The sequence below is a fragment of the Pinus tabuliformis genome, chromosome 6 (genome assembly GCF_031772625.1).
Source record: "Pinus tabuliformis cultivar Carrire ecotype Pingquan chromosome 6, CPIR1, whole genome shotgun sequence".
Lineage (NCBI taxonomy): Eukaryota > Viridiplantae > Streptophyta > Pinopsida > Pinales > Pinaceae > Pinus > Pinus tabuliformis.
In genome coordinates, this window is record NC_142292.1 from 918,989,775 (window position 1) to 919,061,863 (window position 72,089).

The window sequence follows — 72,089 nt, forward strand, 5'->3', positions numbered from 1 at the left end:
AATCAAGAAGCAGGTGCAGGAGTTGCTCGAAAAAGGGTTCATCGGGCCTAGCACATCACCATGTGGATCACCAATAGTTTTGGTGAGAAAGAAAGATGGCTCGTGGAGAATGTGCATTGATTACCGAGCATTGAATAAGATAACAATCAAAAATCATTATCCCATTCCTTGCATAGATGATCTTTTAGATAAATTGAAGGAAGCTGTTTATTTCACCAAGCTGGATTTGCATAGTGGATACCATCAGGTTAGGGTTGCAGAGCAAGATGCATGGAAAACTGCTTTCAAAACAAAGCAGGGATTGTATGAATGGCTGGTTATGCCTTTTGGCTTGACTAATGCTCCTGCTACTTTCATGAGATTAATGAATGATGTACTCAGACCTTTTCTTGATGATTTTTTTATTGTGTACCTAGATGACATTCTGATTTTTAGTAAAATGTGGGAAGAACATTTAAAGCATGTTAAGCAAACATTAGATGTTTTGAAAAGAGAAAAACTTTATGTTAAACTCTCAAAATGTGAATTTGGCAAAACATCTCTAAACTACTTGGGTCATATAGTAGGGGGAGGTGAATTGAAAATAGATCCCTCTAAAGTGGCAATCATTGTGAACTGGCCTAAACCCAGGTCTACTACAGAAGTGAGAAGCTTCTTAGAAGCAGCACATTATTGGAGGAAGTTCATTTCTAACTTTTCTTCAATTGCAGCTCCCTTACATGCTTTAACAGGATTGAATAAGGTGTTTTAGTGGGGAGGCAAACATCAGAAAGCCTTCGACACCTTGAAAGAAAAGATTAGTACAACACCTGTACTAGCACTTCTAGATTTGAAAAGACCATTTGAGATCCAAACTGATGCCAGTGACTATGCCATGGGAGCAGTGTTGACACAGCACGGTAAACCCATATGTTATCATTCTGAGACTTTTAATCCTACAATAGTTAACTATCCTACATATGATAAAGAATTGTATGCATTAGTTTAGAGTGTGAAAAAGTGGAAACATTACTTAATGGGCAAAGAGACAGTAATACATACTGATCATCAACCACTTCAATATCTACACTCCCAAACTAAGTTGCAGCAATCAAGACATTACAGATGGATGGGTTTTCTACAACAGTTTCATTTAGTCATCAGATATAAAAAGGGCATACATAACAAAGTTGCAGACATGTTATCTAGACCCATTATAAATGCATCTACCATACTTAAGCATAATTTTGTACTACATGAAAGCTACATTGAACAATATGCTCAGGATATGGATTTTAAAGATGTATATGCAACTTTGAGTCAAGGCAAAAGAGTAGAAGAATTGGACTATCATGTGAAGGACCAACTCTTATACCATTGTGGGAAACTCTGCATTCCACAAACTGAGAGAGTAAAGATAATTAGGGAAGCACACACTTCTCTGATATCAGGTCACTTTGGGGTAAGTAAAACGGTTGCACGGTTGTAAAGATTCTGCTATTGGCTGAAAATGAATGAGATAGTTTCTAGATATGTAAGAGGGTGTGCCATGTGTGCTAAAAGAAAGCCCAACAATAGAAAGCTAGGCTTGTACACTCCATTGCCAGTTCCTTCTCACCCTTGGGAAAGTGTTTCCATGGATTTTGTTGGAGGACTGTCTAAATCTAGGAAAGGTCATGATTATCTATATGTTGTTGTGGATAGGTTCAGAAAAATGTGTATTTTGATACCTTGTAATAAACAGATTACAGGTGAACAGACTGCAAAATTGTTCTTTGAACATGTATGGGTTCATTTTGGATTACCCACTTCCATTTTATCTGATCGAGACACCCGATTTGTGGGGAAGTTTTGGTCATGTCTATGGGAACTAATGGACACCAAACTGAAGAAAAGCATAGCTTTTCATCCACAAACAGATGGCCAGACAGAAGTAGTTAACAAGACAGTGATCCAGTTACTAAGAGGATATTGCAGCAAACATCCTAAGCTTTGGGATGAACAGTTGTGTTATGTGCGACATGCTTACAATAGAGCAAAACACTCTTCTACATAGAGATCTCCTTTTGAGACCTGTTTTGGTTTCATACCAAGGTCTCCTTTGGATTTTGTCTTTGGTAAAGATACCATGGTTGATGGACACAGTGATGTGGACAAGGCAACTAGGTTAATTGAACAGATCTAGGAGATCCATCAGGCAGTACAAGAAGATTTGGAAAAGAGCCAAGCCAAGTACAAGGCTAGGCATGATAAGCAACAGATGGAGCATAGTTTTCAAGTTGGAGACCAAGTCTGGCTGAACATCAGCAAGGACAAGATGCAAGGTGAAGGTAAAAAGCTAAAGCCTATCAGGTATGGACCCTTTAGGATACTTGAGAAGATTGGTGAAAATGCTTTTCACCTTGACCTACCAGCTTACATGAACATCTACTAAGTTGTAAATGCAGATTACTTGAGATTGTTTGAACCTTCAATGATTGAGGACCCTGAAGAGCAGAGTCAATTGCCTTCTATTGATGACCTGCTACCTGAATATCTTAATGAATTACAGGAAGACACAGTGTTGGACAGGAAGGTGAGGACAACACACAGGGGAAATGTGGAGTACCTCAGGATTGGGCTCAAAGGTTCAAAGCCGAAAGGTGTAAAGTGGATTGAGATTGGACAAGTGAGAAAGAAATACCCTCACTTAGTCAATGCTTGAATACCAACTTTTGGTGGTCCAAAAGCTTTTTCGATGGGAAAGCCGTGATCTGAATTGGATCCATAAAGAACTGTCAAAGAACCATGACTATATCAAATCGGGACAAACATCAAAGAATTCCAAAATAGTGATCAAAAACACCCCTGGACCAGTGGCAATGGTAGCCAGTGTGGAACGACGAGGACCTCGGTCAAAGCGTGCTGACTGAGGCCCATGGAGACTGCGTGGGAGGCCGAATTGGCCCCTGGGAGCCCCAGATCGGGAAAAAAAGGTGGATTTTGATGAGCAATTAACACTAAGCACACATCGCGGGGTGAAAAGGGTCGAAATGGGGAAGCCCTAAGCACTCGGTCATGTGGGGAGCTGAAGAACTGCGGGAAAAAAGGTGAAAAGCGCTAAAGGACAAAGGCGGAACCCGCGCTTTGGAAACTGACAGTATTGACCGAGGTGCCCTCAAACGGTAAGCAGTTTTGGATGGAAGCGGAGCGATGCCACTCAACGATCGACGCATGGCAAACGAAGGAGAGAGAAAACCACCTTTGATCGTGCGCTAATGGTTGAGCAAGTCAACCGTATGAAACGTGTGTATGGCGTCGAATCTGGAGGCCCCAGATCTAACAGCTGAGATCGCGCCCGATGGGGGAAGTGGAATCGATGAAGGATTAAGTCGTGTTTGTAAAGAATTTAAGGTCTGTTTGACCGCCATGGTGGATGAAGACTCATTCCACGAATGTAACCAAAGAAATGAACCGACGAAGCAGACTGGCACGAGTTATAAGAGGACATGTGGCCACTCCCTGAGCATTGATGATGACACCGAACAGGGAACTCCAAGCACAGCTGCAGAAGGTGATTCAATGGAGGCGGAAGAGGAACTGGACAGGCATGGGAATGAATGGCTTCAAAGCCATGAACAGAGATAGAATACATAGTCAGATAATCCCGAGAGGAGGACAAAACACAGAGAGATAGAAAACAGAGAAGGAAAGGAGAGAGTGAAGCAAAAGTAGAAGAAAAGAGAGGGTCGAGCTAACCAAAGGTAGCGTCAAGCACCAAAGAGCTTAAGAGATTCAAGCCATCCCAGAGAGGATCTTTCCAGACTGAGCACCACATTGGGCTCTCTCCACTATAGACCAGAAGGTCACAGAGCTGGTAGGCAGAAGAGTCTGTGCACTCCCGTGGCTTGGGGAATCTAAGAACCACCCTGCCAAGCAAAACCTATTTCAGGAGAACTCACATTGAGTCCCTGCATTGTAATTCTCTGCTAAGACAAATAAAACAAGGCCACCACTGAGAGTTGGACCGGAGATGTAGCCCTAGAGGATAGGGTGAACTCCTTATTAAATTCTTGTGTTTTTTGTTTGCTTACTGTATTTCTCTGTTGTCTTTCCATTTAATTGTTTGCGTATTGGCAATCTAATCGATCCATTGCTTAAATAACATAGACACACACACTAGCACATGAGTCTGTAATACCTTTATTCAATAAATCTTTAACTGATGTCACTCATAGGGTGATTATCAGATCAACATAAGAATTGCAAGGTAAAAAATATATATATATATGTGTGCTAGATTTGTTTCTAATAAAAACACTAGCATTGTAAGGTAAAGAAAATCTGGTGTAACGAAAAACAGAACCAAAATCATTGCAGGTAAACCAGAAACATTGCAAAGTAAAACAAATCTAGTGTACACTCGAATTGTTTCTAGCACAAACAAAAGCATTGCAAAGTAAAACAAATTCAACATCTGCAAAATTTGTTTCTAGCACAAAAAACAAATCTAACGCATTATATTTCTTTCTAGCATAAACACCAACATCTCAAAGTAAACAAAGTAAACATTATATTTGTTTCTAGTGCAAAACAAAAGAAATGCAATGTAAAACAAATCTAATGCGCATTATATTTGTTTCTAGCAAAAACACCAACATCTCAAATTAAAACAAATATAGTATGTGTTATGTTTCATTCTAGCATAAACATAGACATGACAAAGTAAAACAATATATTATGCATCAGGTTTCCTTCTTGCACAAACACAATGACATTCCATGTGTTAGAATTGTTTCACCTTGCAGTTTAATTTTGTTTCTATTTGAAGGAAATCTAGCATACACAGGATTTGTTTTGCATTTCAATGTTGTTATTGGCAACATGCTTTTTTTGTGATAGAAGTTAATCTGGCATGCGCAAGGTTTCTAGCACCTCCAATGTTGTTATTTTCTTGTTTTTCCACTAGAAGTCAATCTTGCACATGTTAGATTTTTTTCACCTTGTAGTTTTGTTATTGGCAATGTGCTTGTATTTTTGTTAGGAGGAAATATATAATGTGATAGACTTCTTTTGGTATAAACTGTTTTTTTCACAATATGTTTGTGTTTGTGATAGAAATAAATCTAAAACACATATTAAAGGGACAATGTCATGTACAAAATATGGTCTCTGTACAATTTTTTCGAGTTTATGAATAATTGTGTTATTGAAGTATTTTATACCTTTCTTCTAATGCATAAGTATGCAACTATAAAGTGACAGGCACAATTTTTTAGCAACATATATTATTTTTTTCTCCTCTTTATTATATAGTTATGAGCTTCCAAAATCAATTTCACTAATTTCTAGATGCATAAGGTCCATATAAGGTCACACTTTTATTCATCAACATAATTATTTGACAAAACTCAAACTACACTTTTCAAGGACTTAGAGTTTAACATCCCTAGGTGTCCATCCTAAATGGTATGTCCTCAGATATGTAAAGGTATTGAGTCCTAACATTGGAACTAAATTTTTGAAATTTAATTTCAAAACTCTCAAAATAAAAGAAAATAATTATATGGTATTTATAGTACTAAAACTTTTATTTGAAAGAAAACATCTAGAATGACTTCCAAATATCAAGTTTAAACATCAAACATCATCACTAAGTGAGATACAAATATTTTTTTTTTCTTAACATGGGACTTCTTAAAATCTTATGTAGCATAAATTTTGGGCTTTCTTTGATTTTCCAAAAGGACCATGTTGTGGTTTCCCAACTTCTACACATTTCTTATGAGCATTATTTGTAGACATACATCAATAATACAATGCCATTTCCAAGGTTAAATGGGAACTTGGTGATTTGATGTGAGTTAATATTTATCATTCTATAATGCTATATATATATATATATATATATATATATATATATATATATATATATATATATATATATATATATTATATATATATATATATATATATATATATATATATATATTGGAATTTATATGTAAAGTACATTTTGGTACCAAATATTATGGGGAATGATGTTTCAGTACATACAAAATGGCTACCATAATATTCTAAATTATTTCATCCATATTACTTTTTTCAAAGATTTTTTTTTACTAAAATAAAATCACACTATACATGGTTTATTCTTATTTAAAGATTAAATTCGAGTTGTTGAAGAATTGGTATGAGTTACAATGGAAAAAAATATTGAAAAAAGGGGATTGTGTTGACCTCTTAATTAGTAATCGAGTTATTGGGCTCAGAAAGGGTCAAACCTATAGAGACTAGAACTTATTATGCTTGAGAAAGGGTTAATGAAGACTATGTTACAATTTTGATAATTGATGTCATTGAACCAAATTTGATTGCAAAGGATGTTGATGAATGGGACATTAACCAATGGAAGATCATGGATTTGAGGCTCAGCATAGGTAAATCAAAAGCTTGAAGTAAGTGTTAAGTGTTATTTAGAGTATACTAAATTTTTTATATGAGCAAATAATCAGCTTATTTGCTTTGTTTTCCAGATGCAAATGGTTCTTCTACATACATTAGATGAAATATATAACAATCGTACAAAAGTGAATGAAAGTAAGTAATATTTTGAGGATATGTGGCCAAAGACACGACCAATTATATATGATGACCATAATCCAAGGTATGTACTCTCAAGTATTATCGATGGAGAATTTGATAATGTGATAGATGAACTAGTGTATGTTGGACCCAAGTGGAACAAGCCAAAGCCAACATTAAATCCTATGATTGATGTTAAGAAAGGAAGGATATTACTTGTTAGATCAGGAAATGAGGATGAAGAAGAGATTATTTGGATGGAAAAATCCACCTCGTCTTTTAAGGATAATGAAAGTGACACTCTTGTAAAGGTTGATTGGTGGAAACCTATTTCAGGGAAATACAATGGAGATTTTTTAGAACAAATATTGTACCAAATATTGATGACATAAAACTTGGCTCTATTCCAATCAATATCATAGTTTGGGAGTGGATGCCAAAGAAAGAACATTGCATGAAGACCAAGATGAATAAATGTGGTGTAGAAGTTGTTTTTGATCTATTTGAGAGAATTTATTGAGATTAGGTGGAGATGATTCATGAATGTAATTTTGTCTTTTGAAGGATATATTAGTATACTTTAGAACAATTTTGAATGTTTGTTGTATATCAATCTTATATTCATATATTTTTTGAGGAGTTTTACATTATTTAATACATATATGCAAATTTTGGTTCAACTTCAATGTAATGATATGAAAATACTTTATATGAATTACATGACACTTTCATTCAATTTTTAAGTTCAAAGATTTTTAAACCAAAATAACTTCTCACTATATGAAATGTGCATAATCAAATTCAATAGTGCACCTAAAAATATATATATCTTTTATTGGTATATTAAAATGATATTGGAATAGATAATTTCAATATAAACCATTTAAATACTTAATGAATAAATGCTAGATAATTGAAATAATGTTTGAAGTGAGTTTTCTTTAATATTCCTCATTATATTTGATATAAATAAAATAGTACTACTCCATTTTCATTCTAATTGATAAAAAAAATAATTGTGATCATCGAATGACACAAGTAGACTTAAAAATTATTTTTCTCTTTTAGATTTTGAAGGCATGTCAACATTGTACTACTATAATAATTTATACTAAACACAAGCAAAGTAGTTACATAGTGTCAACATTAAAATAGTTAATAATAGTAACAAACACAAGATTTACATGTCGTTAAATAGCTTTATAGGTAAGAAATTTCTTATGCAATCTATTATTCATGAGTTAAATCTTGATGAACTTGGTTTTAATATAAAAATATAAATATTAATTATAATAGAAATAATGTAAGCAATCTAAGTTTTAGAGGAATATCAATTATATTTTCTTTTCAATATAATATATTCAAACAATTCAAGAATAAATATTGAACACTTGCTATAACTAGTTTAGTCAATTTACCCTATTTCCTCTTGTATTTGAAAAAATAAGTCTATATTACTCTATTTCTATTCTTATTCATAATTGATTTTGATTGTTAAAATGATTAATAATAGATACTGGACATTACTAATGTCATTGTCATTAAATAACTTTATAAGTAAGATATTTCTCACACATTAATCTATTATTCATGAAGTAAGCCTCAATCAACTTAGTTTTTAACAAAAAATAAATAAATAATAAAAATAAATTGTATTGCTTTTCCAATTCATAATTTATTTTCTCTTTTTAACTGTAAAGTTGTGTGAATTTATTAAAATAATATATAAGAGGTAAGAAATTTCTTACACAGTCTAGTACTCATGAGTTAAATCTTGACGAACTTTATTTTAATACTGAAATATAAATATTAATTATAATTGAAATAATGTAGGAAATCTAATTTTTAGACGAATATCAATTTTATGTTCTTTTCAACATAATATATTCAAACAATTCAAGAATAAATATGGAACACTTGCAATAACTAGTTTTGTCAGTTTATCCTCTTTCCTCTTCTATTTGAAAAAAATCAAACTATAATACTCTATTGTTATTCTTATTCATAATAAATTTGATTTTTAAATTGATTAATAATAGATACTAGACATTACCATTGTCATTGCCATCAAATAATTTTATAAGATATTTCTCGCACATTAATTTACTATTCATGAAGTAAGCCTCAATCAACTTATCTTTTAACAAAAACATACAAATAATAAAACTAAAATATGTTACTATTTCAATTCATATTTTTTTTTTAATCTTGTCAACTATAAAGTGGTGTAAATTTCCTATAATAATATAAAATTATGATGATTAACATCCACTAAGAGTGAAATATGGTCTCTTGGACCTTTCTAGGGCATAAATTGATTACTCATAATTCTTTAGAATTTTATTTCTATGCTTGAAAAACATTAAGAGAAGCATTTCAAGATCAACATAGTTTTGAGTTAAAAGGTTAAGAAGGTTGGTAGTGTCACAAATATTTTGAAATTTAGATCCAATCTGAGTATGAGCTAGACAATCTAAGAGAACTTAGTGCTTTTCATATTCACCCTCTTAGTGTTACAAAGGTGATAGAAATTTCCCCACATAGTGTTTTTGAATTTACTAATTATGTCTAGTTTCACTATGGAGATCATGAGAGTTTGTTCTTATGTAGAAAATTTTTATTTTATTTTTTACACTACTCAAAAGAAAGTTTACATACTTCTAGTTTTTGATATTTGGTATGATCACCTCATTAATATAATATTTTAGTTTCCTTTTACCCTCTAACTCTTTATCACCCCACTATTCAATAATAATGAAATTTTGATGTATTAATATTGTTATTTTGAAAAATTATCTCTTATTTCTCCCAATGGTCTAGCCAAGGTCGTTCATCCTTATGCCACCCCCACTTTTAGTTGAAGGTGGTTTTGGGTAGTGACAAGAAATTTTAAGAAGCATGTTATCTTCCATGTTAGTTAATCTCTTTTTATAATATGATATTGATGCCATGTTTTCAATGGGAGAAACATGTGCTTCTATGAAGAAGATATGCTATTAGAGTGTATTTCCTTAAATCAAAACATAAACAAAATAAGTTATTGTAACAATAAATTGAAATTGTTGTAAATTATTACAACCCCAAAAATTGGTATTATGCCATTTAAGAGTTTTATAGATTTGAAACTCTAAAATGGCGCCATCACCTAGACTTATTATAATAAATCAATATAGATATAAAAGTTGTCATAATATCAAAATATAATTAAAATGTACGTTAATAAAAGTATCAACCACTGATTATTATTAATGACATTATATAACTTTATATGTGAATTTTTTTTTTAGAATTTATTACTCTTTATGTAATCCTTGATCAACTTAACTTTAAATTAATATAAAACAATAAACAATATTAATATACATAAATTATGTTGTTATAATTTATATTTTATAAATTTAAACATAATATGAGTCTTATATAAAGTTTTCTCTTGTCCATTAAAATGTTACCAACCTCTTAATATAATAAAATCTGGTACTCAACTCAAATTAAATTAGTAATAGCAGTACCTAAAACTAAAATTGTTATTGGTATAATTATATCATTAAATAAATTTTATGGAAAATTTAAAATTGTGCCAACCTTCTACTAGAATAGTAACTCAACACATAGTGTGGTATTTATTATATCAAATTACAATTAAATTGGTTAATGATGCTAATATAGAGAATATTCTTGTCATTAAATAATATTAATCAACCTTTTAATATGAACCATAAATAATATTAGAAGAAATAATCTAATTGAGTCCAAGATTAAGGCATCAAAGAATTGCTTATGCAAGTTTATATATATATATATATATATATATATATATATATATATATATATATATATATATATATATAGATATATATATAATTTATCATGATAATTTTATCACAAAAAATGGTGATGTTGTGGACCAAATGAGAGATAATAATAGTGGAGTCCCTAAGAATGCACAAATCTTGAATATTCTCTCAGGGATAGGCCTTGCAGAAGACCATAAGCCTTTGCTTGATTATTAGTTTTTTTTCCAATTCCCCAAGAAAATTAGATTTCTAATTGATCAACAGGGTGAAAAATCACCCACCTCCCCCAATTTATTTAATTATTAAATAATTGAATTAGATTTAATTAATTAGTTGGTTAGTTATTAATAGTTTATTAGTTATAAATTACTTAATAAGTAAATCATTAGTAATAGTTAATAATAAATAATTAGTAACATACAAATATTACTAATTAATTTAAAACTAATAATAGTAATTAAAAATAACTTATTATTGTTCATTAAGGTATGAAATGTTTTCTTCTACAAGTTTACATAAATTTGTGTTATATAGTTTGTTATGATAATTCTATCACAAAAATAGTGAATATAAACATTCAAAGTAATGAATTAAGATATTTTATAATTCCTCATTTTGGAAAAAGTCAATCTAGTTAAAATAAAAAACAAAATAAAAAAATATATATCCACTGTATAATTCCAATTTTAATGAAATGTTTTCAACCAGCTTGCGAAGGAGCTTCATAAATCATTTGACAGGTATGATTACCGAGATGTTCTTAAAAGAATTAATCAACTAATAGTGAAGCCTAATGAATCAGTTTAGGATTTTTCTGATCGATTCCTTCACCTTTGTTATGAATTTCTGGGAGAAGACACAAATTGGGATTTCTTTAAATGAAAGTTTAAGAATTTGGTTCACATCTCTTTGCACGATGAATCTGAACCCCTTTATTCTTTTACCTCCCTGATTCTTGTAAATCATGAGACACCTCGAATTTCAAAGGAGGAACCTATGACTTCTTTTGTTCCTTTTCCTCCTCCTTTTCCAGTCTCGATATAGGTGCCACCTTGTGATGATGATAAAGTTGGGAAATCCTCAAATCAAATTCCTAATCCATCTCTTCATCATCCTTTTGCTTCTCATGATTCAGATCTAATGAAGAAAACCCTGAAGTGGCTCATGGACCCTAAGTTGAAGGTTAATGCTTTCATTCATCAAGATTACAATGGCACTCTTAACATCAATCTTGAATCTAGTTCCATTGAAAGTGTTACTTCTTCTTGAATCTGCTCAACCAACTAGCTCTTCATGCTCTCCTAGTTTTCAAGTTGTTGGTTCAAATTGCGATCAGAAACAAGGAAGTCACATTATACTGATGGAGGAGGAGGAAAGTGAGGAGAATTTTTCTCTCTCTTCTCCTTTTTAAAGTCCCCCACATCAAGATGATGCACTTCCATTCTTGGATGATTTTCAAACTAATAATCTAGCTAGTGAATCAAATGCAATCAATTCTTCCAATCAATATGTAGCCTTGGGAAACAATCTTTCTGATGGTGATAATTTTGTTGAGGTAAGTGATGGTGAATGCCCAAGTGCACCAGTTGATCTTTAGGTTTCTCATGAAGATTTTAATTTAGTTCTAGAATCTCTTTCGGTCAAAGAATATACGTTTATCGAAACCTTCTCTTCATCTCACTATCCCTTGTGCTCTAATGTCTGCAATGCATCTACATGCGACGAAGATACTCCATGATCTTCAAGTTCTTCATCTGATGAGATAACTTTTTAATTAGCACAATGTGGTGAGATTATCCATGATGAAAATGAAAGTAGTCAAATCATTGAGTATTCTTTCCATCCCTCATCATCTCTTCTCTTGCATGGAGACAACTCTTCAAATCATCTTGCTCATGAAATTTCTCTAATTCATACATATTCATCATTTCAATCCGGAGAATCTTTCAACTTGAGTAATTTGGTTGTTGAAGTTGAGAAATCCAGTAAAATTAGTGACAGAGATGGCTACCATCCAGTGAGAAGTGGTCTTATTGAAACCAGTGGTAGCAGTTATCCTCACACCATGCACAATCTATTTCAATCTTCAAAATGTGATTTTACAATATTTAAAAGTTCCAGGACTTTTCAGGAAGTTGAGGCACTTCAACTTCTGTTGATGGTTATGTCAGGATCTCACGACTCTGGTGAGCCCCTCGAACTAAGCCAAATCTGGTTTCTCTCACACAATCCTTCTCTTTGCATGGTTTCACTCGATGCAAATTTCTTTTTGAAATATGTTTGGTATTCTGGATGTAATCTTTCAAATTTTCAATATTTTACTTCTGATCAGATTCAAGAATATTCTTCAGTTGATTCATCTTCATGCAAATATCTTGGATCAAACTTGGGTTTGGAATATGTTTCTCTCATAAAGTTATGGAATTGCGAATTTTATCATTTCAAAGACTATCTTTGGCTGAAGGAATTATGCCTATCAAATTTATTTCTTAAAATTAAGTGTCTGGTTTCTCTTGCAAATCGTATATTGCAAGCCTTTCCCTTCATCGCACCTAAAATTATCTTGAGTGATCATGAATGCACAAGTTATTGCTCAAATCGAATCCTTCCTCGTTCACTATGTCCTAATTGGTCTCATGTGTTTGATGTGTTGGCATTCCTTTTAAATTATTTTGATGATGATGATACTTGTACAATTTGTCACTAGTTACAGGAAAATGGTTTATCACATATGACATGTGAGGAAGTTGGTTCTATTATTCAGAGAATTGTAGAGTTGATCATTTTTATTTGTTTGTGTTAACTACAAATTGGGAATCTCATGTTTTAATCAATCTGTCTAATCATGATTTTGGCTCTAATGCCTGTCATTCATCATACCATTTTCTCATCACAACCAATGACAATTATTTTACATCCTTTGATCTTCATGGTTTCATATCTCATCCTTCAAGTACTTGTCAAATGGTTGAGGAACTTTAGCCTTCGTTGATGGTCATGTCGGGCCCTCATTATCTTGACAAGTTGGCTGAATATGATCAGATCAATTGTGTCTCACAAGATTCTCATCCTGATATCATGATTTTAACTTAAAATTCATCTTTTTAGAGATTTCAAAATTTTCAAGAATATTTTTTCAAGTTTCACAATCCAATATATAATTTCCTAGAATCATCTTACTTAGCAATCCATTTTACTAATAACAATTTTCAGTGTTTTCTCATGCATGCTAAAAGGGATGACACAGATGAAGGAGCATTCAGAAGAAGTTTCCAAGGTTTTTTTAGCTATGATCTTCATCAGAAAGGTAAGAATGTGAATTGGTTAAAATTAGTAACTATGACATATCTTTCTACTAATAGGAAATACCTTTAGTTTTTTGTGCAAGTTATGCATTCTCTTATCTTTTCTGTTGAACATTGTTCTATATTTGTTTTAATCGATCGCATATTTTTTATTGCAGGTTGGGAACAATTATGGTGGCTACATTATAAATTCCATTATATGTGACCCCGACCTTCTAGCTAGTTAGGTTAGGAGTAGGTCTAGTTGCATTTTAGTTTACCTTCACATTCATCCTGATTTCATTTCTTGTAGTTTGTCTTATGTTTTCTGGTTTTGGTTTTGCATCATGTTTTGGTTTAGCCACTTTATGTTTTGTCTTCTGGTTTGTTTCCTTGTTGTGTGTTTTATTTCCTCTCATTTTGTGAGACCTTGCATGAAGATGTTCTATTGGCTCAAAAAGGAAATGTGGAAAAATATAAAAGGACTTTGTGACACTGTAACATTTGGCTAACTTTATGTCCTTCTTCCTTGCCTTGGTTACATCTTTTTGTCAATTATTTTCTAATGGAAAATATGATCCTTGTGTTAATAAATGATTGTGTCGAAGCATGATCTCCATGTCTATTCTGGAAATTTCATGCCTACACTCGGGTTTTATTTATGTTTCGGCATTTTCGGGTTGATCCAATCAAGTAGAAAATGACAAGGGGAAAATATAAATGGGAAAACCAATATCATAGGTCTTATATATGCTTCTCTGAATGGATAACCTCTTCTACTCTCAATAACTCGAGATCCCTCTTCCGCCCATAAAATGAATAAGTGCTTATGCACAATCCTATTTAAATATATAAATAAGGGTGAAATAAGAAAAAGGCTTCCTATGCAGAGAGGTGAAGCAAGCAGCTCAGTCTGGTATTGTCTAGGCTTTCTCACTACGGAGCAATGTTTGTGTTCCTATAGTGACTCTGTCGGGTTATTGTCCAGGCTTGCTGGTAGTGGAGCAACACCAGAGATGAAAAACTATACTCTGAAAATCTAAAGCTCGCAAACTTCATTATCCTATCCTGATTTGAAACATTGTGTGATCGTTGATCTTATGTTGTGTTTAACTAAGTAAAGGAATGAAAGGGACTATGTTTATGCACGGGGTAAATAGGGAATCCATGGTAATTTGAATGATGAATCAATACTTCCTGAAGAACTAGACCCTGCATGAAAGAATTGACCAAGGCAAAGAAGCTAGAGTTCTACTAGTGTGTCGCCAAGTGTTGTCACTGGGAAAACAACATCCAAAATTTTTCCTACACTCAAATTTTGGACCCTACTGCAGATCTTGTGATCAGTCATTCCATATTCACTTATTTTTTATTTGATTCTTTTGAGCTCCCTTATTAGATTGGAAGTGTTGAGGGTACTTTCCCACACATGCTCAATTCACAACAAGTTCATGAGCACATTCTTTTATGCAAGATTGAACAAGCATAGCACAGTCCATCAAGAATATTCATGTGTGATGTACAATCCATGTTGACAGTCAGTGTGCACCGACATCGACATTGTCTCACTTGTAGTTGCGTTTGTAGTTCTATTTCGGTGAGTTTTCCAAATTTTCGCTTTCGGACACCTTTTTTTCGTGAATATAATTTTCATGTTTTCGGCTATTGATTTTTCTTGATTTCACTCTAATCAGTGTAATTTTCATGTTATCTTTTCTCTAGCATGTGTTTCTTTCACTTTTGTTCGCATATCAAAGGTGTCATTCGCACTTTAGCATTTGTCATCTTATGGCATGTTACATGTCACACAATGTACATAAGCATGTTTTCATGGTTTCAAGAGGTTATCCTTGTGTAAATGAGTCAATATTACCATGTAAACATTTATCTCACTCATTTCCATAGTTTTAAGCACTGTCGCACAAGTGTCATCACGGTCGTCGCAAAGTGTATCTTTAGTGTCGCACTTGTCATAAGTTCTCGTAAAGGTTTTCGAACTGATGGAAGTACATTGTTAATGTGTTTAGGATGAAATATGTTGTGTCATCAATCACTATAAGTGTGTGATCATAGTCAAGTCCTATCATTATTCACATCAGTTTCACTAATCCCACACTTAGCCAAATATAGGAAACTTCCTAGCAACTTAGCCACATCCGGCCTTTCTGAACTACGCATTACACAATCCCAACCCTCAAGATGAAACCTTACCTCTTGAAACTACACAATGTGTAGTTTATGCCTTCCAAGATGGCACACTACGCGGTTTCAGTGCTCAAGTTCGAGCCTTGGCCTCCAAAATTACATAATTCAGCCATCCATCCTAGCCCAACTGCGTGATGTGCAGTCTCTAAGCTCAAGCCCAAACCCTGAGCTCTTGAAATACGCAATTTACAAGTCTTCTCTACCTCCTAGAACTACGTAGTTGACAAAAATAGTGCAAAACCCTGCACTTGACTCACTGAGCCTCAAATTTGTGCAATCTACTTGCACAACCCAAATTTAATTGTGTACTCTCAAGGCTCAAGCTTCATCTGTAATCTCTTGAACTACGTAATTACACAATCACATGGGCTCCTTTGTATTCCAGAAATATGCAATGGGAAAAATCATTGTTCAATCCCTTAGTGTGGCTCCCTGAGCTCCCCAACTATGTAATCTTGTTTAATCTTTTTGCTCAGTCCAAGACCGAATTTCACATTGCACAGTCTCAAGGCTCAAGCTCTACCCTTGACTTCCTGAGTTATGCAATTGTGCAGTCACTAAGCCTCTCCCCCAGACTACCACCCAGTTTCGGCTCAGTTAGTGGATCATCATGCAGCGTCTTAGACTAGGGGTTTATCGAACTAATGTCATCTTGTCATGAGTGGATAGCAGATGCAAGAATCCTATAACGATATGGCAAGATGATGAAGAAGGAAATGGAGAAGGAGGACATGTTAGAAGGCACATATGGACCTAAAGAGATAAGATGATCATCAGGCGAGAAGACGAAGGAACACTAGATTACAATAGAAGATCAAAGATCAGGACCGCATAAAGACTCCATCTAATTCACGACCCTTTGGAGGGTGGATATGAAGAACAAAGGATATATCTCATGAATATGAATCATTTCACATCTCTTGTTGAAGATAAAGGATTAGCAAGAATGGCTCAACATTGCCATGTCATCAGGATGTCCTTCTTAGCAGTGTTATGCCATGTCATTTCATGAGTCATCATATGCCACATCAGTCTTGTGGATTATGTAATTTCTTATTAAAAAATGTATTATAAAGTGGAAGTCCAAAGGACATGTACAAAATATGAAGAGTCATGTAAAGTTGAAAAGTCATAGGAAGTTAAACAGTCATGACACTACAACAAAACCAGCGATTTGCGCCAGATTTAGCGCCAGATTTTAGTGCATTTTTTTTGTAATTGTGATGAGAAACCTGGCGCTAAATCTGGCTCTATTGTACAATTTTTAAAGCGTCCTTTTTTGCACCTGATTTTGCATCCCTTTTCACGCTAGATTTTGCATCATTTTTTACACCAAACTATGCATCATTTTTTGCGTCAAATTTTGAACCAAGATTTGCATCTTATTTTATGACAGGTTTTGCTTCTAGTTTTGTGTCATTTTTTGCATCTATTTTTCATTCTCTTTTGCTTCCTATTTTGTGTCATTCTTTGCTTCCATTTTTGCACCATTATTTGCATCAAGTTTACACTGTATTTTGAATCCAATTTAACGTCTTTTTATGCATCCATTTTGTGTCAGTTTTTGCATCTAGTCGTACGCCAGGTTTTGTATCTAGTCTTACACTAGTTTTTGCTTCTATTTTTGCACCAGCTTTGGTGCCTATCTTTGCACCATGTGTTGAATTTGATTTAGCACCAAATTTTGCATCCATTTTTGTGCCCATTTTTGCATCTTTTTTGGGACCATTTTTTACATCCACATTTACGTTTGATTTGTCTCCATTTTTCCCATCTCATTTTGCACCATATTTTGCGTCATTTGTTTCATCCAATTTTGCATCATTTTTAACACCATCTCTTGCATCTAATGTTACATCATTTTGAGCATCGAAATTTGCATTTATATTTGCATCTTATGTTGAGTCATGTGTTGTGTCCACCTTTGCATCTTATTTTGTGTCTAATGGTACATTCAATTTAGAGCCATTTTTTACGTCTACTTTTGTATTTGTTTTTGCACCAAGTTTTGCATCCAATTTTAAGCTATTTTATGCCCCTTTTTGCACCATTTTTTTGTGTCTACTTGTGTGCAATGTTGCACCATTATTTACACCGACTTTTTCATCCAATTTTGCATTTTTTTGGTGTCTAGTTTTACATCGTTTTCACCATCCAAATTTGCATCTTTTTTTGCCTCATTTTGTGTCCACATTTGCATATAATTTTGTGTCTGAGTTCGAGCCTAAATTTGCATGTGATTACGAATCATTTTTTACATCCAATATGGCATCCTTGGTTTCACCTTTTTTCAGCCCCATTTTGCATCTTGTTTTATGTCTTTTCTTACATCTTTTTTTTTTCCTTTTTTGCACCCAAGTTTGCATCCCAAATTTACACCATTATTTGCATCATCATTTGGCATATTAATTTGTAACGTTTTTTGTTTCTTTTTAACGCTCAACTTTGCATCTTATTTTACATCTAGTTGTTGTCTTTTTTTGCATCTAATTTGGTGCCCATTTATGTGTCCTTGTTTTTGCCCAATTTGATATCCTTTTGTATGCCATGTTTTGTTCCCTTCTTTGTGTCAACTATTGCACAATTTTTCACTTCTAATTTAAAACACTTTGTATGTCAATTGTTTGCATTTTGTATTAATTCCTAGTTTAACATCCAATTTTACTTTCAATTTTGCATCCATGGTTACATCCGCATTTGACTTCTTATATAGAGTATATTTTTCTTTACATATATGACCCCCTTTATAGATTCATAGTGAAATATATGATAGTTTCTAAATATCATTAAAGAAGATATCACAATTCAAAATCATTTGTAAAGAAATTTAAGAGAAATTGACAACATCCATCCAAAAAAATAACAATGTGTCATTAACAATTTTCAAAACATGTATAAAATAGCAACATAATACTAATAAAATCAGTATTATTTTTAATCAAAATATTTCATGAATATCGTTACGATAAATTAACAACATACATAAATCAAACTCATCGTATGATTACAAAATCAAAATGTCTCATTGATATAGGGTAAATTCACAACACCCATCTAAACATAACAATGTCATTCTACACAATAATTTCTTCATAAAAAACAATGCATGTGCATGCCTAGCTACCACCACCAAGATCATCCTCATGATCATCTTGACCATCCTCATTACTCTGATCCACATCATCACCAACACCGCAACTATCATCATCATCTCCTCCTTCACCACCATCATCCTCATCCTCATCCTCATCATCTCCTGATATATGTTGAACATAATTTGGATCATCGTCTTGGCAATCATTACCTATAGCATTCTGACAAAAAAAATCAATATTACATGTTAGTATTAATTACATAACACAACGCATGTTTTTGTTATACAATGTTAACCATAAAATTAGGTAAGATATAATATCTAATAGTACTAAAAAATAAAATGAAAATATGGTTTAAAAGTATATTGGAAATCCAACTAAGATTACATACCATAGAGTCCATCCAAACAACAAATTCAACCCATCTCTTTTGCTGCAGCACCTCCTTTTCCAAATGATTTGGAGGTCTTCAGGGTAAAAATATATATCCCATGGTTTATATTTGGCCTTAAAAAACAGTAGAAAAAAAAAATTGAGAACACAGGAGCAAGATGAAAAAGGAATTGCATGTCTAAACATTTTGAAGTCTCAAAAAGCATTCATCAGCATAGAGAAGACTACAACACTACTCTTCACTTCCAAGTTTTCAACTAATGGATTTAACTGACCAGCAATGTTTTTTGCATGAACCATGCTCAAATGCTCAAGATGAGGTAATGAATGGATGTTATGCGCCTATCTGTGAATTGCAACCACAGGCATACATGTAAGTGCAAATTTGTAAATCTCATACCCAGATTTACCCATCATCAAGCACACAACTTTTGCGGGATCCATTTGACATATCTTATGTTTAAGAAGGAATAACATCCTTGAAGAGAATCATGGCTTTTCTTAGGGAAGGATCTTTGCATCCAGAATCTAGATTAACTCTGAACATTTCAATCAAACTAAGGTAAATGAAAGGCAACAATCCATCGGTCAAACCTCACAGGTTAAAAGCACCCGCTGAGTTTCACACAAATGAGAAAGCCTAAGGGAAAAGATTTGAGACATGCATGCTACATGATTTCATGTAGGATAAGTACCTAAGCTTAAGGCAAAAGATTTGAGACATGCAAATGTATGAAGTACAAGATTCAGATAAAGAGAAAGAAGCTCCTTCATGCCATATTCTCACTGACAGTGAATCTCAGATTAGGTACTTATCAAGCATGAAATCATGTTGCATGCCAAGCATGAAATCATGAAGCACACACCATGATAAGATTATCTGACTCCAACTACTGCATCAAGATGAAAAATTCAGCACTCTAGACAGTCACATAAGAATAAAAAAACATTGAAAAAGATATGAATGCATATTAGCCACTATAGAGGACCAAAACATAAACTTACGCCATAGACAGTGTGGCTGAACCTTTCCCTGCTTTTGCTTCAACAACTTCAGTTCCTCCATCCTGTGTGCGCTTTGTCAAGGCTTTAATGTCCTCCTCAGACAATACAGAGTTTGGCTTTGGTGTTGCCTAAAAAAAATTATCAAAACAAAAAAGTGTATGTTCCCTTTTTAACTGTATTGAAGGGTAGGTAATTATGATCTCATTTTATCTTTGATAAATTAATCTTCTAATATCCAAGAGTAAAGAACAAACTCAAGATGAGGATCCAACAAAGTCATATACATGTGAAAAAAGTGGAAGAATTGTAACACCCACATGTCCACCTACAACAGGAACATCAACTTCTGCAGACAGCATAGGATGACATCAACAACAAACATAAAACTGAGAATTGTATCTATTGTTAAAAAAAGCATGATGTGGGTAAGATCCTGCAGCATATCATGTATTGGGTCTAGCCAAGATGGTTGTGTGCAAAGACTGTTATCCTTCCCACCCGGGTTCAATTCCCTCAAGTGACATCTTGAGCTGACTATATTTCTGATGGCCTTGAGCCCTATGATACCATCCTTGAAATGAGGAGAAGTGCCTGGCATGTTTGCCCAGGATGCATATTTCATGATTAAATTATAAAAAATAAAAATATTTTACAGAATACTAAATATTTGAGAGTAGCTAAGCATAACAAGCCAGAATTTTAAATACCTTCAACAGGAACTCCTGCTTTTGAAGCATAGAACGTCTTTGCGCGGACAACATCAAGAGTAGTAACACCAAAGAGTTTCTTTTCATTATAGGTCCCTGCCTTCTTAAAAACCTCAGCAGCTATTGGTACAGTAGAATTTACAGGATTGCTGATCATATTTACAATTGCCTGCCATGGATATCAAGTCCTCAGCAATGCCATAAAAACCAATTCTAGATGATTTCTTGAATCCAAATATACCATTCCTGATAGAAGGAAAACACTATCCAGTACACTCTCCCCCCTCTCCATATCTCTATCTATATAATATGTAACAATATACTATACATACTGTACACACACACCAGTACATGAACAAAACAAATAATTGTGAAACATACTTCTTTATCTATTAACTTGCCACACTAATGGTAGTACATACTGATTGTATGTACTATATAATGTTATAGAGGATACCTCGTGATCAAGTGGATTTGTGCACGGTTAAATAGAAGACCAAGGATATTTTTTATATTGATATTCATATGCCAATTTTCTCAAAAGTCCAAAAGCTAAGTTACTAACTACAAGAGGAGAAACAAGAATAACAGGGCTTTAACAGTGGCTGCAAACTTGCATTGGACTACACAGCTAATTACTCTTAAGTTCATTTCAATTAGTATTTCCTTCTTATGGGCAAAAGTTAGCTGCAATTTGTCTAAATAAAGAGTCAATAATGAGTCAATCACCTATTCGTTTGACTCAAAGAAGTCTTCAAGCTTCGTTAACCTCTCCAGTAGAATTGATTATATACAAGAACAGTATGTAAATCTAGATCAACAACTTGCTTAAAGATTCTTGCAAATATGTATTTGTATATATTGCCATCTCTATAGATCTCAAACATACAAAGCCTTCGACAAAGCAACTTACAATGAACGTCATGCTTATTCCTATGAAATAGTCAATAAGAAAATCGCATGAAACAAAAACTTCAAAGAAGATCATAAATCATGACAACTTACCTCTGGGCAGTATTTTGCAATTGCAGAGCAAAGAGATTTAACAATCCCTGCATTGATGTTGAAGAGATCATCACGGGTCATGCCAGGTTTTCGAGGCACACCAGCAGGAATGATCACAACATCTGCATTCTCCAATGCCGTGCCAAGTTGTTCCTCTCCCATATATCCTGCAACCTGCACCCAGGTCACACTGCTATGAATTACTGACAAGGTCGTGACACAAGCATGATAAAATCAATATGGCAGTACCAAATTAAATGATAAATATGTAGACCAAAAAATAAGAAAAGAAATTATTATCGCAAAGTTCCAAAAGAAGTAAAACTTGTTATCCTTGTTCCATGACCCAAGCAATGGTATGTCCTCCTCATAGTGAACAAGAATAGGATTATTTGTATTCTATAGTAAAATCCACCTTTTGGCTTTTACCGAGGAGATAGAGCACCAAAAGCAATGATTATGCTCGTAGGAGATTGAAGACCTATACCAACCCACGTTTCAATCAGGGTATAATCTTGTCCAATCTAGGTATACGACATTTCAATCAGGGTATAGTCTTATCCAATCCAGGTATAAAAGTGATGTTGTGATAAATAATTAGCATTTCACAAGCCACTTTAGGGAGTTTATTCAACCTTAGTTTAATTTACGCTGCGAAGACTATTTTGATTTAATCTACTCATGGATAAAGAGGCAAATCTAAACGACCCCAAAAAGGTTGGATATAGAGGCAAATCCAATATGCAGAGGGTCATCAATTCAATCCTCACAAAATAACAAATTGACAATGCAATGAGACTATTCTAACTTCTAAGTAGTCATTAGGCCAAGTATGACTTAGATCCATCAAATCAAAAAGTCCTATTAAGCAGAGGCATATGATCCAGCCGTGGATTCTGCTAAAAATATAGATGCACTTTTCATCAAAAAAATATGAACTACCTCGTCCATTGGGCTGTGGTTTAGTGGCAAGTTGTAGGGTGCTTGTCATGAGGATGACCCAGGTTCAAAACCCAGGAGGCATATTCCCATGATAATGCGGCTGCCCATGTCATTCCAAAATATGAAGTCGGGTTAACGTGATAAACACCAGTTCAATGATAATGCAGAGGTGTTGTTAATGATGACCCCTGTGCTATTGAGGTTTGCACAAATGAGCCCATCTGCAAGTCATGCGTGACTTTGATGAATAGATGCAATTAAGGTGTTTCACCCACGCCAGTCAAAAGGCCTTGACCAAACAAAAACAATAATAGTGAGCCCAACCTCAATTTCAACCTTCTCCTATCAATAGCAAATACTACTACTGCTAATAATAATAATAAGCACAGCCCAAATTTCAATCTAGCCATAAATGTCAGGCAGATTATTGTCAAGTAGTTAAATCATAGCACTTTCAGTGCCCTCTTAGAAGTATGTTGCGGCATTATCTCACCATCGGAGTTAACTACCATATTGAGATTCAACAGACAAGATCAGGTGCAAATCCTGCATGAAATTGGTGGAATAGAGATTCTATGTTTGTATCATCTACAATAAGGGCAAAACCCACTATGTTAACAGAAAGACATTTGCCAACAAGAAAACAATCAAAAATAATAATAATGTAGCCCTCAATATCTGCCTCTTTTGAAATGGCCCAAAGAATGTCAGGTATAGTCAAATCCAATATTCACGGTGTACAATACAATCGTTTTAGAATGACAATGCGATGGGCGTTGCTTCAATGGATTGTGGGCCAAATGTCACCTAGATCCATAAAATTAAAAACCCTAATCGAGTAGGTGCACATGATGCAGCCATGGATTTCCACGAAATAAATATCTAGGTGCTTTTTTTCATCAATCAAAATATGCACAAACACATTTACAAACTGACCATGAAAGTGAATTGAGTTGACCATTAACGTGAATTGGGTTGTGTTTAAGAAATTAAATCATTGCGCTTTCAGGGCTCAAACCCACGTTCAAAAGCCCCGAAAGGCATATTTCCTGCAAAAATGTGGCCAAAAGAATAAATTCCACATTCGAAGAATCCCAGAGACCTTGACAGGTTATAGCAGTGGAGTCTAAGCCTGGTATAAGGCCTGGTTCCTTTAAAAAAATAGGCGCTTACCAAAACAAATAAATTATCTGACCATGGACAATATCAGAAACGTAAAATCAAAGAACTAATAACAGGTAAAACACTAACGAAAAGTAGATCCTACCAAGTGGGTCGTCGTACGATCGATCCCAATGGAGATCCCTTGAAACTAAGATCAAAACATCTCTATCGTTCACAGAGAGAACAGATCCAGCATACAGAGAACGAAAAAAACGCGGTAGGAAAAATATATATCCCATGGTTTATATTTGGCCTTAAAAAACAGTAGAAAAAAAAAATTTTGAGAACACAGGAGCAAGATGAAAAAGGAATTGCATGTCTAAACATTTTGAAGTCTCAAAAAGCATTCATCAACATAGAGAAGACTACAACACTACTCTTCACTTCCATGTTTTCAACTAATGGATTTAACTGACCAGCAATGTTTTTTGCATGAACCATGCTCAAATGCTCAAGATGAGGTAATGAATGGATGCTATGCGCCTATCTGTGAATTGCAACCACAGGCATACATGTAAGTGCAAATTTGTAAATCTCATACCCAGATTTACCCATCATCAAGCACACAACTTTTGCGGGATCCATTTGACATATCTTATGTTTAAGAAGGAATAACATCCTTGAAGAGACTCATGGCTTTTCTTAGGGAAGGATCTTTGCATGCAGAATCTAGATTAACTCTGAACATTTCAATCAAACTAAGGTAAATGAAAGGCAACAATCCATCGGTCAAACCTCACAGGTTAAAAGCACCCGCTGAGTTTCACACAAATGAGAAAGCCTAAGGGAAAAGATTTGAGACATGCATGCTACATGATTTCATGTAGGATAAGTACCTAAGCTTAAGGCAAAAGATTTGAGACATGCAAATGTATGAAGTACAAGATTCAGATAAAGAGAAAGAAGCTCCTTCATGCCATATTCTCACTGACAGTGAATCTCAGATTAGGTACTTATCAAGCATGAAATCATGTTGCATGCCAAGCATGAAATCATGAAGCACACACCATGATAAGATTATCTGACTCCAACTACTGCATCAAGATGAAAAATTCAGCACTCTAGACAGTCACATAAGAATAAAAAAACATTCAAAAGATATGAATGCATATTAGCCACTATAGAGGACCAAAACATAAACTTACGCCATAGACAGTGTGGCTGAACCTTTCCCTGCTTTTGCTTCAACAACTTCAGTTCCTCCATCCTGTGTGCGCTTTGTCAAGGCTTTAATGTCCTCCTCAGACAATACAGAGTTTGGCTTTGGTGTTGCCTAAAAAAAATTATCAAAACAAAAAAGTGTTAGTTCCCTTTTTAACTGTATTGAAGGGTAGGTAATTATGATCTCATTTTATCTTTGATAAATTAATCTTCTAATATCCAAGAGTAAAGAACAAACTCAAGATGAGGATCCAACAAAGTCATATACATGTGAAAAAAGTGGAAGAATTGTAACACCCGCATGTCCACCTACAACAGGAACATCAACTTCTGCAGACATCATAGGATGACATCAACAACAAACATAAAACTGAGAATTGTATCTAATGTTAATAAAAGCATGATGTTGGTAAGATCCTGCAGCATATCATGTATTGGGTCTAGCCCAGATGGTTGTGTGAAAAGACTGTTATCCTTCCCACCCGGGTTCAATTCCCTCAAGTGACATCTTGAGCTGACTATATTTCTGATGGCCTTGAGCCCTATGATACCATCCTTGAAATGAGGAGAAGTGCCTGGCATGTTTGCCCAGGATGCATATTTCATGATTAAATTATAAAAAGTAAAAATATTTTACAGAATACTAAATATTTGAGAGTAGCTAAGCATAACAAGCCAGAATTTTAAACACCTTCAACAGGAACTCCTGCTTTTGAAGCATAGAACGTCTTTGCGCGGACAACATCAAGAGTAGTAACACCAAAGAGTTTCTTTTCATTATAGGTCCCTGCCTTCTTAAAAACCTCAGCAGCTATTGGTACAGTAGAATTTACAGGATTGCTGATCATATTTACAATTGCCTGCCATGGATATCAAGTCCTCAGCAATGCCATAAAAACCAATTCTAGATGATTTCTTGAATCCAAATATACCATTCCTGATAGAAGGAAAACATTATCCAGTACACTCTCCCCCCTCTCCATATCTCTATCTATATAATATGTAACAATATACTATACATACTTTACACACACACCAGTACATGAACAAAACAAATAATTGTGAAACATACTTCTTTATCTATTAACTTGCCACACTAATGGTAGTACATACTGATTGTATGTAATATATAATGTTATAGAGGATACCTCGTGATCAAGTGGATTTGTGCACAGTTAAATAGAAGACCAAGGATATTTTTTATATTGATATTCATATGCCAATTTTCTCAAAAGTCCAAAAGCTAAGTTACTAACTACAAGAGGAGAAACAAGAATAACAGGGCTTTAACAGTGGCTGCAAACTTGCATTGGACTACACAGCTAATTACTCTTAAGTTCATTTCAATTAGTATTTCCTTCTTATGGGCAAAAGTTAGCTGCAATTTGTCTAAATAAAGAGTCAATAATGAGTCAATCACCTATTCGTTTGACTCAAAGAAGTCTTCAAGCTTCGTTAACCTCTCCAGTAGAATTGATTATATACAAGAACAGTATGTAAATCTAGATCAACAACTTGCTTAAAGATTCTTGCAAATATGTATTTGTATATATTGCCATCTCTATAGATCTCAAACATACAAAGCCTTCGACAAAGCAACTTACAATGAACGTCATGCTTATTCCTATGAAATAGTCAATAAGAAAATCGCATGAAAACAAAAACTTCAAAGAAGATCATAAATCATGACAACTTACCTCTGGGCAGTATTTTGCAATTGCAGAGCAAAGAGATTTAACAATCCCTGCATTGATGTTGAAGAGATCATCACGGGTCATGCCAGGTTTTCGAGGCACACCAGCAGGAATGATCACAACATCTGCATTCTCCAATGCCGTGCCAAGTTGTTCCTCTCCCATATATCCTGCAACCTGCACCCAGGTCACACTGCTGTGAATTACTGACAAGGTCGTGACACAAGCATGATAAAATCAATATGGCAGTACCAAATTAAATGATAAATATGTAGACCAAAAAATAAGAAAAGAAATTATTATCGCAAAGTTCCAAAAGAAGTAAAACTTGTTATCCTTGTTCCATGACCCAAGCAATGGTATGTCCTCCTCATAGTGAACAAGAATAGGATTATTTGTATTCTATAGTAAAATCCACCTTTTGGCTTTTACCGAGGAGATAGAGCACCAAAAGCAATGATTATGCTCGTAGGAGATTGAAGACCTATACCAACCCACGTTTCAATAAGTCTTTGTTTTGAATACAAAGTGGCAGGAAGATAAAAATGTAAAAACATAAGCTAATTCACAGCAGAAACAAGACACAGGTAGAAAGAACAAATAATTTATGACAGGATCCCTGTTGATGAATCTAGTCAGCCATATGGTGATCAATTAGAGATCAATGCCTTTCATGATTTCATCGTCAAAAGAATGGACATTCTTATAACAAAACATTTTACCATCTCCCTAGCTTTATTCTTTGGCAGCCATGGCTTCCACCTCTACTCTTTGGTTTGTTCAGAATTTCAATTATTTCAGTGCTTATTGTGTGTCATCATGGTACTGTCATCATCTGCTGGCTGTTCTGTACAAGTCGTCACACTAGCAAATTATGAAGAGCCCTCTATCTACACCCTTTCCAACGTATCACATGCCCCAGAGTCCTCCGCTCTTCAATGAGGTTAGCAACTGTACTAGATGGCTTCATGGAAATAAGCTTCCTGCAGGTTTACATAGGACTGTGACAGCATTCTTGACATGACTTAATATGGCAAAGTTCCAACCACCTAATGCAGCGTTTCCAACTATGAGAACATGGAACTGTTAACTTCCCTTTGTGATGTTTCAAGTTTTACACTGTCAGAAAAGTAAATCTAGGCCAAAATTATAACATTTACCAGTCAAAATTTATATGAAATTCAATCTCAAAAGGTAGAGCCTTTTGTTTATTACCGTCCATATTACCTGAAAAAAGATAAACCATATTTGCATGCTGTAACTCTTTGTTCTGTGCAATAATATGTGAAGCAATTCTCCAACAACAAAAAAATCTGGAGGTCAATTTTCTGTCACATTAACAGTAGTGTCTCTATAATCTCTAATGGCAATGAGAGTTTAGCAACAGTAAACAGTATGGGAAGGAATGTCTCTTGGTCTAGATTTGAGGAAAATGATTACCAGCCCATCTGAACGAATACATTGATCAAGCATACACTTACCCTTCTTCAAGGGAGTATACATGCTGCATCACCACACTATTTGAAAGGCTTTAACCTTCTCTATTTGCCAACATTTTTACGATAGTCATACTGATAATCCTGTTAAACCATCACCAACACTGAAATTTGATAACAAGGAAAGAAACTGTTAAAACAGCAAACAGCAGAGAGATCCAGAAATAAAAGGATCCAGTCTTTTGAGAATCAATTTTGGTATGTAATTGTTTCACAGTAGAAGAAAAGACCAATAATCTTAAGGATAATCATATATTGTTCTCTATAGATGGAAACCCAGAATGCATCAAAGTGAGAAAAAATAAAAACATCCTCGTCACCTTTCAAAACTCATTTGGTAGATTGGAATATGTTAATGGATTTGGCTCACAACCGCTGGCCATCATCTCTTCAAAGATTGCATATGCACGATCCACTCTGCCTGCTATGCTAAACGTGCGAATTAGTGCATTGTAGGTAGCAACATTTGGTTCATAACCCCTAGAAAGGAGTTCTGCATATACCTCACCTGCTTCCTCCATCATACCAACCTTTCCAAGGTGACCTATCAAGGAATTGTAAGCAAACAAGTTTGGGATAGAACCACTGTTCTTCATTTCCTCAAAAACTTTAAATGCTTCCTCCAACTTTTCAGCTGTGCCCAGTCCATCAATGATGATATTATACACAATTGTATCAGGCTTCAAGCCACTAGACTTCAGTTCTACAAAGAAATGAAAAGCCTCATCTACCCTATCAACCATACAAAGACTGCCTATGAGAATAGTGTATGATTTTACATCAGGTTTTATGCCCTCTGCTACCATTCTCTCGAAAAGCTGACAAGCTTCATCTACATCCCCTACCTTCCCAAAGGCGTTCATGAGAATATTGTAAACTGCACAATTAGGCCTGCACCCGTTTTCAATCATTTCTTGAAAGAAGTGATTGGCCTCAGAATACTCTTCCTGCCTTACCAAGTCCATCAATAAGAGGACCATAAGTAGATGGGGAGAGAAGATATCCCCTCTTCACCATATGACCATACAAATCTATGGCTTCATCCACTCTACCGGCCATCACAAGACCTGATATGAGGGTGTTGTAGTTTACTGTATTCATCTTGCATCCTCTAGCACGCATCTCATCAAGAAGCTTGAAAGCATCATCCATCTTTCCAGCCTTTCCAAGAGCATCAAAGAAGGCGTTGTAAGTGTAAACATTTGGATTACAACCTGACTTCTTCATCTGTTTGAAAAGATCCCAGGCAATATGCATATGGTCGGCTTTACATAACCAATCAATAAGAGTATTGTAAGCAATAGTGTCAAGAGCAACGCCTCGATCTTTTGATTCTTCAAATACTCTGTGAGCGTCAAACACTCTTCCTGCTTTGCATAGGGATTTGATGAGAGAGCGTACCACATATATGTATTGACTACCACCCTTAGCCAACATTTCTTCATAGGTCAAGATTGCCTCATCCAACCTGCCCACTCTGCCCAGGCCATCAATTAGGGCTGCACAAGCAACATCATCGGGAAGCAGTCCCATCACATCATAGAACTCCTTGAACACTCTCAAAGCATAATCCATTTGCCCAGCTTTTGCAAGCCCTGGCAAAACAGTACCCATAGTTACAAGGTTTGGAGAAAATTTGTTTTTCATATCTTCAAAGAGCTGGCAAGCTTCATCAATTCTATTTGTTTTTATGAAACCATCAATTAGTATGTTGTAAGTTATCTCATCAGGGTAACACCCATTTTCTGTCATCTCTTGCATTATCTTGAAAGCCATATCTACCTCTTTATTCTTACAGAGACCATTCAACATTGAATTGTGTGTAATAACATTTGGTGGGCATCCCTTTTCCCTCATTCGTTGAAATAGCTCTATTGCTTCCTTAACCTTGCCATCTTTGCCAAGCCCATCTACCAGAATATTATATGTTATAACAGTGGGGGGAAGATTCACCTGCTGCATTTTGTGAAACATCTCCCATGCCTCATCTGTTCTGTCTTCCTTGTAAAGAATATCAATCAAAGTATTGTTAGTGACAGTGTCTGGTTCACACCCACTTTCTATCATCTTCAAGGTCATCCCAATAGCTTCATCCACTTTTCCTGCCTTGGCATAGCAGCATATCATGATATTATACGTGATTACATCAGGGGACAGACCTGTCCGTTTCATTTCTTCAAAAAGTTCATTCACTTCTTTAATCCTTCCTACCCTCCCGAGGCTATCTATACAAACATTGAAGGAAACAACATTTGGAGAAATTCCTTTTTTCTTCATCTGCAGAAACACGTCATATGCTTCATCAGCCTCACCATTCTTTCCATGATAATCGATGAATAAGCTGTAGGTTAAAGATGTTGGATCACACCCTTTATTGTGCATAACCTGAAAAAACTTCTGTGCATCCTCCAACCTGTTATTCTTAAGAAGACCTCCAATCAACGAATTGTAAGTATACAGATTGGGAGAACTCCCTCTCTCCACCATTTCATCCAACACTGCAAGTGCCTCATCAGTATTTCCACCTGTGCATAGGGCGTTGATAATAGTAGTAAAGGTAACTACAGTTGGAGCACATCCATCAGCTATCATCTCCTTCCAAAGCTCCCATGCAGCATCGACAAGGCCACAATCCCCATATTTATCTATCAAAGTATTGTATGTGATAGAATCAGGACTACATTTGTTGCTTCTCATCTCTTTCAGTAATGCTGTCGCCTCATCCAATCTACCTGCATTACAGAGAGCATCCATTAATGTGGTGAACAACACAACATCCGGTTTGCAGCCCTCCTCCTTCATTTGTCTCCACAGGCCCCATGCTTCATCGACCTTGCCAGCTCTCCCGTGTATCTTTATGCAGAGTGTGAAGGTGTACACATTGGGTCTCAAGCCAAATTTTCGCATTTCAGCCAGAAGTCCCATCACTTGTCCTGTATCTCCCATTTCTCCGCAGGCACCCATTAGTACAGAATAACATTTTAGGCTTGGCAACAATCCTTCCGAAATCATCTTCCTGTACACCACCACGGCTTCTTTCCGAAATCCTGATTTGATTAGTAATCCTATAAGACCATTGTAAGCAAAGTCACTAAGCATAAGCCCAGATTTCTTCATCTTTTCCAGGGCTGAAGGAATTTGCTCCAAACCACCTGCTATTCCGAGGTTGCGGAGAATTATTAAATAGGTCTGGGAATTAAGCCTACAGCGTTGCTTTTGCATCAAATCTAAAACGCGTGCCATCTCCTTCACCATGCGGGCTCTTCCGAGGATTTCTAGCATGGTATTGTAGGAATATGTGGTATTGTAGGAACCTTGGCTATAATTGAAGCCCTCCTAATTTCTCCAATAGCAATTTTATGTTCTGCTAAAGCGATTTTGCCTAATTCCACATAAGAAATTTCACAGCCCCCATGCCCATCTTGAATCTTAGCATATATAGCTTGTCCTGTATTCTCTGAATAGGTGCAGATATTATTGTAGTTTATGAAGCTTAAATTTCCTTTTTAATTCAAGAACAAGTATGACCCTTCAGCGCACTACATCACCCATTAATCTGATAAAATATTCAAAACCTTCCTCTCTGTTTCTGCCACAGTATCTCCTCATTTGTCTTCAATAAAATTCATGAAGTTTTGGCATGAAGTAGAGACACTCTCATGCAGGGGTGATGTCTCCTTTGCAGCAGGGTAGTAGTCCACTGGTGTCACAAAAGGAACCAAATGGTGATAAATGTTTCTTTTATAATTTCTTAATTAAATATGAAAGGGGCGACATAAATCAGTTATAATTTTTTTTAATTGATGGTGACACCAACGTAAATGGTCTTTGCCCACTGGTTTAAAGGGCCTTGGAGAAGTCAAAGATACAGAGGTTGAGATACATGACTCAAGCAGAGCTCAGGTAGCAGTGATTGCAAACTTGACCAAACTTTTATGTAAATACTAAATACAAACAAATGTTGTTTATATTATAACATTGGGAGGCTCCATATTTCTATCCTACAAAAATTTCCTCCAACAGCATGTAATATGAAACAGGTTTGGTTCAATTTCTAATATACCCAGTCTCATTATTCTCTGCCCTACCTTAATAGCATGCGGTTATGCCTCCCGGCCATTATACAGTCCAGCTAGACGGGAATGTTAATTACCTGTGGTCTTTTTACATCCTGGGTTAAGGTCAGAAAGCCAGATTCTGGAGCAAATCTGAAAACTGCAAATTAAACACTATGCATACAAAGTTCCAAGGAAGAAATTATGCACTGCTTGGGAGTGAAGCTTCTGGTGCGCCAAATCTGAAAACTGCAAATTAAACACTATGCATACGAAGTTCCAAGGGAGAAATTATGCACTGCCTGGGAGTGAAGCTTCGTGCGCCACGTGTCTTCAACAGAGGTGGGAGATATTGGCGCTGTGCTCAGCTGTTTGATGTTGGAAAGGTATCCTTCCTCTAATTCACCTGGACCATTTGAACTGCCAACACACAAATGTCTGATTTCCTCAAGCTCAGTAACAACTTGCTCCATGTGTGGTCTGTCATCTCTTTCTGACGCCAGGCATCTGAACGCTAATTCGGAAACGGCACATACCATGGCCTTCGCCTCATGGTTCTTTTCGATATTGAGCTGCGGATCCACAAGCTCATGCAAAGCCCCTTCTTGAATCTTAGCTATTGCCATGGTAGCAAGGTTGATTTCCCTGGTCTTCCGATTGGTGTCCACTGCTAATCTGGCAGAAATGATCTCCACCAAAACGACCCCGAAGCTGTACATATCGGATTTCTCTGTCAGCTGATAGCACTGATAATACACTGGATCAAGGTAGCCTGGTGTGCCCTGTGGAGAAGTGGTGACATGTGAGGCATCTACAGGCACAAGTCTGCAAAGCCCAAAATCAGCCACTTTGGCAATAAAATTTTCTCCCAAGAGAATGTTTGAGGATTTCACATCTCTGTGCAATATAGGCGGATGAACACTGTGAAGAAAAGCCAAGGCCTGCGCAGTTTGAACAGCAATATTAAAGCGAGTATTCCATGGTAATCCCTTGGGGTCTTTGCGATCGCCATGAAGATGATCAGCTAGGGTTCTGTTTGGGGAAAATTCGTATACGAGCAGCAGCTGTGGGCTGTGTGCAGGGGTGCAGCCATAAAGCCGGACAATGTGTGGATGATTCAAAGTCGAAAAAATCTTAACCTCATTGATGAACTGATCGAACTGATCGACCCTCTTGGAGTTATCATGAGAAAGTCTCTTTACCGCCACAGTTCTTCCGTCGCTAAGCTTACCCAGATAGACCGACCCGAGCCCTCCAACACCAATTTCGTTCTCCTCGTGGAAGCAATTTGTTGACTGGCGAAGTGCTTCGTAAGAGAATATTGGCAAATCGCCTGTCTCGCGCCCAAGCACACACGCTTCCATGTCCTTTCTCTCATATTTGCAGAAATTCCTAGAACTTTTTCTTTTTTTCAGACAATACCCTAATAACAGTACCGCTATTGCTACCAAAGCAATTCCTCCAGTGGAGCAACCTGTGGTGACACGAGCAGATAGATATGAATGTGATCCTGTGTCCAACGCCGAATAAAATAATGAAAAGAAAGATACAAATTCAGTACTAAATCACCGTGGAGATACCGAATACTAGGAAGAATTATATTTACCTATTACAATGGCGGGCCTGTTTTTATGACCTGCAACGCGGTCATAACAACTATTATGAGTAAAAGCAAAATCGATAGTTTTTGCAAAGAGGGGAAATACTTGACAATATAGGGAAACACATACACATATGTCCATGGGTTCAAGAGTGCAGAATGGAGGGAACATTTAAAACATTTTTATAGATTGTGATAATTTAAGCATTGGGTCTCGTAATCGAATTGGGAGAAGGGGTTCAGGAAAAGTAGCAATGCTATGGGTGGGCATATCTCTGTATGCGAGGTGCCATCGGGACAATAGCAAATAAACGTTTTAGTTGGTTCTGAAATGTTATAACCACATCTCCCGCCACTGTTCATACAAGCGCCACAGCTTCGGTTTCCCTTCGTGAGCAGTAATTTTGCTTGTATACCATTTTTATGGTCCCAAAGCTTTCTTTTAACGGTGTTGTTCTATTCACTGATCCACTAGAGAAATGATTACCATGAAATCAGGTAGGAGTTTTTTGTTCGTGAAGAACGGAGGCGGGAGATGGAATCACTAGAGAAGGTCTCATCTCTTATTCATTTCCCTTGAATTTACAGTCCATGCTTAGTGAGGGTTATTTGCTTTGCTGTAGCTTACATCTTGTTTTATTCTTTTCAAGAGGAAAATTTTCGGATTTCAAATTTGGAGAGACAAACTCTATTGGTTTCGGATTTCAAATTTGGAGAGACAAACTCTATTGGTTTTCTGTCTCCATCACCGATGGATCCACTGGCTGAGTAGTACCTAACAAGGTTTTCTTCAGGCTTATCACCTGCTTAGCTTTGTTTTTATTGTCTCTACGAATTTGCAAAATCTCTGCTTTTGTGATGGAGCACAACCAATACTTACTTACATAAACTCTTATGGTAGCCAATAAATCATTCAATGATACTTTGCAGTGAATCAAAAGGTAGCTTTTCTTTGAATGCCTTACCAATTGGAGATTTTGCCGAAAGCAATAGAAGACCTGGGACTTTTCTTGGCAACTAATTAAACGCAGCAGGCAATTTTGTTGGTGATACAGAAGTCGTGGATGATGAAAGAATCACATCATGTTGTGATGGGAAAGGACATGTTGCACAGGAAAGCAGACATCACAGCTGGATGGAAGTCGGATTCAAACACATTTAAAAGAATCAAAATACTTAGGGGGGGGGGGGGGTGTACGCATGGGAGCTAAAGGCTATATGCAAGAAGAAATAGGCATAAATCAAATCGTTATACTGGACACTCCTCAATAAAGGATAATGTTAAAGTCATTATTAGTGATAGATCTCTAAATTTTCCCACTGGTTTAAAAGGCCTTGGAGAATTCAAAGATACAGAGGTTGAGATACATGCAGACAAAAATTGTAATATTTCATCAACCAATATTTCAAAGTCCACGCCCTTCAATAAGAATGGAATGCGAGAAGCACTTATGCATGAAAACCATTTGGGAACTGATTTAGGTGGGCTACAGAGGCAGGACACTCATAGGGATGCTACCATGTATCCACAATGAAGGAAATCATATTGGCATTAAGGTTGATATAAGTTTTGACAATATCCAAAGCCATCAGCATCCTAAAGAGGTCAATGTGGCTCAAGACGCAGTTCCAAGAAATGCTGCAGCATCGATGGTGGTTAGTGAAGAGACATATCAAACTTCATGCCAAGAAAATGATAAAGTGGGTATAGATAAATTTGTCCAGAATGCTATTGTATTGGAACCAAGTCTGAATAGGAGGTATGATGGTTGATTGAAGATGAGGAGAATGTACATGTTGAACAGGAAAATAGTCAACATCGTTCATCCACAACTGCAGTTGATGTTGGCAAACTGAACATATCAGGAACTAATTCATCTCATACACATGAGAAACCTGACTTTAATGAATGTGCCTGTAAGAAACATTCAATGTCTGAGAGGTTACTAGAAAGTACAAGTTTGGACAATACAAAGGAAACATCTTCATCACATTATAAGGATTTGCATACGAGGAGCAGAGCCAATTCTATGTATGAAGATAAACTTTTAGGGGTCACTGCTGTTAAGATAAAGACTGAAGAAGGATTACCCGCTAGCACCGAAGATCACAAATATTCAGGATGTAAAAGGAATGAAAATTCCTCTTTTGTACTAGAAAAGGAGGTTGAGAGTCAAGCGGGTGGCATATCTAGTTTCCAAAAAATGTCTATGCTTCCACAATCAAAAGTTACCATCTTATCTGGTATTATGAGTAGTAAATAGTAAATACCCAGGAGTTGCTCTTCCTTTGGAAATGGAGAAGAATTCAAACTTATCGGCTGCAGCAAAAAGAGCACATGAAGATATCATTTTGGAAGAGGCCAAATTGATCAAAGTATTATAGAGGTTTATGGTTAAATGCTTTCAAAAATTTTAATAGATATTTAATATATTCGTTCTATAGGAGACTACTCTATCTCAGCATTGTTAGCTATGCCGTGAAATATTGTTTTAATGCCAAATTTGCCTGACATGCAGGCTATAGACTGAGAAAGAACACAGAATCTGCTAATTCAAAACCTTTTCTGGAGCCTCCACGAAGGAAATCTCATTGGGATTTTATTCTTGAGGAAACGTCTTGGATGGCTAATGATTTCATGCAGGTTCATGCAATGGCAATGATTTTGTGCTTTCTCTATTGATTTTTTGACTTTGTTTATAGCCAAATGTAAATACCTTCACAGTGTTGTGCAAATAACAACATTATTTATGTTTGTGTTATATTACTTTATATGTCTGCCTTTGTTCTATGCAGGAAAGGCTTTGGAATACCGCTGTAGCTTTTGAATTAAGTCGTTGGTAGCTTAAGGGACAGGTCATGGAAACTTTTTGGACAAAGGACCTGTACTAGAAGCAAAGAAAAAACAGCTGTTGTCATGAAGTTTTGGCATGAAGTAGAGACATTTCCACTGGTGTCACAAAAGGAACCAAATGGTGATAACTCTGTTCTGGATTGCATTATTCACTGAACTTTAGTGCAGGATCACATATATGGCTAAAGTTTTATCAATTATTTTATCCAGCTTTTGTTCAATCTAAATGTATGAAAAGGAAATCAAGATTGCAAACTTGACTGAACTTTTATGTAATTCACAATTTTTTTTCTATTAGCTTTTCTTCAATGAAAGGCATGAAAGGGAAATGAAGTAGGGTAGAGAAATAAATGTTGCTTTTATAATTTCTTAATTAAATATGAAGGGGCAGACATAAATCAGTTATATTTTTTTTTTAATTGATGGTGACACTTAATATGAACATCTAATTATAGGTCAAAAATATTGAGATTTTAATGCTACCAAAACTTTCACTGGACATGAGAAATAAGCATTTCTCTATGCATAACGCATACAAGGAAAATAATTCATTTACAATTGGGCTTACATAACTTACTGCAACAACGTTGGACATTTCTGAGAAATAAGCATTGCTCTATGCATAACACATACAGAGAAAATAATTGGTTTAGATTTGGGCTTACATAACTTACTGCAACAGTTTAGTTATTCATGCATTGATGTTGAATTGAAGTTGAATTGGGCCTTTTATTCCTGATTTAGTAGGTCACTACTTGGACCGTTCAGAAGTGATTTTTTGAAGTATGACTATTAATAGTTTAACCATATTACTGAACATTCACAAAGAAACCTTTCCAACTGCATAAAAAATAAAATCCTAAATTCCCAGAGTTTGATAACAGTAATTTACGTATCTTTGTCAAACTGTATGTAGCTTTCACACTAATGATCAAAAGACCTTTTGGGCCACCCCACAGACTGGGTAGTGATAGCTAAGGATGAAATCTGATCGTGGTGGGAGCTTAAGAGAGCCTGTAAAGGGAAAAGGAAAATCAGAAATCTGTGTGTGCCTATAATACCTTACTTGATATAACACACAAACACGATTGCAAGTTTTCTGCGTGGTGAGAATGATCAGCATGCTACACCGTCTTTTGGTACAAATTTGGTAAAATTTCTTCAAATATATGTAAGAATGATGTCATTGAGAATATTACAAACTGCAAATTCGGTATTCATGCATGATATGCAGAGGTAAGACTGTACTCTGAAGCTGAAAACCCACTTACCTGACCAAGAAGTAGCTCAACCAAGACACAACTCAACCCATGGACCAGATATCAATAGCAGAAGTATACTCAGTGGCTCCAAATATAAGCTCAAGAGCTCTATAATAAATGGAGAAAATGTATGATATATTTGCTTCACCTTTTACCTTATCAGAAGAGTATTAGCATATACATATATACATACATACAGAGAAATGAAGTTCTACATTAAATAGGCTCATGAATCAAACCTTAAATCCCAGGTCCCCTTAAAACATAACATAAAAATAAAAACTAATAAAGAAACAAAATTGCATAAAATTTTGACTTTTTCTTCTACGCAATTATTTATTATGCCATTGCCTTACGGCGTTTCCTTTGCAACATGTGGTGCAAATGCTAGTTATTGACAATCAGACAGCTCGTGATAGAAATCCCTCTTTTGGGGGGACGAGGTTCAGGGATGGAACATCATGTGATCGAAATTTTCAGTTGGTCAAATGTTAATTAAGTTATTATAAAATAGAGATATTTTTTATTTTATTTTTTTAAATAAATTTAATAATATTAGGAGATTTTTATCAAACTCTGGTTAGGGGTCAGACTAGTTTACAATGTATTTAAACATTGCAAATCTCGGTGTGTTTAAAAGGAAAGTGTTTTTTTTTTTTTTTTTTCAGGGGTGTTAGTTATTTATGGAATATGTCATATTGTGGATATTTTGATTGATATTGGACCATTTTAGTTGTTTGTTATGTATGTCGAATAGTCCAATCCCAAGGAATCCTCGAAAGTGGTGAATCTTTGCAGAGAATCTTTAAAAGTGGTGAATATGATGTTAGGGTGTTTTTTAAAAGGGAGTGATAATTGAGATAGCTATATATTTTAAAAGAATATGTTTTTAGGGGTTATAAGAGTGCGAAGGACCATTTTCCATTCTAGGGAAAGGGAAAGGTTTATATTTAGGGATTAGGATAGTTTTTAATTTTTATTTCAAGGTAATAAGATCATTGAGGAAAGATATTATAAAAATATAATTGTTGATGGAGATTTATAATGATAATTAAATCTTTTTATAAAGGTATAAGGTAGGGTTAAAGAATGTTGTTATAAATAGTTTACAGGATAAATAAAGAGATAGAATTGTTTGAAAGAATGGAATTATTTCATGCGCTTAGCGCAGTAAATAACAAGGTAGTTGACTTAATGTAGCAAGTAAGTTAGATAAACGAGTATTTTAAAATAAAATCCGGTAAGTAAGGGTATTAATCCCATAAGAGTTCAGCCTTGAGCTAATAATGACATATTTCTGTAAGATTAGAGGATTTAGATTATATTACTGCGAGAAAAAACGTGATTATAACATAGATGGATTGGTTTGGTCTATCGTTAGGGAGGTCAAAGCAATAGCACATAAACAAAATTTTCATATTGCTCGCATTCTTTCTGACCTGAGAGTCTGGGAATTTAAACCAAAAACAAGGATATACATAGACAAAATTACATAAACTAAGAGACCAAAATACATTCTGAAACAAGTAGAAGAATAGAGACGGTATAGAGAGAGTTATCATTTTTCCTAGAGTTGCACTTGAGTTGTCATTCTACAGGGTGTTAAGTATGAGCTCGAGGGTGAGAGTCATCTCCTGTGGTTGATGGAGGTTGGGTAGTAGATAGAATTTGGTTGAGGTTGTCATCCATGTCATTCAGCATGTTCTCCATGTTGTTCATTCTGTCCAGGAGTTCTAACATCAAATAAGGAGCTCTTGTTAGGTGTCAACCCTGTCAGTAAGTACCCGGCCCATGAGTGTCTCAGTATGCCATTACAGGTTAATATTCTTAAGCGGAGGCCCTCGCCCTGGTGGAGTTTCTGTTATCATGAATATAATCTTATGTTTCTCGCTCCACGTGATGATTTGGCACGTATCTTCTAGCCTAGCGAACTTACCCTTTGATGTAAGCGATAGCTCACTACATGACCTCAAGAACGAGACGTTGATAATGGTCCACGATGGCTCCGGTGGAATCCTGAGCATGGGAGGCATGCAGGGAGGGAGGAGTAGGAGAGGGGAGTTGACTCGATCTGCCCCTATGTTCTGCCTCTGTGGGGATGGTGGTGCAACATCGAACCATGACTGAGTGAGAGGTAGGGGCGGCAGAAAGTCGATTGAAAGGAGGAACAAGTCGATGGTGGGTAAAACTAAACTAGATAGAGGTTAACCTTTCTAACTGAAAGTGGGGGAGGGTTAAAATTGTGAGGAGGCTCAGGTGAGGAAACCTGCAACAAAAATAAATCCAAGCATGGGGACAGAGAGACAAGATCCGAAATTCCAAATCGGAGCAAGAAGAGAGGTTGTGGAAAAGAACCAATCTTGAAGTGAGTTGCAAGGGGAGTAAAGGAGAAGACCAAACTTGATTGATAGAGATCCTTGTAAAGGAGAGGCATGGATTATAACCGAAAGTGGAGATCCTAAGGGGTTGATTGCAAGTGCAAACGTTGGGGATTACATGGCGCTTGCAAGCTAGAGTCATTGATAGAGTGTTGCAGGACCCCATGACCATATGCCCTATTTTAAAGGCTTCGAGAATTGGCTGTATTTTTCTCTTAATGATCCAACATGATATGCTTTGCTTCTTTAAATGACAGTGGTGTACTCACCTACACAAAACCATGAATGTGTGCTCGATTCGAAGAGTGTGAGATCTACGAAATGATAGTAGCCCACCTCCTTTCGTACAAATGCCTCTAATACCATAAATATCATCCTCTACTGAGAATTGTGATGGTGGTGGCAGATATGCCATGCAGGTCGCTAGGTGTGGGCATCTTGCCTCCCTCTCATATGATTACTATAGATCATGGTCAATCAGGAAAATTAATGTTGTGCACCCACCTTAGGGAACTTTGTCTTGTTCAACAATGTCCTGACATTCATGCTTCCATTGAGCAACAAAAATTTGTTCCCATAGAGATTCCATGACCTCTAAAGTGAAGTTGAGCCCTTCATTGGCAAGCATGTTTACCAACTTGTTGCCCTTTCTTAGTATGTGTTGGAAAGCGAGTGCATTGAAGTTTAGGAGTTGTTTTGTGATATTCTCTAGACTAGCCAAAAGTCTCCAACTCCTTTAGCTCGAGTAGCCCCGCCTACCACCATCTATTTGATCTCTGCAAAGAAATGTAGTAAGATCATTTCACAGACTAGGAAATTTGTTTTCCTTATGATTCACCCTCAGGACAAGAAGAAGATTGTGGCCACAAATTCCAAACATGGCTCCTCCGCACAGTAGTAGCAGATGGACAAGGTCATGGAGGAGTACAAGGACATTTTCACCTCACCTGCGGGGGTACCTCTCCATTGTCAGGTCAAGCACTCCATCGATCTGACCCCAAGCGCGTCATTCCCAATGGATCAATATATCGACGTTGTGTTCTGGAGAAGAATGAGATCAAGAGGCAAATTCAGGAGTTGTTGCAGAAAGGGCACATTAGGAAAAGCTCATCACCCTGTGGGAGTCTGATTGTATTGGTACATAAGAAGGATGGGACCTGGAGACTCTATATTGACTATCGGGTGCCAAATAAAATCATTGTCTATAATAGGTACCCAATCCCATGGATTGATGACCTTCTGGACCAGCTCAAGGGGGCCAAATATTCCAGCAATATTAAATTGAAGTTTGGTTAATTCTGATGTGTGGAAGACTGCCTTCAAATCCAAGGAGGGACTTTTCGAATGGTTGGTCATGCCTTTCAAGTTGACGAATGTTACTGCAACCTTCATGAAGTTGATGGATGACATCTTGTGACCCTTCACCAATGCATATGTGGTGGTGTATTTATATGACATCTTAATCTTCAACCAAAGTTGGGAATGAACAAGAGGTTAGTCATGATGATAATACATGGAATGAATACTTTGATACAATTGTTATACTTTGTGGGTGTTATAAATAAGTCCAGTTATAAATTAATGGACGATATAAGTACATCATATAGTCTAATCTCTAACCTTGGAAAAAATAATGCATGTATCAATTATTTTAGGTTGGCAATGGAATCAGAACAAATGAGGAGTTTAATCATTTTGATAGACCAATACAAATACCTGCATGTGGATGTGGCCTATGCCGTACAATTAAATCACGCAAAAAGAAATGGGTGGAAGAGGATATGACAATGGAGTTTGTAAATGAAATAGAAAATCAACACAATGAACAAGAGGTTGGTCATGATGATACTACATGCATAGATGAATAATTTGAGACAATTGTTGTTTTTGGATGTTCCTAAGGTAGAAAATCTAAGAATATGAAATTAATGTGGCTTGTTTTTTAAATAATGTGTTCAAAAATAATATTTTTAATTTATTGTATACATGTATAATGTTGTTTTGTTGAGTAATTTATTGTGTATATCTTTGAAATGGATCCATGTTCTATACAGTAATTGCTATCTAACATTAAATAATGGTTGCATTTGATGATACACCTATTAATGATCAAGATCCAACTAGACCATTAAGAATTCAACGAGATGATCCAATTCATCCTTTAAACCATACTAGGAGAAGAAGAGAAGCATTGAAGAGAGCACTACCACGTGAAAAATTTGAGGAATTGATGAAATTGGCATACATTGATGACATGCCATCCACTACTCAGAGTAGAGATGTCGATGGAAGTGTAATGCATGAAGAATGATAGTAATACGTATCCAGAAGATGGTATTCAAACTAGTAATTGTTCACGAATCCATAAGATTGTAAGGTCATTCTCATTATCATAATCATTGTCATCATCATCACCATCATCCTTGTCATTGTTATTGCCATCATTACATTATCATCATAATCACCATTCATGCCATCATCATCATCATTATGGACATTGTTTGCAATTGTTCATAATTGTAGATGTTGTAAGAAATATCATCAACCCAAAAAATTTGATCAGTGCTAGAAAAGGGTTGTTTAGGACACATTGATATACGTAAGAGAAATAACAACTCTATTTTTGACAGATGATCGATGATGATCATCACCACCACCATTATCATTGTCATTGTCATTTTTATCATCCCCATCATCATCATTAATGTAATTTCTATCGACATTGTTGTAATCATGCATCATCATCATTCATGCCATTATTGTTTTTGATGATGACCTAGATGAAAATGATGATCATGACACCAAAGATAATGCTTATGATTATGACAATGACAACATCTAAAATTGGGAAGATTCGCCAACGTCATTAGCATCGTCATCATCATAATCATTGCCATCATCATCATTGTCATTGTAACCACTATCGTCTTTATCATCATAATCACAATTCATGTCATCGCCATCATCTTCATTTTCATCATTGTCAATATTATTGACATTGTCATCAATTGTTCATAATTGTCAATGCCATAAGGAATATCATCAATGCAGAAAATATGATGAGTGTTGGAAAAGGGATGCAAAAGCGAACATAGAAATGGGGGCAACAATAGAAGTAAAATTGAATGAAAAGTGGATACAACATAAGTAGATGCACAACAACATGAAAAACCTGACACAAAAGTGGATGCAAAAGTAGATGCAGTTGTCAATGCAAACTTGGATGCAACCATGAAGGCAAAAGTGGAAGTGAACATGGGTCCAATGGTAGGTGTAAAACTTGGCACAAATTGTGGTGAAACAAATGTGGATGCAACAACGGAAACAAAAGTATATGCAAAAATGGATGAAACAAAAGTGGATGCAAATGTGGAAGCAAATGTGGTTGCAATGGTAGGCGTAAGATATGGTGAAACAAAAGTGGATGTAACAATAGACAAAAAATATGCAAAATAAGATGCAAAAATGGATGTAAAAGTGGAAGCGGACATTGATGCAACAGGCAAAACAAAATTGGATGCAAAAAATGGATATAATGTAAGTAGATGCAAAAGTAGATACAAAATGAGATGCAAAACCCAATGCATAAACCTGATATAAAAGTGGATGAAAAAATAGATGCAATATTTGATGCAAAAGAGGATGTGAACATGGATGCAAAATTGGAAGCAAACGTGGATACAACAGTGAGTGCAAAACATGGTGCAAATTGTGGCATAACAAAAGTGGATGTAATGATAGATGCAAAAAAAGAATCAAAGTATGATGCAAATGAAGATGTAAAAAGGGATGCAAAAAGTGAAATTTAAAATGGGTGCAACAGTGGATGTAAAATTGTGTGCAAAAGTGGATGCAATAGAAGTCGATGCAAAAGTAGATGCAAAACGAGACACAAAACCCGATGCAAATCCCGGTCCAAAATTGGATACAAAAAGGGATGCAAAAATAGATGTAGTGGTTGATGAAAACCTAGACGCAAATGAGGATGCAAACGTGGATGCAAAATTATAATCAAAAGTGGGTGCAAAAGGAGGTGCCAAACTAGGCGCTAATTGTGGCACAAAAATATTAGATGCAATAGTGGGTACAATAATAGATGCAAAAGAGGATGTAAATATGGATGCCAAACAAGAGGGAAAAGTGGATGCAACAAAAGTAGATGCAAAATTTTATGCAAAACTAGACACAAAACTCGATGTAAAACTTGGCGCAAAAGGGATGCACAAATGGATGAAAAAATGGATGCAAAAAATGATTTAAAAAAGGATGCAAAAAAGGATGCAAAAGTCGATGCAAAAGTTGATGCAAGTGTAGGTGCAAAAAGTGGATGCAAATGAGGATGCAAAAGTATGTCAAACAAAATTAGGTGCCAAACTTGATGCAAAACCTGGAACAAAACCTGGTGTAAGGGATGACACAAAACTTGGCATAAAATTTGGTGCAAAACGTGGTGCAAAACCTATTGCAATACCTGGTGCTAAACTTGGTGTAAGATTTGGTGCAAAACTTGATGCAAATTTTGTGTCAAGTTTTGCACCATATTTGATAAATGGATGCAAATAGCACCAAAAATGGGCTCTAGATGCAAAAAAAGAAGTAAAAAGGGACGCTAATCGTTGGTTTTGTTGTAGTGTGAGGGTATTCAAAGGGTCACAAGGGAGGTGAAGCATCACCCCATTGGTTATATATACACCCTCATTGTATGAGTAAAGGACTTTTCAACTTGGCTTCTCCCATAAGGAATTAACGAGAAAAATTTGGTACATTTAGGGAGTAAGCCGTAGCTTCAATGCTCCACTATTGGATCTAGTCATGCTTGTTGTATTTGTATATCTTGGGACTTTTAATTAATACTTGAAGCTTGATGGCCGACACATTTTCATGCATGGATTGTGGATATTTGTAATATTTTTCTATGAATGTTCATGATTCATGTTTGATTGCACCTGTACTAAAGTACTTGAACTATTTCGGTTATTTTAGCTCTTATCTTGTTGAAAATGTGTTGTAATGGTTATAACAATTGTCGCATCTATGTGGACTATTCTGCTAGATGTTAGGTGATTCTCTTTTTCTTGTTTGTTCTTCTACTAGTGTGTTATTATTACCTCTCTCTTAGATGATCACCTTTCCTTCCCCTGTAGTAGAAGAATCTTGATACACCTACAACCGAACATTCACTAAGCACACTTGCTTTCCGCAAAGGCACATACACGCTTCTCTCTCTTGCTGAGAGCTAAATCCAAGGAAAATATATAATAATATATGGCAACCAAGACAATATTCCAGATGGGTCACCTATTGCAAATGGTATGAGGTCTAATTGGGACTTCACATTGGGGAGAGCCCCTTGGTTGATGGACAGTGTTAAGGCCTTCAAGGACAGTGTCGGTTATGATAAAGATGCTTGAAAATGATGGTTTATCAATCCAAATCTTCTTATGAGAGGTTTTCAAGATTGATATTCCATGTACCATGTAATTGGATTATGAATACCTCCCTAATTAAGACAAAGTGTTGAAAATTGTAACTAGGTTCAGTCTTCATAATCACCTAATTGTAATCGTCACATTGCATATTTTGTATAAAGAAATAAAAAGATATTATATTTTATTTTTGAATTATGGGTTTCATACTCAAGTTTGAGTCAAAAGCATGTTCTTCATGCTTTTAGGTCTTCTAGGTATTTCTAGGTCTTTCTAGGGTAAATAATAATATTGGTCATGTGTCATAGTCCCATTTGGACTCATTGTAATAAAAGAAATTATTTATTCTACCAATAAAAAGCCTCTTATAAGCCCAATACCAATTCGGCCCAAGGAGCATATCAAATCAGTCTAAGGGAGGTAATTCAACCCTTAAGATAGTCTATATATAGGAGAGGAACTCAACTCATTGGTCAATCACTCAAGAATAAGTTCGATTTGTAATAGCGAAGGCAAAGAAGAGTAGTTAGGAGGACGAAAAAGAGGAGAATAAGTCAAAGCCTAAGTATATATTTTCTTGTCCCGCTATTATGGTTTGTGAAGCTGCCAGTTGTAGGAGGCCGAAGTTCTAGGGCTGAAATTATGTGAAGCAGTTGCAGGGGCTGAAGTTGCAGTTGCGAAGTTGTAATATCAAAGTTTTGTAAGCTACTTTGAAGGAGATCTTGCTAGGAGCTGATTGGAGGCTTGGAGGATTTGTTGGATTTGGTCTTTCAGTCTTGGAAGTATCTTTATAAGAAGACTCTATAAGAAGAGAATCATTTCTTTCTGGGTTTTCCGCTTGGAGGGTTTTTGTCGTGGCTTGTAGTCTATATCATGTGTACTTTGTCTCGCTATGATCTTCATTGTTTTTGGTAATTGCTTGATGAACAGAACTAAAGAAGTAATTAAAGGACAAATAATTATCAAGATAACTAAATCATTTATAATATACAAGTCTCCATATTTTACAATAGGTTCTTACTATAATTATTATGAAAAGTAAAATAAATGGGTTGATGCAAGGTGGAATATGAAAAACATAATGAAAGGAACTTATTTGTGAATATTGGTCATTGAAAGGTCAATTATTAGTACCAATTTGGTTCTCTTCCTTGGATTACATACTCAAATAAAATTGGATCTATAGTTATTTTTTTAGGCTTTTCCTTCTTGTAGCAATTCTAGACTTTCCTATAACATTTCAGGAAAGTTGCATAAAACCTATGAAAAGTGGGTGATATGAGATGGATAATGTTGGGAATTATGTAAAGGAGTGGAAAATGGTACAAGGATGTCAACTGGGCCAAAATTGGGTAAATATTTGTTGATGAATTGAAATGTGTGTTGATTTGTCCCTCTAGGTTTAAATAATTGTTGTCTTCTTCTGTGCAGGGAAAATTGTTCCTGCACAAAAATCAATGTGAGATCAACATGCTTTTGCTTTTCTTTTCTTTTTTTTCCTTTTTTTTCCTTTTTTTAGCCCAATGTTGGCCTCATGGAGGTTTTTAGCCAATGAACCTACTTCATGTGCCTCATAAGATGTTTTCACCTAGAGATTTATATATTTCTCATTTAAAGTCATTGACTACCTCATAGAGGTTTTCAACCAATGAGCCAGTCTCAAGCACCTTAAAGGAGGTTTCAACTTGAGATATTTTATTTATTTATTTATTTTTTCCTTTTTCTGATTAGGAACTAGATGGAGTGGGAGCCCTAGTGATCTCAATAACATTCATCTCTTGCTTATTGAAACTATGAATGCACCCCTAGAAACAAGCTTCCTATAATCCTCCAGCCTGTAACCATTTACTAGCAATGGTATTTTCTACTCGTTTATGGTTCTCATTCTAATAAAGCCATTATCATAGCATTTTTCCACCAAATAAGGTCCCAACCATCTGGCCAATATTTTTTCATTAAATTCCTTGAATCTAGATTCATACAAGAGAGCCCAGTAACCCTCTTAGAAGGCTTTGGTTCTAATGTATTTATCATGCTAGACTTTCCTTTGTAGTTGGATCACCTTAGAATGAAACAAGGCCTACATCTTATAATTATCCAATGCATTTAGCCATTGTATCATATCATCTTGTGCCTTGGTCAAATTCATGCCTAGTTGATATACCATCATAAGAGTGTTGTATTCAACCTTAACTAATAACAAAGCCTTCTTTCCACAAGCTAGCTCATAGGAGGTGAAAAAAGTAATGGTTTTCCAAGTAGTGTTGTAGGCCCAACTGTATTCAAGAAGCCTATTTGTCCAATCTTTCTTATTTTGAAAAATTACCTTAGTAAGAGTGTTTTCTAGTGCTATGTTAGTGACCTCTACCTACCCGTTTGCTTGGGGGTAATAGGGAGTAGACTTCTAATGGAGAATGTGATGTTGCTTCATTACCCCTTCAATCAAGTTTTAAATAAACTGGGTGCCCTAAACTATTACTCTCTCTCTCTCTTGGAATCCAAACGTGTGGGAAATATTATCTCTTAAAAACTCAACTATCTTTTTCTTTGTGGTCGCCTTTACTGCTTTCACTTTAGCCTATTTAGTTAGGTAATCAGTGCATACAATGATGTACTTTTTTTCTATATGGGGGATCAATAGGTCCAATGAAGTCCATGCCCCATTTCTCAAATGGCTCAAAAGGCACTTGAGGTTGAAATGAAATTTCTCTAGCATGCATGGCATTGTACAATGTATCTTTCAGCATCTTTATAAGAGTTTGCCAAAATTATCCTTGGTTTTTAGGTACATGAAGGTGTTTGATGATGGATACCTTACTAGACTCTACTTGAATCCCTGTGAGGAGAGGAAATGTCCTAGAAAAAACTCCCTCATTCATTAGGAAAAAACATTTTTCATGGCTTGAGGAGATGTTCATCTCCCCACATCTTTGCAGGACCTTACTAAGATTAGAGAGAGTTTCTTGAAATTCATTTCCATAGGGTGTGAAGTCATCCATATAAATTTCTACTAAAATACATATGATATTAGAAAATATGCTAAGCACAACCCTTTGGAAAGTGATGGGGGCATTACATAAGCTAAATGGAGAACCTTATAAGGATAAGAATAGCTATGAAGGTGATAGTGAGGTAAAGAAGGCCAAACTCCAAGTCTATAGAATACAATTTGAATCATTAGAGATGAATGAAGATGAGGATATAGCCAAGTTATTCTTTCGTGTGGATGAAATAGTAAACACTATAAGAGGTCTTGAGTAAATTTTGGATGACTTCATATTAGTTCAAAAAGTGATAATATCTCTTCTTGCCAGATTTTATTGGAAAGTTTCAACTCTTGAGGAGATGCAATATCTTAGTAAACTAATTATGGATCCACTACATGGAACTATAACTACCTATGAAATGAGAACTACAAAAGGTAAATGTACATCAAAGGAAGTATCTTTTAAAGCATATAACAAGACAAAAGATGACCAAGAATGCTCAAGCTATGGATTTAATGAAGAAGAATCCAAGTGTGTCGTAATATTGAAGAGAAGATCTAACAAATACAAAGGTAAGTTTCCTTTCAAATGCTTTAATTGTTGAAATATAGATCACAGTGCATCTAAATGCCCATATGTTGGCTTGTTGGGGCTTGACCTAGGTTCAGTGTTAATTATCCAAACAAATCCATACACTATTAGCCATTACGGCATTAGCTCGCTGAGCGTGGATCGAAGTCTCACCCGAAGCAGTATGTGGGGATGCTGGAACCAAGTTTCCACACCCTGAGATGGTCATGATGTCATTTTATTCCTTCTATTCTTGTTTTCACGCAGGTCACTCAGTTTTAGGGCTCGCGAGACTAGCCCTATACTCTGGCCTTCAGTACCTCCGCTAAAGGGTATGATCGACCTTTGCGCAACACCAACCCACGGCTCAAGTACTTTCACACTGCTAGTGCAGTGTACCGTGTAGATTCCCAAACTATTCTAAGTGTCATACTTATCTTATTAGATAATCACAATTATCACTGCGTAAACAAATATTATTATTTGTGTTTAGTTATCTAACATTATTATACACATTTGTGCATCATATAAGCATTATAAAGGAAATTCGTACATAATATGACAAGATGCATTATTCAGAACAAAGACACAAAATTTGCAGAATACTTCTCTTTATTGATATCTTCAAGTGATTACAGACTCTATCTACCATGCACACATAATTGCAAGGGTCCACTCACTCAGCTGCAAACTTCCACCCTAGGCGTCTGCGCACTCAGTTGCAGAGCCTCTACCTATGCTACGACTTGAAACTTAGACTTCTTACTTCAGAGCTATGACTCTGTTAGCGACTACTGAACTACTTAGAACTTACTTACTTAGCTCCTTTTATACAATCCTATGGTTCGCAGACCATGGGTAGGTCTTTTATAGTCGACTTTACTTTACAAAACTAAGGGCAAACAACCCTTTATGACTCATGACACCTTCCGCTTTGCGACCACAAAATGTAGAGTATTTACAAGTTTATTACAAAATTTGTGTACGTTTTAATCTTGTATAGAAATTACCTGCATACAAATTCTAAAACATAGAAAATAAAAAATGCAAGAGCATAACACATATACACAGATATTTTCCCCTGGATCGCAAAACCGAGACGACCAGATTGATTTTTCATTATGTTCCTTTCAATGTTACAATACATATATATACATGCCGAAGCATCCAATACCATGGACCGAAAACCATCGCGCCCAAAACCATGTGCAAAAACCATGCACAAAACCATAGGTACGTCCACCCAACCTAATATAGGGTCCAAAAAAAATTTCCCCTGGGCGCTACCCCACCCCCTCAAACCCCCTGTGACCCCCCCACTACACAGTTGGCACAACGAATGGGGGGCTCTGCCACCCCTCTAACCCCCTAGTTAACTATGTAGGCTAGTTGTGGAAAGAATATAACACAACCCAACATTCTCCCACTTGTTGTTTTCTTTTCACAAGAGAGATTAGTCATTTATCTAGCCCTAAAATGCCCATTGTTTCTCTACACCTGGAGAGCTTCTCAGAGCTCACAGATATTATCAATGCATTTGTAGTATTCTTCCAAGTGTCCACATTTACCAACAACACCTTTTTGTCTTCTATCATATCCCTCACAAAGTGATACTGAACATCAACATGCTTTGTCTTTCAATGATAAGCAGGGTTCTTTGCCAAGAAAATTACAATTTGGCTGTCACAATCTATCCTTATAGCTCCTTATACTAACCCCATACTTGAACACAATCTCTGCAACCAAACTACTTCCTTGCTTGCATGAGAGGCTACCATGTATTCTGCCTCTGTAGTTGATAGTGCCACTATAGATTGTTTCTTACTCATCTAACTGACTGCACCTCCAAATAGGTTAAACGCATACCCACTTGTAGATCTTCTCTAATCCAAATCTCCAACCCAGTCTGCATCAACAAATCCATGAATATCCAACACTCTGTCCAATCCTTGTCTTCCTTGGTAGCACAAACCATAATCACTAGTGCCACGCAAATACCTGAAAACCCACTTCATTGTTGTCTAGTGCTCCTTCCCTGGTTTTGACATAAACCTGCTCAATACTCCCACTACATATGCAATGTCTGGTCTAATACAGACCATTGCATACATCAGGCTACCAACTGCACTAGCATATGGAACACGAGACATGTCCTCTTCCTCTTCTTGTTCTTGGGACACTCTTTAGCATATAACTTTACACCTACAGGAATAGGAACCTTCCCTAGTTTACTATCCTGCGCATTAAACCTTTGCAGTATTGTCTCGACATACTTCCTTCGGTTTAACCAAAGCTTCCTCTTTTCTCTATCTCTTTTAATTTCCATGCCCAAAATATAGTTTGCAACACCAAGATATTTCATGTCAAATTTGGAGGACAGTTGGGTCTTCAAATCCTGGATAATTTCTTTGTCATTTCCAACCAACAACATATCATCCACATACAAGACCAGATAAATAACACGGTCACCTATTAATTTAAAATACACACAGTGATCTGTTTTGCTTCTGGTGAAGCCAAGTTCCTGTATAAATGTATCAAATTTCTAATACCACATCCTTGGTAACTGTTTTAACCCATACAGAGACTTTTTTAACTTGCATACCAGTTCTTTGTTACCCTTCACCGCAAAGCCTTCAATTTGCTTCATGTAGATCTCTTCTTCCAAATCCCCGTGAAGAAATGTTATCTTCACATCCATCTATTCTACCTCAAAATCAAAAGTAGCAGCAACAGATAAAAGTAATCTAATAGAAGCTACCTTGGCAACCGGAGAAAAAATATCACCAAAATCAATTCCCGACACCTAGGAATAACCTTTTGCTACCAACCAAGCTTTGTATTTCTCCACCTTTCCTTCTGCATTTGTCTTCTTCTTGAACACCCATTTGTTGCCAATGAGTTTCCTTCTAGCTGACAACTCCACCAGATCCCAAACCTCATTTTTGTGCAAAGATGTCATTTCATCAACCATGGCCTCTTTCCAGAGTTTGCCATTCTCTAAATCTACTGCTTCCTTCACAGTTTTGGGATCATCGTCAGTAATAGATAAAGCAAAATTTGAATAGAAAGAAGATGTACTATACCTTTCTGGTTGCCTTCTTTCTCGAACTGATCTTCTCACAACCAGAGTTTGTGGCTCTTCATCTTCTGATTCCTCCTTTGCTGTAGAGTCTGATTCTTCCTCCTTAAGCTCAAACTCTATCTTCTCAGGTTCCTTTGGTTGGACTTCATGTTTAATAACATCTTTCACCTCTCTAAACACCACATCTCGACTGTACACAACCTTCCTTGTTACTGGGTTCCAAATCTTATAACCCTTTAAACCATCCTTATATCCAATAAATATGCACTTTTCAGATTTACTATCCAACTTGGTTCGTTTCTCCTTTGGAACATGTACATATGCTTCACATCCAAATACCCTCAGATGTGAAAGAGAGGGTTTCTTACCAGTCCATACCTCTTGTGGAGTCTTATCCTCCAACACTGATGAATGTGATCTGTTGACCACATAACATGTTGTGTCCACCACCTCTGCCCAGAATTCCTGTCCTAACCTAGCACCATTGAGCATGCCTCTTTCCCTTTCCACCAATGTCTTGTTCATTCTTTCTACAACTCCATTTTTCTCAAGTGTGTATGGAGTAGTCTTTTGTCGTGCTATACCACACTTCTTACAGAATTCTTCAAATTCCTTACTGCAAAACTCTCCACCATTATCTGTCATCAACACCTTTATCTTCTCCTTTGTCTAGTTTTCCACCAGGGCCTTAAATTCTTTAAACTTGTCAAAGACTTCAGATTTCTTCTTAAGGAAATATATCCATGTATTCCTTGAGAATTCATTTATAAATGATACATAGTACACAGACTTACCCAGTGATGGAACCTTCACAGGTCCAAACACATCACTATGCACAAGTTCTAATATCTGTTTCGCCTTCTTACCACCATAAGAGAAACTCACCCAATTCTGCTTCCCATATACACAATTTTCACAGAAATCAAAATCCAGAGAGCTATTACTCATACCTTTACCATGAAGTATTTGAAGGCCCTTCTCTCCAATATGTCCAAGCCTTTGATGCCACAGCATGGTCTTCTCTCTAGAGACCACTATATTTTCTGCTCCACTTTCAGGAACCACAGAGTTGTTGCATCCATCAACAACAGTGCTACCTTGCAGCTTGTACAGAGTTCCAATCCAAACTCCCCGCATCAATATCAGTTCTCCCCGAACCATTTTGCAGGTATCCTTCTCGAACACTTTTTTTACACCTGCATCATCCATCTCACTTACGGAAATCAAATTTTTGACCAATGCAGGAATATGCAGAACACCCGAAAGTGTTCTAACCCTTCCACCTTGCAACTTCAACTTTACTTTTCTGTGACCAATGATTCTAGCCTTCGTGTCATCCCCCATGAAGACATCACCACCATCATATTTCTCATACTTGCAGAACCACTCTCTATGGGGAGTGAAGTGAAAGGATGCACCTGAGTCAATCAGCCATGCCTCATGATCTACATGTGTACTTGAAGAAGCTAAGTACACATCCCCTCCTTCATTTGAGGTGGTTTTCGCCTCTGCAGAAGAAGCATCATTAGATCCCTTTCCTTTATCGGGAGCTTTAGATTTACAGTCCCTTTTGTAGTTCCCTTCCCTTCTGCATTTCTAGCATACCACCTTTACAAGTTTTCCTAGATATTTAGATCTCCCTCTATATTTAGACCTCCCACTCGATGACTTATTTTTACTTTTGTTCTGGGACCATCCTCGTACAGACAAGGCATCACCATTCTAGCTCTCCATTTTCCATCTCATCTCCTCCATCAGCAAGGATGAGACTATTTCATCAAACTGCAAGGCAGTTGCATTGCTACTTATTGCAATAACCAGACTATCCCATGAATCTGGTAGAGAACACAACAAACTGATGCACTTATCTTCATCTGAAATTTTAATATCAATAGAGAATAATTGACTTACCACAATATTAAATGCGTTCAGATGTTCTGTCATCGAGTCTTCATCTTTCATCCTCAGTTTATACAGCTTTTTCTGTAGGAACAATTTATTCACCAGAGACTTAGATTAGTACAAAGTCCCTAACTTGTCCCACAAAGCCTTCGCCATAGCTTCCCCTGATACATTCAGCAATACTAAATCTGAGACACAATCGTATTGTGCTCTCTTAGCCTTTCGATCCAACTTCTTCCATTCTTCATTGGATGCTCCCATTGGTTTAGTACCCAAATCTACCATGATCCACTGATCTTTATCCACCAACAGATCCTCCATCTTGAGTTTCCATAACTCAAAACTCTGACCATTAAATTTCTCGATCTCTATCTTTCCATTGCTCGCCATCTTCTTTCACCACCAGAATCGATCCTGCAGATCTCCCACTTAACAGGGTCTACCACAGGCCCGAGCGAAACCCCTTAACAACAAAGGCATCCCCTTGAAGCCAAAACAGCTCTAATACCAAATGTAGGTTTTAACCCATTACAAAAATTACCTGCATACGAATTTTAAAACACAGAAAATAAATAATGTGAGATCATAACACATAAAACAAATATACACAGATATTTTCCCCTGGATCCCAAAACCAGGACTACTAGCTTGATTTTTCATTATGTTCCTTTCAATGTTACAATACATATTTATACATGCCGAAGCATCCAATACCATGGACTAAAAACCATCGCGTCCAAAACCATGGACCGAAAACCATCGCGTCCAAAACCATGTGCGAAAATCATGCACAAAACCATAGGTAGGTCTGCCCAAACCCCCCATGGCCCCCCCTCACTACGCACTCAACACAATGAAGGGGGGGCTCCGCCCCCTTTCTAACCCCCCGGTTAACTATGTGGGCTATTCGTGGAAAGAATTTAACACAACCCAACAGTTGTGGTGGAAGCATACTCCAGCCCCCTTTCTAACCCCCCAATTAACTATGTGGGCTAGTCATTGAAAGAATATAACACAACCCAATAGTTGTGGTGGAAGCATACTCCTCCATTTCACACATTCCCATTTCTAGTGGTTTCAAATGGGATTGGGGGGAGGAACAAATAACTTTGTTAAACGTATATCTCTCTGCCATTTATTACACTTCGCTCTTGTTAAAGGATGTAGCAAATTGCAAACATTTGTTTACTCACAGATCATCATTAAATGTTTTAACCAACAATCTGTTTGTCACACACACACACACTCCGTCACATATTGGATGATGCCTTGAGATTGAGAGCTCACTTTGAAATTATTTCTTGTCAATGCATATACAGGGAGCGCAACAAATTTTTTGATCTCCTATCCAAGGAGACCTCGCACCAGCCAAGGGGGGTCTGGTTGATTTGCGAACAACGAGATTTGGACACTTACAACTACTACCATAGGCCATTCATGGATGAACAATAATGATGGAGCCAGGGGCTCTGTTTTATGAGTTTTATTCGGCACAATTTTGATGTAATTTTTGAGTTATAGCATATACATATGTCTATATATTACTGAACTTCTCATATGTAAATATTCATAGATGTCTCCCTTAGATGGGATTGACATACTTTTGAGATAGAACAACACAGATAGTGGCCTAACCATTGATACTTTATATGCTATCAAGCATCCTCAGCATGTAATTTTCTAATTAAATGAAAATTATGATTTTTCCATGGGAAAAAACTTCATAATTAAAATAATTATATAAATTAATAAAAATATTAAAATAGCCACCTAAATTATAGCTACTTAAATTAATTATAAATTAAAAAACAACTAAAATTAATAAAAAATAAAAATAACCATCTAAAATAATAAAAATATTTAATAATTTAAAAATTATAAATAACTACACCCAAAAAAAATCATAACTTGAATATATATATATAGAGTTAGTTTAGTATTAGGGATTTGAAGATTTACTTAATAGAGTTTTTAATACTATGTTTATAATATAATGATTATTAATATTAATACATATTACTAATCATTATTAATATTATTAATAATGATTAATAATATTAATTATTATTATTATTATTATTATTATTATTATTATTATTATTATTATTATTAGTAATATAATAATAATCATTATTATTAATATTATTATTATTATTATTATTATTAATCATTATAATAATAATAATTTATTAATACATTAATATAATTACTAATATTAATAGTAAATATTATTATTATTTTATTAATATCATTTTTAACTTAATAATATTATTTAAATTTTAAAAAAATTATAATAATATAATAATAACTATAGATTATTACAATTATTTATAGATGTACACATTAATAATATATTAATTTAAACATTGATGTGTCATAATCATGATCAATTTGGTCAAAGATAGTGAATATGAAGATCATGTTGAAACATGATAATTGATAGGCATTATGTTTAACATGCTTACAATTAAGTATATACACATATTTAGAGGCTTCATGATGATGTAGACAAAGATATTTAACCTTTGTAGTCGATGTATAAATAGTTGACCATGGTCAATGTTAATCAACTACATGTTTACCATAATGATAGTTAACATTGTTCACTTATAGTCATCCTTAGTCAAACATGGTCAACCATGTTCAATTGTCGCATTCTAGCAAAGATTGTCTAGATATGAAAATAAACCATGGTCAATCATGGTCAACCATATTTTATAAAATTCATGGTTAATGGTGGTCAACGCTTGTCCACGTCGCATTGTGACAAAGATTTTCTCAATATGAAAATCAATCATTGTCTCAACCGTGGTCCAATGTTGCATTATGATAAAGATTGCCATATTATGATAATCATGGTCAACCTTGGTTTATCAATCCCTTGGGTTTATTAATCTAAGGGTTCATATTCTTAGGGTTTAATATTATTCCCTTAGGTTTACAATCCCTTGGGTTTTTAGTATATGAAAATCAACCATGGTTAAGCATGGTCAACCATCTTCCAATGTCACATTGTGATAAGGACTGTCTCAATATGAAAATCAACCATGGTCAACCATGTTTATTTCAATGTTTATAATATTTATATTAGGGTTTATATACCTTGGGTTTATAACATTAGTTCCCTGTGTTTAATATTATTCCCTTAGGTTCATAATCTCTTAGGGTTTTAGTATTAATCCCTTAGGTTTATAACATGTATAAATAGTCAACCATGGTCAATGTTAATCAAATATATGTTTACCATACTCAATGATAGTCAACATTGTTAACACCGGAAAATTGTACACTTGTTAGTACAATCTAGAAGACACTAAAAGGTGTCCAGCATAATTCACAAGTGAACATTTTCTAGCTAAATACATCATGAAGTTTAAAAAATCAAAGTTCTCCTAAGGTCCAAAGTTTATAAAGAAAGAATAATTAACGTCACGCGTCTATTTCTTCGATAAATGTGCGCGTGTGGAATATCCTTCGAAATTCGCGCGATTACAAAAAGGGATGACTTAGCGATCCAGGACCACTCTACACACTTGGGGCCAATTCTCTGACATGAGCTTGATTTAGTACAGCTAAATTTGATTCGCCTTGAAGATATGTAGCCCTCAATGGAATCACCTTGTCTTAATCATGTGTCATTATCATACATGAACCAAGAGGGGGAAGATGGATTCAAAAATTCTATATAAACATATCATGGGAAAGCCAAAGTATGAGACATTGTTATGCTGGCCAAATTGCTATCTGAGCAAACCACCATTGCATTGTTGAAGCCAAAGAAGGGAAGAGCACTAGCATGTTTGCCATATTGCTTCTAAGAAATCCATCATCTTAGTGAGAGAAGAGGAATCCACCATTGGAGAGTCTTCATACTTCTTTGAGAGAGAGGAGAAACTTGCAAAGAGATTGAGGAAAAGAAACCCCTTTGCTAAGGAATTTTTAGCACCATAGCTCAAAGAATTCTCTTCAAATGTGTAAGATTCATCTATTGTATTCAACCTCTACTACCAGTAGTCAATAAAGGGATATTTTTCCATTATCTTATTAATTTGTTTTCTCCATTTGAGCATTGTTTGTGTATTTAACTCTTTGTTTGGTTTATGTTTATGTATGCATTGTTTCCACTACTTACAACGTTATGTTTATTTAAGTCTATCCACTAACAGCACCAATTATTCTTGTGATCATTTACAGGGCATAATCAACTGCTAAGGAAGTGTCTTTTGGTACATTGTTTCCAAAAAAATACTACCACAAGAATGGCGACCATACAGTTGTCTTTTCATTAATCTAAAGATTGTTTTTACAGGACCTCCTCTCTACACAACCATCCTACAAGGCACTCAACACCTCTATGGAATTTTTACAGACCCCGAAGACCTGTTCTAAGCCTGCAAAGGTGAAAATTTTCTTTTTCTTTCTCACTCGTGCGACTTTCCCTCTGACAGATGCACGCCCACGCTTGTGTGTGCTAAACCTACGTGGCCAACAAAAATAAAAAAGGAGCCTTATTATTTTTCTCTTTTCTCAAGTGATTGGCAGCCTTTAGTGAATTTCCTTCACCTCTGCATTTTGTGTTTTCTGTTTAATACCCCTGGTTGATTTACTAAGCTCAATTGGTGAAGCAATTAGAATAATTCTCATTTTTCATTTGCAAATACACATGTAAGCTTAGTTAGGGAGAAAAGTAAGTGGAAAAATTCCACATATGTTTTTCAAACTATTTTTCTTAAATTTTCTGCAAATCACATAACTTAATTAGTAAAGAAGTAAATGGCCCATCATCCACAAATCTTGCTACTAACCAAAGCATTTCATTCATCATTTTTTGGGACTAGGAGAAAATGTTATTAGAGAAAGTAAGTAATCTTTGCTTCCCTTTCGTATTTTAGACGAACCTAGGCTTGCACATGAAAACTTTCTTGAAAGCATTTGAATTTCCATCTCCCTTGTTAAACTCCACATAGTTTAATAGGAAAAGAGTAAGTGGCCCATAATCCACAATATATTTCTTTTTTCCATGCAAGGAACAATCAACACTTAGTGTAATTAGAAGGACATTGTAAAGGATCACCACATATCCGCATCTTATCACACTTTGTATGCTCACTTGCATCACACACTAAGCTTCCATACACTTTGTACTCAAGGGCATCCAGTTTTCGGAGCTTTGGGTACTTAGTCTATTTTGGCTTACAAAATCACTCCATAAGTGAATTAAGACTCCTTAAAAACAACCATAACTTGAACCAACTAAGTTTCCCCACAGGGGCCACCAAACAATTTATAGTTCAGGTTAGGACCATTGGGGGTAGGCATCCCATAAGCCTCCATGGTCATGTTACACCTTTGAAACATAGTTGTTGACTTTTTAGGGAGCTTAAAATCCTTCAATCATCCCATGGAAAAGAATACCCGAGCATGGCAGAGACCCGATTCAAAGGGGGTTCAGCTTAGGTCCAGTACGTGCAGTACTCTTTGGGGCTACCTGAACCATCTAGTGCTCAGTACTCATATATGACTACCAAGAAGCTAAAGACTAGAATTCTCACATGGAACGAAGGTACTTTAGTGGCCAAAATCTATAGCATCATTTCCCTATAGGTGACGGTACAGGCAACACTTGAGCCTCATTACCATTACCTTGGTTAATTCTTCGGCTGCTAAAAGGCATCACTAGCTCTTTCGGGATGCTGCCCCAAGACCATCAGAAGATATCTTCGCAAGGCACGGTTACTTAGAGAGTCAAAAGGACAATTAAGTCTACATAGGATTTTTTATCATACGCAATAAACAAAAACCTTTTTCTTGTTTTCTTGATCACATAGTTTAATTATTAAAGGAAAATAAACCATTTATATTTTCACTTTGTTTTATGTATGTGATCATATTGCATTGATACTTATCTCCTTCCCTCACCATACACAAAGTAGCACACACTCTAATCGACACCATAAGGGACCCCACGGCTCCCCGTCGATCTAGACATTTTTTAAACCTCCCCCCATTACCAGGAGGTGTGCCAGGACTCCTGCCATTTAGGCATAGAGGATGTCATGCAGCCACCATTATTGGATCTTCCTTTATTGGTGCATCTTTGCTCGAAACCCCTCCCTGACAAAGTACACCCTTCACCACTCCAGAAGGGTCCCCACATGCTACCCCCTTTGGGAGCACACACACCACTCCTCTAGACAGCCCTTGAGACACCCATCAAGGTAGTTCTCCTGAGACTTCCCCACAGAGGACCCCTTTGCATATAGTTGTCCAGAATCATTTTTCGATGGCAGGTAATGCACATATCCCGTTATTAGTTTCACTAAACCTACTAGATTTAAGAAAGCTAACCAATGATCCGATCACCCATGGCCAATGTTGGTCATCTAGGTCGACCAATCTCCCTTCGGATATTCCAAAGTTTGAAGGAAAATAGGGTGAAGACACAAGGAACCATGTCATGACTTTTCACCTGTGGTGTTCATCTAATAGTATCACTGGCGATCCTATTAGATTACGACTATTTCAATACACCCTAATTGGACCTACAATGAAATGGTATGTGGACTAGCCTTCTGCATCACACGAAAAATGTAGCTCATTAGCTACAGCTTTCCTCACCTTCTTCCAAATCTCAGTCTACCATGATTTGAACCTAGAACTCCTCACCCACTTCAAACAAACACCCGTTATCCATATCTCGAATCATATCCATGAATGGTGAAAACGTCGTAGCATGTGTAAAACCCAATTTGAAGATAAAGTCCTCTTGGACTTGTTCCTCAGATCCCTCACATCTGAAATCTCTAAAGATGTGGCAAATTCATCCCCGTATATTGAGGAAGAAGCCATTAGTAAATCCCAATAGTTGGAGCTTATTTATACCCATTCCATGTACATTTATCATGTGCTTCCAAACGCCCCGCGCTTACAAACTTATAAAGAGATCCCAAGTGCATCCAATGTTGCTGATGGATTAATTGGGTCCATATCCCAAAATAAACACAACAATAACTACCAATACCCTGGATATTCATTCAATGGCCAAGCATTTGATGTTATGCAAAACGCACCACCATTGCAACATACATGGTATTATCATGGTCAACCCACACCTATGCAAAATACGGTCAACAGGGTTAACCAATATCAACCCCCTCAAGGAGGCTCATATCCTACCCCACATGGAAACCAATACTCCTATAGGAATATGGACATGAATTCCTCTTCCCAGAATCCATACATTAGCCAAGGACAAGCAAACCAGTATTCTCCTTTCCCAACATAATAACAGAATAACCCACCAATGCAAAACAAGGCAACGGTGAATCTAGTGCTACCTTCTCTTGCTTCACAGCAGCAATCGGAGGAACAATTGACTTCAGCTAATCCTTCAAATGTTGCTGAGAAGAAAACCAAAAATTAAGTCAAAGGGAGAACTCAAACAGGGGGGCAGCAACCAACAACAACCCCCACAGGCACCAGGAAGGGGAAACCCCAACCAGAATCAAAACCAGGTAACAACCAACAATAACCCACAAAAACAAGGCAAGAACACAGGTCTGCAAGCTAATCATTCATTTGCTATATGCGGGGAATACGGTCATTATACCCACCACTATCCTCAACTTCTTGACTTAAAAAGGATACAAGACAGTAGGGGGCAAGGAGGTCAACAAATTGCAATGATGAAGGAACCCTTCGCCCATCATGGATTAGTTAACATGCAACAACAAACTCCCCACCCTCATCCATACAGAGGGAATCCTGATAACAATCCTCACCATGACATTTTCATGACAGGAGAGGATATCCTCCTCCAAACTCAAAAATGAAGTTATGAAGCTCCCCCAAAGCCCAATTCGTCCACCTCGGATACGACAATACCTACATGGTCATTGACCATCCCTCGACCTTCTGTAGAATCTATGCCTAAAATTGTCAAAGGATATTTACGGCACGTATGACACAACTTGAAATTTTCTCATAGCTACAGCATAGTCGATGACTTAGCACAATCACCTTTATCTATGTCTACATTAAAAGTCTTGCAAACATGCCCAACCTAATAGAAAGCCTTACTTTCCTCTCTAGGCACAATCGACCCATCGGATTCTCACTAATGGTCTTCGACTTGGATTAAGCTACTCCACGACTACCATAAGTTGTTACTTTCCAAATCCCAGTCTCATTCCAAAACATCAACATGCATCGTTTCATCGTCGACGAAGGGGATTCCACATTTGTCATGTCCAAATCCATGTGCCAGAAACTAGGACCCCCCGAACTCAAGCCTTCTGACATTACACTTAGAGCATATGATGGGCCCCCTTCTGCTCTTGTTGGTCTATACCCTAACATGCCAGTTAAGTTGGTTGGGAAAACTGTATTAATAGATATTGAAGTACTAGACGCCCAATTAGATTATAACATCCTATTAGGTTGAAGCTATATGTATGATATTGTCATAGTCGTCTTATCGGTTTTTAAAACAATGATGTTCCCCCACGAGGGAAATATCATCACTATTGATCAACTCACATACTATAAGAAGACAACCTCACCCACACCTGATGATGTGCTACCCTTAGTCTTGTCCTCCCACGAGTTGATCACTACTTATACTGAACTCATCCTGGGCCATTTTAAGCCATCAACACTCCTAGGGACATTCCCAGGAGACCCTCTGGTGCTACAAGAACTTTTCTCCAACACCGGAGCACCAGTGTGCATGATGACCTCATCAAACACCACCCAAAATCTGGAACTAGTTCTAGACACCACGCATTTTGTAACTATGGATTCCATGACCATACCTCATACTATTACGCAAACCCCCTTTTGTGCCCCACACCTAACTTTGTCTCACACCAAGTCATGGCAACCCTTACATTACCAAATATGGCTCTCATGATATTGGTCTGGTATCTGGTCCCAATGACCATGTCGACTGATCCAGGACACATTCTGGTAGGTAGTATCCCTGTACCTCCATCTCAGGAAACTGTCCCTACTCAAAATTGTCCTGCACGGACACCTATTGGGACCAACAAAAAGGCTAAACAAAATGGTAAAAGAGGAGAACCCTCAAACTCCTCTAGGGCCCTACAACCCTATGTGTTATGTGAAGAATTTGGGCACCCAACCCACATATGCCCCAAGTTAGATGAGTTAAAAACCCTCATGCATGCCTCTAAGACATCGGCAACCTCATCTCCACCAAAAGGAGAAAAAGTTGTGCCTTTACAAAATAAATAATTGTGCACCAACCATGCATGTTCTATATGTGAAAAACATGGGCACTACAATCATCACTATCTGGATATCCCTCGATATCAAGAGGCATTAAGCACACTCATTCAAACCAACATTAATGAGTCGATAGCACCAACCCAACCTCAAATTGATGATGGATGTAATAACATCTTCTACAACCAAGAAGAATTGGTTTCATGCTTTAAAAATACTTCCCGCAACGCATGAAAGCAGCATGAACAACCAACCCCCTCCTCTGCATTACCATGTGCTCTATGCAATGACCCTACCCATCTAGTAAACCTCTGTTGAGAACTATGGACACTTTACCAAAACCACCTAGGCACCCACGTTGCTCAAATAAGAAAACCTAGATGCCGACACCATACATGCACTATATGTGCGGGAAACCATCATAAGAGAAGGTGCTCCCATCTTCCCAGATTATGTAAATCATTGATTTTTGTATGTCGATTCATGAACGAAAGCTCTTATCTGCTAGAATCAGATACCGAGTCCACAGAACCCATTCCCCCACCCAGGGAAGAAGGACCCCTAGATGTCTTATGTGTGTTTGAGGAGAAACAACATTCAGCAACAAAGCAGGCCCCTCGTCATCATACCTCCCATCACCACCATCAATCTAGATCGAGCCAAAAATGATCTAAAACCACCTGGCAAAGAAAAACATCCATCACATGCACCCTATGTGATAAACCCAACCATTTGATAAATGAATGTCACGAACTGAGTAAGTTCAATGACATCTTCCACTTAGTGGCCCAAATCCACACAAGCATCTCTCCAACCAAGAGAAAATGACGTGTTGTAATTGTCACATATTCTCTCAATTCCACTTCACAAGGAATTGCTAGTATCTTCCACAGTTTCTTGCAGCAAGAGAAATGCTAAAACCAACCCATACAAGGAGGCCACGTCACACCAATACCATGACCTAGAGATGGATACCGCCACAGGATATCCCATCTTGTGACGTCAATGAGGCATCAACATCCCATACTATGAGTAGTACCACCTCCCATACAATCTACTCGGTTAGTTCTAGACTAGTATGTGGAAACTCTACCAAAACCTCTCATAACACTAAATTTGCCCCTATATCACACACATTTTCAATACGAAAATCCCTCCAAAATATTGAAGCCTGCAAAAAGAGGGTCAAAGCCTCATTCAATCGCAACATCACCCCTCAAACATTTACCGAGGGAGAGTTAGTCCTCTGCTACGATGTCTCCTAGGAAGCAGTAGGACCTGGAAAGTTTGAAACCCTTTGGAAGGGCCCATACATCATCAAACATTGCCTCCTCAAGGGGGCATACATACTATTAGAGCCTGATGGGACTTGCCTAAAAAATCTCATCAATGGTCTCTACCTCAAAAAATTTCATCCATAAAATGCTAGAGTAGACATGTATGCACCATGACTTATTTTTTGATGATGATCACCTCATCATGGATTCAGTCTAAAATCATTTTCTCATCACGTGTCAACAAATGGATCTTTTACCAGCATATCATCATAGGTTCACTGACAGCGCATCTCGATGGTCGCAAAACCTTGTTGCTACAACCCGGGCCATATACTCTCCTGAACAGACACCTCATCTCTTTAATGGAATTTGTATTAGGTCAACCACCAACAATCAAGAAAAGTACGATGCCATCATAGGCCTCTTGGCCAATGCCCACCACCTAGGTATCCGTCACCTGCATGTATTCCTTGATTCCCAACTAGATGTATCACAGTTAAACAGGACCTTTCACATCTGTGATTCACATCCATGATTCACTCCTTTTAGGAAATATATACATGCAAAAAGGTTAGCTAGTTATTTTGATCATATCACATTTACACATATAGCAAGGGATCAAAATCATACAGTTGATTGCATCGCTAATCAAATCCTAGATAGGCATCCATCACATATATATAACCATCAAGGTACATAAAACATCAACAAAAGATACATCTCAAACAAAATGCAGAAATACACAAGTATAGACGCATATAACACATCATGAGAGCCACCAAAAAATGATCTCGTATATACATCAAAAAATATATGAGTACAAAAATATCACATCATCCACTGGCCCACGACCAAGAAAAATAAGTCAACAAAATATAGGGGAACATCCTCATAAATGGGTGCTTGCCTTGGTACATACATAATCTCATAAAAAAATCATAACCATCAAGTCTATCTAGGGCCCTGGCAGCCCAATCTCTACATCTAGAGCCAAAATTGGACTAGTCGTAGCCATCGCCATGGTTATGCGGCACAAAACTGGTCGGTGTGCCCACTCCAGTGACATCGTCATCCCAACAACAACCTTCGCCAAGACATCTCATCCATCTATGGGAAACCCTCCAGTCAAGATCTCCACCTGACCCCAGGCATGATAGTAGCTATGTAACTTTGCCTCGGTAGCTGCCAAGCATGCCCATGCATCCTCAGCACACGCGTACCATTGCTTTGCATCCTCGCCTGCTACTACAATGCCACCCTCTCCAGAGGGCTCACCAATATCGAACCAACACTGCTGCATCGATCGCTCAGGACCATCCCGGGGAACAGTTAGTGGCCTCACCACCCTCGGTCTCTGTGGAATAGGGGCATCCCCTACAACACCCATATGCCTCAGATCATGGCCTACCAAATAGGCCAGTGCTCACCCTATGGCCCAGCATCTGCAAGTAAACAAGCATGGTTTCAACATCATCATAAATAAAATATCATAACAATACATGAAAGCACACATATATATACAAATGCAGAAATCAAAATATACATGTTGGTCCCCAGGCATCACCTTGAGGAAGTCCCATATCCAGATCTCCCCAGAAGTCCACTCCGTGATAAGGAAACTCCAGAATCAACTGAGGATTGGAGTTAAACCAATCCTCTATAGTGGCATTCTAGTAATGCCCCACCTCGCCACCCCCATCTCTCGGAATCACACCTACCTAGTAGCGCATACATGGGTCCCTAGTAGGCCCCGCTGGTACTACCAAGACCAGACGAAGCATAACTACCCACTCATGCATAATGTTGCAGAGCACACTCCCATAGCAAAAACTCCTTAGTGTACCATGTTGCACCTGCGTAAGTTGCGAAAACATCCCCCGATGCAATAATCGAGCCCAATTGAAGAAGTGCCCCGCCTGTTCACTCATAGTCATCCTTAGTCAAACATGGTCAATCGTGGTTAATCATAGTCGACCATGGTCAATCATGGTCAACCATGTTCGATCATCACATTATGACAAATATTGTCTCGATATGAAATCAACAATGATCAACCATGCTCAATCATGCTTAATCATGGTCAACCATGGTCAATATGAAAATCCACCATGGTTAACCATGTTACTTTTAGGGTTTGTAATACTTATATTAACATTTATATGCCTTAGTTTTAAAAAATTTATCCCTCGGGTTTATTATTCCCTTGGGTTTATAAAATCAATTCCTTAGGTTTCTTAATATAAGAGTTCATATTCCTAGGGTTTAATATTATTCCCTTAGGTTTATAATCCCTTGGTTTTTTAGTAGATGAAAATCAACCATGGTTAACCTAGACAAAGATATTTAACATTTGTAGTCAACCTTTGCAGTCGATGTATAAATAATCGACCATGGTCAATGTTAATTAACTATATGTTTACCATACTCAATGATAGTCAACATTGTTCACTCATCATCATCCTTAGTCAAACATGGTCAACCATATTTTATAAAATCAATCATTTCTAACCATGGTTAATGATTGTCAACTATTGTCGAACATCGCATTGTGACAAAGATTGTCTCAACATGAAAATCAATCATTGTCTCAACCATGGTCCAATGTCGCATTATGACAAAGATTGTCATAATATGATAATCATGGTCAACCATTGACAACCTTGGTCAACTATGTTAACCATGTTTTATAAATCAAATATGGTCATTCATGGTCAATCATGGTCAACCATGGTTAAACGTCACATTGTGACAAAGATTGTCTTTATATGAAAATCAACCATGGTTAAGCATGGTCAACCATGGTCCAATGTTGCATTGTGACAATGATTGTCTCAATATGAAAATCACCCATGGTCAGCCATGCTTATTTTAGTTTTTATAATATTTATCTTAATGTTTATATATCTTGGGTTTATAATATTAGTCCCTTGGGAATATTATTATCTTGGGTTCATAATCCCTTGGGGTTTTAATATTAATCCCTTGGGTTTATAATATCAAGCATGGTCAACCATGGTCAATGATAACCAACCATGGTCCAACTTTGCATGGTGACAAACATTGTCTTGATATGAAAATCAAACATGGTAAAGCATGGTAAACCATAGTCCAACGTTGCACTGTGACAAGGATTATCTCAATATGGATATCCACCATGGTTAACCAATGTCAATCATGTTTATTTTAGGGTTTATAATATTTATCTTATCGTTTATATACACCGGGTTTATAATTTTTATCCCTTGGGTTTATTAATCTAAGGCTTCATATTCCTAGGGTTTAATATTATTCCCTTAGGTTTTTAATCCCTTGGGTTTTTAATATATGAAAATCAACCATGGTTACGCATGGTCAACCATGGTCCAACATCGAATTGCGATAAAGATTGTCTCAATATGAAAATCAACCATGGTCAACCATGTTTATTTTAGTTTTTATTATATTTATCTTAGGGTTTATAATATTAGTCTGTTGGATTTAATATTATTCCCTTTGATTCATAATCCCTTTGGGTTTTAGTATTAATCCCTTGGGTTTATTATTCCATTCAGTTTGTTATTCCTTTGGTTAATAATATCAATCCCTTATGTTTATTATTTCCTTGGGCTTATAATATCAATCATGGTCAACCATGGTCAATCATAGCCAACCATGGTCAACCATGGTCGAATGTCATGCTATGACAATGATTGTCTCAATATGAAAATCAATTGTGGTCAACCATGGTCCAACGTCACATTGAGACAAATATTGTCTCGATATGAAAATAAATCATGGTAAACCATGATCCAGTGTTGCATTGTGACAAGGATTATCTCAATATGGAAATGTACCATGGTCAACCTTGTTTATTTTAAGGTTTATAATATTTATCTTAGCATTTATATACCTTGGGTTTATATTTTTCATCCCTTGGGTTTATAATATCAATCCCATGGGTTTATTAATCTAAGGGTTCATATTCCTAGGGTTTAGTATTATTCCCTTAGGTTTATAATCCCTTGGGTTTTAGTATATGAATATCAACCATCGTTAAGCATGGTCAACCATGGTCCAACATCACATTGTGACAAGGATTGTCTCAATATGAAAATCAAGCATGTTTACTTTAGTGTTTATAATATTCATCTTATAATTTGTATGCCTTGGATTTATAATATTAGTTCCTTGGGTTTAATATTATTCCCTTGGGTTCATAATCTCTTGGGTTTTAGTAGTAATCTCTTGGATTTATAATATCAATCATAGTCAACTATGGTCAATCATAGCCAACCATGGTCAACCATGGTCAAATGTCTCATTGTGACATTGATTGTCTCAATATGAAAATCAATCGTGGTCCATGGTCCAATGTCGCATGACGACAAAGATTGTCTCAATATGAAAATCATTCATGGTAAAGCATGGTAAAGCATGGTCAACCATGGTCTAATATTGGATTATCTCAATATGGAAGTCCCCCATGGACAACCATGTTTATTTTAGGGTTTATAATATTTATCTTATCGTTTATATACCTTGTGTTCATAATTTGTATTCCATGGCTTTATTATTCCCTTAGGTTAATATTCCTAGGAATATGAATCCTTAGATTAATATACCCAAGGGATTGATATTATAAACCCAAGGGATTAATACTAAAAACCCAAGAGAATATAAACCCTAAGGTTTTTAGTATTAATCCCTTGGGTTTATTATCCCTCGGGTTAATATTATTCCCTTGGGGTTTTAGTATTAACCCCTTGGGTTTATAATATCAATCCCTAGGTTTTATTAATCTAAGGTTTCATATTCCTAGAGTTCATATTTATATTACATAATTTAAAATTAAATAATAATAAATAACATTTAATAATAAATAATGATTATTATTATAAAGAAATAATTATTATATAGAAATAATTATTATTAATTATAATGATAATAATAATATTTTTATTACAATAGTTTTTTTTGTATTTTTATTTCTACTGTTATATATTTATCAATGGTAAATACAAATGAAGTCTTAGGTTATATTAATCACATTAATATTTTTAATGTGGTTGTGTCTAATTATTAGATTTATGAATTGTTCAAACATTGATTACTTTTTACATAAAAAACAAAGACTATGTAACACTACATATTACACTTATTTAATAATAAATTGATTTTTATTTATATATTATATTATTATGAATTAATTTTAAATTTTAATTTAATTTATTAGAATACTTATTACACTGGTTTAATAATAAATTGACTTTTATTTATATTATGTTATTATGCATGGATTTTAAATTTTAATTTAATTGATTAGAATACTTATAATCATATTAAAATATATAATTGAATTCTTCAACTTCACATTACCTCTACTCGTATGACCAAGTATTAACACACCATTCAACAAATTTATCCGAAAAACAACTTGAAAACTTTAACATTTACGTAAGCTACAAAATATCACGAAAATATTATCCTTACCATCAAATTCGACGAACTTGACGCACATAAGAGGCATGCTGCCCTATTTTGGGGATAAAAATATTTATAACCAAACGGACATTTAAAAAAAAAATCGATAAGAATTGTATTTTTGTTTGCGTGTATGACCATCTAAATGACGAACTTGACGCACATAACAGGCACGCTGCCCTATTTTGGGGATAAAAATATTTATAAGCAAACGGACATTTAGAAAAAAAAATCCGATAAGAATTATCTTTTTGTTGGCGTGAATGACCATCTAAACGGATATCATCAATTCATAAACAGATGACACGTCATGTCAATATCTCATAAATAGATGACACGTCATGTCAATATCAGGATTGTTTTTGGAGACCCGGCTTCCACAGAGTTGGTGGAGTTGGTGGTGTACTGTCACACATACACCGTCAAAGTAGGTGGGACGGTTTGGGAGACTGGAACTCACCAAAATCTCAACCTTATCCAACATTTAGTGTGTATATATAACGCACGTTAAAAAATGATTCAGATATTAGTGATGACTGCAAATTGAATCCTAGTTGAATGTATTTGTAGTAGGTTATGATCAGTCTTTAGGATTTACAACTTTGATAACATTGGAGCTAATAGTCTCCTCCCCACGGTGGGTGGCCTGGAGTGGGATCCTTCAACCTAATTTAATAACAACTTTAAAAAAAACTACTATTATAGGTAGGTAACTTGGCACCTTGCATGTTTGTCGATCTTTTTGGTAAATGTTGGTGGATGAAGAAGGAAAGTATTATGTTCTACAAGCAGTTTTTATTACTAAGGGTGACAGAGGGTAAAGGTCTTCATGACATGATAGTTCTTGTCAACTCTTTGGTTTTCCCTTCCATAGTTCCTAAGAAATAGTCATAATGGGGACTCCTCCCCTCACACATGATAGTACTCAAGAGTAATTATCAAATGGATTTGGGGTGGAACTCCTATATCTCTCATATTGGCGGGCTCCTACTAATTTCAGTTGATATGAATCTCCTCGAATTTGGAAAATTTGAGCATTCAAGGTACGCAATTGCAGTTATGTCCCACTTCAGTGGTTCTATTTGGTTCTCTGCGAGCGAATTCCCATGGGCTTTTCTCAGTTTCCATGGAATTGGCATGGTTATATGCTTCACATCGCTCAAGGTAAGCCCTTTTGTCATCAGGCTTTGTATTTTCCTAGTTTTTATGTGTATCAGTCGGTTAAATTGCTTTATTTTCATATTCTAGACTCACCTTTATTTTGCGAGTACCACAATCAAAATTGGTCTACTGTGCCTTGTGTATCCTTGGTGACTTTCTTTCCACCTCGGTTCAATCTTCTCTTTGGTTCTACTTTTTCATCCCACAACTCTAATTCATTTTGCCTTGCTTTGTCTCATCCATTCTCAACCACTCCCAATCCTTTGCTATTCACTCCGCTCTATCTCTCACTCTTATGTCAACCTTTGTCAATTCTCTATGGATTTTGTCCCTTG

General features: G+C 36.2%; 2 protein-coding genes across 8 annotated transcripts; both read right to left on the reverse strand.

The window, feature by feature from the left end:
- Window positions 1-18,800: 18,800 nt before the first annotated feature.
- LOC149261940 (LEAF RUST 10 DISEASE-RESISTANCE LOCUS RECEPTOR-LIKE PROTEIN KINASE-like 1.1) lies at window positions 18,801-34,310 on the reverse strand. 7 transcript variants are annotated; one of them, XM_089423096.1, is made up of 11 exons: window positions 34,153-34,310; window positions 32,849-34,020; window positions 26,999-27,172; window positions 25,993-26,161; window positions 25,570-25,631; window positions 25,286-25,413; window positions 22,035-22,224; window positions 21,030-21,198; window positions 20,607-20,668; window positions 20,323-20,450; window positions 18,995-19,143 (listed from the first exon to the last, which is right to left on the reverse strand). In XM_089423096.1, the coding sequence occupies exons 1-11, from the start codon at window positions 34,286-34,288 to the stop codon at window positions 19,134-19,136; spliced, it is 2,400 nt and encodes a 799-aa protein (XP_089279222.1). In that variant the 5' UTR covers window positions 34,289-34,310; the 3' UTR covers window positions 18,995-19,133. The 7 variants fall into 7 exon arrangements, 4 of the variants coding, with proteins under 4 accessions (XP_089279226.1, XP_089279222.1, XP_089279230.1 ...); XR_016258637.1 differs by lacking the exons at window positions 18,995-19,143; window positions 20,607-20,668 and adding exons at window positions 19,318-19,431; window positions 19,593-19,663; XR_016258636.1 differs by lacking the exon at window positions 20,607-20,668 and having other exon boundaries at window positions 19,005-19,143.
- Window positions 27,461-32,043, reverse strand: LOC149261941 (uncharacterized). The gene is given in 5 exon segments (XM_089434137.1): window positions 27,461-27,479; window positions 28,477-28,595; window positions 28,812-29,429; window positions 29,431-31,827; window positions 32,035-32,043. Coding segments are annotated over 3 exon segments (3,021 nt in total). The 3' UTR covers window positions 27,461-27,479; window positions 28,477-28,595; window positions 28,812-28,814.
- Window positions 34,311-72,089: the final 37,779 nt, after the last annotated feature.

What these genes read in the sequence shown, in the direction of transcription:
- LOC149261940 (XM_089423096.1), bottom strand. Translation starts at nt 34,288, where the DNA reads ATGGACATATGTGTATGTGTTTCCCTATATTGTCAAGTATTTCCCCTC. An exon ending in GCACGAAGCTTCACTCCCAG is followed by an intron (nt 27,173 to 32,848) that starts GCAGTGCATAAT and finishes ACCTGGGTGCAG; the next exon opens with GTTGCAGGATATATGGGAGA. An exon ending in AGCAGGAGTTCCTGTTGAAG is followed by an intron (nt 20,669 to 21,029) that starts GTATTTAAAATT and finishes TGCTGTCTGCAG; the next exon opens with AAGTTGATGTTCCTGTTGTA.